Here is a 72,089-nt window from a genome sequence, read left to right on the forward strand (position 1 = left end):
CACGTTTCAGCCATTGTGTGTATTCCATACTGATATTCTCCTGAAGGGATCTGAATGTTTTGTATGATATTCATACCAATCGGCATCTGCCAAATCAGACAGTTTACTGGGTCACAGAAAAGATCCCCAGTTGCCCATTTAATCACTCCTTACTTGGTGGGTAATTACACCAACACGATTGAATGATAAATATTATGTCTCCTATTATTACTTCCAGTGGTGAACTCACCTTGGTCCCACTTGTGAATGTCGTGTAAGTCCACAAATAAAAATCTTGTCTTATATCTTCCAATTTGCCTTTTTTATATTAGTGTCGTTGAAGATGTTTTCATGATCCCCCGGTGTCCATAAAAGGGTAGCAGGGTAGCCTCCAAACCCACCATTCGCTAGAGCTCTTCCGATGTCATCATGTCTCGGGCCACTTGACCATGGTGGTGAGGCCTGACACCGCCATTGGAGCTCAGGGTACAATTCCCTGAATGGTGGGAAACAGCCTTTTCACGTCTATTCTGTACAACGCTTTCAACATTCGAAATGTTTATATCAGATCCCCTCTTATTCTACTGTACTCTAATGAATACAGTCCAAGAGCCGACAAACGCTACTCATATGTTAGCCTCTGCATTCCAGGAATCATCCTCGTAAATCTTCTCTGAACTCTGTCCAGCATTAGTACATCCCTTCTAAGACAAATACACTGGGGTGTTCCCCTCTCCTCTGGTGACATTTGGATAGCGGGAAACTGCACCCATTGTTCTTTAGTTAAATACTGCGTTCTTTAGGCTTTACTGCGTTCTCCGCAATTTAATAAATCCATGGCCAGTCTCTCCATGGACTCATCTCCAAACGGCTGTATTTTCTCCTGAGCCCTTAATTCCCCTACTTTGCAAAACTCTATCGGAACTGGTCTGATGCACTATCAATAACTCTCGGAGACAGGAAGTGAACGATAGGCTTTTATTAGCAGCAAAAGGGGAGCACTACATCTCGGAGACTGAAGGAGGAGCAGTGCCCCAATCGCCTTTATACAGAGGACTGTGGGAGGAGCCACAGGAGCAGTCAGCAGAGGGGCGTGTCCAGACAGGTATACATAGTTTAAGACATGGTCTTAAATATATTTCCTAAGGTAGCCTGCACTGATTCATTGGTCAGAAAATTGTGCTGATTCAGCACTCTCTAGGAAAATATTTCCTCCTTATCTGTGTCCAAATTGTACATTGTGTATCTTGAGGTTATGTCTCCTAGTTCTGGTTTCATCTACCAGTAGATACCACTTTCCTGCCTCTATCTTATCCATTCCTTTCATAGTTTCATATGTTTCTATGCCCTGTAACTCCAGGCCACAGCCTTCAAACAAACTCTGAAATGGAAGAAAAAGAGATATTAAAGATAGAAATAGAGCTGAGTCAGAAGATGCAAGCAAACGAGTCTCCATTAAGCGTCATCATCCTTTGATCCTCCCTCCGATTATAAGGGAGGTAACAGACGAAAGGAATATACCTTCACTCCATCATTAAGGCAGTAAAGACCATAGTTCCGGATTGGGGGGTGTCGTGTGGCAAAGGTGCCAGTACAGTGTACGAATCTGTTACTTTAACGGTGGTGATGTGGATTATTAAACCTGATAACATACAACGAATTGTTCATTTAATCTGAATCCTATCTTTGATCAGTGATTGGAGGTGAGAAACCATTTAAGTCGTGGGAGGGTTTGTGACGTTGTGACATCATATTTTAGATATGTTAAATAATACATTGCGGACGATGCATAACTTCCAGCGTCCATTTGCTTTAGACTCAAAGTATTACCTAATTATTGTATGATTCTAATTATAAATTATATGTTAACTGTTGAACACTTAAGGGTTTTGCGATAGTTTAACGTGTGAACGCATTGAGACTGTAATATATTGCACAAGATCTGGATATTTGTGATTTCATTTGGAAGAAAAACAGAGGTAATGCGTGCGTGAATGAATGGATTGAAAAGATGTTTGAATTTTCTTTTCTTTAACAAGAGGATCTCACTGTCTGCAAACGTCTGCTTCATTGGATGAAATACATTTGCAGGAATATTTGAATATCAGAGACTGCTTCCTTTTCCAAAATTGCATAAAGTCTCAGTGTATGCGGTCCGCAATAACCCACATCTTGTTTCCCTTTGTTCTTTAGATTATTTGATAAATATTTTCGCTCTAGGGTTTAACTGTTCATTCTACATACGACATTTACCAGTGACAGGTTTGAAGGAAGAAACGTTGGAGCTTAGATTATTGTTTTGCCATACCTGCGTATTTCGATTGTGTTCTTGTGTTTGTTTGCTGTCGTATTGATTTCAGAGGTAGACACGGATTCCACACTGACCATGTGAAATCAACGTTAAATAGATCGAGATTTGAGTGTATCTATTCCGGGTACGATAAAGTCGCTGTTCAAAGGGAAATTGACATAAAACAATTTCGTGTTTACTTCAAATGGAAATTTGAAGTACGCTTTCTGGGAGGCTGGTTCATTTGAAAGCAACAAAGGATGCTGCTGAATATTTTGAAATACTGATCTTGAGTTGCAAGTTTCCATTGGAAAAAAAAGTTTTGATGTAATCATAGCATTTGTCCTGTAATAAGTAAACGTCATTTCAGTTTAGATAGCGTGCAGTTTCAGTCCGAATTCAGTTGTCTGCTTTCAAAATCAGCCCTAACTCAGGTAAATCATCCACGTCCTGCAGGATGTTCAAATTGATGTCTGTCTCTCAGAACACTATAATGGCAGCGTGTAGATTTATTTGTAAAGGTACTGAAGATTATACCTTCCTTGCGGAACATCACTAGCTTCTGCCCTCCAGGCAGAATACACTCCATCCACTACCTCATCGGCCTTCCCTTGGTTAGCCAGTTCTGACTCTCTGCAGCCAGGTTTCACTGGATCCCAGGCCACGTGACATTCTGAAAGTGTGCACCAGAGGGAACCCAGTCTAATACATTACAAAATTAATATATCCCACATCGACTCTTCTACTTCATCTACCTGTTTTTCACTTTTTCATAGAATTTATTCTGGCGCATAAGGGACACAAAACCATGCTGACTATCCCCAACTAGAATACGTTACTCCGTAAATTCCGTCTTCAAGAAGCCTCTCCAATACTTTGCCTGCTACTGACCGAAGACTCACTGGCCTGTAATTCTCAACACTATCCCTATTACATTTCTTCAGCAATATCTTCGCTCGCTTTTTCTATTTACCTGGATTGCATACTTTCCAGCGCCGGAAAATGTTTTATATTCATGTATTCCCAGTGTCCAGGTCGTAATACTAAGTGTCTGCATGCCTCAGCTCAACTGCCCTTTTTCGCTATCACATTCATCAAGATCTCACTCACTGGTGAATACCAAAGCAAAGTGTTATAAAGGACTCTCACTGCCTCCTTGCACTCCAGGCACATTTCCTCTTTTGTCTCTTATCTCTCCCACTCTCGTCATCCTCCTGTTTTTCACCTACCTTAATGCGGCTCTCCCATGCCTTCTCATGTCCCCTTTTTAATTCTTCTAAGTCCATTGTTAAATCCCTTCTGGCTACATTGTGACTTACCATAGCCCTGCCTGATGCTTCCTTCCAAAACCTTAAGTATATTTCTTTCTTCTTCTTGAAGAGGTGTTTCATATCTCTAATCAACCAGAGTCACTTTACGGGGCCATCCGTTCCCCGCTTCAATGAAACAAGCCAATGCTGAACGCCAATTAAATGCTCCATTATCAATCTCCATATTTCTCTTGTGCACTTGAAGGAACAAAGCTCTTCCCTAATTCGGCTCCCACGTTCCTACACAATAGTATCAATTAAGTACATTCCATATTGTCTGCTGCTATCCCAGTGTAAGGTATGTGGAGCAGCTGTGCTCTATCGTTCTGAAATGCTGACACGCTGAGAGATCAGTTTCCTGACCCACTTCATTTTCTAGTATTAGCACAAGAAGGATTGTTCACTAGTCCGCCTGCCATGTCTCCTTTATGTACACAACTGAGAAAAGTTGTCGCATCTAAACCTTTTAAACTGAGGAATTGCCGATAAATATCAGTGAAGTTTAAGTTGGCTGTGAGAACAGCAGTGTTAATATTAACATCTGTTCAAAATCTACGTGCCGATCTGCCACTGTCTCTGTGCTTTGTTTTCGTTTTGGTGATGGGAGCTCTGTACAGAATACTCTCAAACGAGTGTTTGTTCCCTTCCTACTTCTGAGTTCCACTCATAGTCTACTAACATACAATCACACCACAGTGTCCTCCCTTTCCGCAGCTGTGATACCATCACACTCTCACTGTGTTTAAAAGGCTTTCCCTTTACTCTCTTTTACCAGAAGGTGACAATTTTGAAACATCTGCACTTCGAAATGTCCTGAAGTCATTCCTCCCCTTGTGATAGAATTGACTTTATTTCTTACATCCTTCACATACATGAGGAACAAAAATCTTTACGTTACGTCTCCGTCTAAATGTGCAATGTGTAATCCTAGTAATTTATAATAAACAGAACAGGCTACAAAACATAGCAAAAACACTGAAATCAGGGTGGGTTTAACAGTTTGATGGCCTGGTGGATGATGCTGTCCCGGAGGCTGTTGGTCCTGGCTTTTATGCTACGTTACCATTTACCGGATGATTGTAAATTCTCTGCAATAGTTTGGAATTTAGTCGTTTCAGGATAACTGGGCACATGATTATTTGAATTTATGACATTTTGCCAAACTCAGTGATGTAGTCTTAAACTCCACTGAATTGTGATTGGAGTTGGCTTTAAGTACACAGATGGCCATTTAAAGTAAACACATACTTCATTCCATTTTTCAGCTCTTGTCTGAATTTCCTCTGTGTCAGTGTATAGATACAAGTATTGGTGCACTCACTGAGAGATTGCAACATGAATCCACATTGCTGTAGTATATATACCGGGGAACTCAAATATCTGTCCTGATAAAAGTAATTTTCCACTTGCCATTTCAGAGAATGAGCTACATAGGGTATCCAAAATAATATGAAATTAGCAGAAATTGCAAACAATAATATCATCGATTTTCTGCGGTTTTCCACCTCGGTATCTTTCTGATTATCGCTAATCTTCCGAATCCCTCTGCGGACTCTATTTGCCGCCATTATATGTCTTACTGTTAACCCATTGAAGGCAAGAATTAAGCAGATCGGTAGCAACGGTGTTAAAATGCTATCCAGCAGTTCGTAACCTTTCCACACAGGTAAAGTAGCGTATTCATGTGAGAAAGCGCAGCGCCACGGCATGTTGTCAATAATGACGTAAGGTTCAAGGGCAAAGTAAAACGGGACACTTCTGCAGCAGCTCACTATAACCACGGTCACCATAACCACCGTTGCTGTTCTCTCAGTGCAGTATCGTTCCCCGAGCTTTCGACAACATATTGCGATGAAACGATCGAAGGTAAAACTGACAGTAAACCAAACAGAACAGTCCCTCATTACCACAAATAATACACCGGTCTCTGCGCATACAGGAGTGAAGAGCATGGTTTTAGAATAAATGTAGATATTGTTGGTCTGATCCACTAAAGCCTGAACGATAACAACCATCAGGTCTGCCGTTGCCATTCCAACCAGGTAACGTGTGATACATTTGGAGAGTCCGCATTTTCCCCGAGATAGGATCACAATCGCCGTTAAATTAACTACAAGAAAGTTGGAGAATGAAAAAAAAAACACAGAAGTATCGTTAGCTGCATATGTCTGAAGTCCCACCATTTTTCCAATGGTGTTTTTTTTAAAGTGAAAAGTAGAAATTCAATTTGTGCGGACTCTGTCCCTGCAACAATGGACGGAATTATCAGTGGGTTTGCGACTTTCCGACAGATTAGAGCCAGGCATCTGATTTTCATGACTCTCGTACTGGTGAAGGTCGATCGCTCCATAAACAACACTATTTCCATTGTTTGAGGTGAAATCGCTGATGGTTTATTTGTAGTGAAATCATGAGATTTAATGCGTAAGTTATACTTTAACGTTTTACGGAAGAAAAGACCTGAGTGTCGATATTCGCCTGGCCGGTCAGTTGAAAGACCGGATCTGGAAAAGCAGCTTCTGTCGGTTCAGAAAGCCTTGCAAGGTGAAGCTATGGAACTACGGCAATATCGGCACCAACGTAAATGACAAAATAAATAAATCAATAAAGCATCACATGGAAACGATATAGAAACTGAATAAAGAAACTATCAGATGCTTAAATCTCAATTCTGGAAACACATTTCAGACAAAGGTAGCATCTGTGCTCAGTAAAAGTCCAAACAGTGCAGCGGAACAAAAGCAAAACGACGACGGCACCATACATAGAGTGACCAGCTGCAGTATCTTACCGGGGATACCGATCGCTACAATTGTAGGATAGAAAATGCTCGCGATGTAGTAAATCGTTGCATATCCCATAATTCGTCACAGTCAGCATTCAGTTGTATGGTACGTTCCAATTGATCATATGGACCGGTGATGGGTTTCACAGTGTTATATGCAATTCACAGAAATTCCACTGAGGCAATTAGTATGGTTATGACATCAGTCGCATGAGGGACAACCAGATACAGTTATATTAAAGTCTTTTTCTCACTGTATAACCGTGCCATAAATTCGTATCCCCAAGGGATGTTACAACTTGTTAACTTTTAAACAAAAGATAATACGAACGTTACCAATGTACTTTCCAAGACATCTGACGTCAGCTGCTGAAATGGGACATTTTCTGATCAGTGTTGCTTCTAACACAGATTATCCTCCTAAACAATTAATATAGACAATCAACTTCAAGCAGATTTATGTTGTCACATTCAGCAGAGCACCTTCGCTTCTGACATTGAGGGCGGGACATTAGATCGGCAGTTGAAATAGGGCACAATTTATTGAGGACGAAGACAGAATCATTTTTTCTGTCGCGTGTTTTAGTCATTTCGAGTCATTTGAATGACGAAAGCCGCAGTAGCAGCTGATGGGATGTATCACAATGAAATACGTTGTACGTATGTGCTTCTGAACATATAAAAGAGATCGAGAGTAATATTCCAGGGAACTGTGATAATAAAGAGTTACGCACCCATATGAATTTAGATACGGCTTTGTGGACGGATTGATGAACGTAGTTTTCTCGATTTGCAGAGAGCGGATTGTTGATTCTTTGACTCTGACAAGTGTGGTGCAGGGATTAGTGTTAGGCCCATTGTTGTTTTTGTTTATCCTGTCTTTTAATGACTCAGATATTGATGTAGAAAACTCAATCAGAAAAATTGCGGATGGCTCCTATGTTGGAGGCGTTGTTCCAGCCAGGAACTCTATCCAAGTTTGTAGCTTGATGTTGACTGGCTAGGAAATGGGCTGAAAAATGGCAGATGACATTTAATACGGACAAGTGAGAGATGGTCAGCGTTGTGAGGAAAGATAGAACAGTTTTCGACGCACACATTGAATAGGTGGACTTTAGTGTACAGTATTTTAAAAAGAGACCTGACGATACAGATCTATTATTCCAGGATATTACCTTGCATGATTTTCACAATCATTTCAAATATACATCTGTATTTCAGTTATGATTCTTCATATTCTATAAAAATTGTCACCACAGCTATTTCATAGAAAAACACTTTCAGTTTATCGCCAATAGGCATATAAATACATAGACAGGTGCATAAAAGATAGATAGATAGATTTGGAAGAATTACATTTATTGACAGATAATTTGATTCCCTTTCTGGGCTGTGAGGAAAAACTGAGATTATTTCCCTCCTTCCAATTGATCCATTACTGCAATAAACAGCGCTTTCACAGGTCTATAGGCATATCACTGCCCACGCGGTGTTATCAGTGATTATTCTGACATGCCACCACGCACGTGGATAATGTCACTACTTGTCCCGACACCTCAGTTCTGCAATGTTATTCTCACATCTCATTCAGTCCAACGATCTCTCACAAAGAGAATATCATTGCTAGTTCAGAACCATCTCTAAGAATACTGATAATTTCCTTGCTTGCAGTCTCATGATGGACACAGCAAAAACAAGATGTATGGCCATAAGACCATAAAAACTTAATAACATTGCTCTTTATTAAAAAGCTTCACAGCAGAATCACACTGTGAGTGATGATACCCAATCACCACCAACCACACTGTGGCTGGACATTAGAATACATGGGTTATGTCTTTGTTTGTCAATGCCCGCTTCCATGCAACAAATAAAATGTTGATAACGTCGCAAATTATAAACTGGAGAATCAGTACCTCAAATGTGCAATCAATAATGTGATTTACAGTTCCCTACACAGCATGAGATGGCTATGTGATGTGGATAGGACTTTCATGCAACTTATCGCTATGGACTTGCTTTTACCGGTTGTACACTTCAGAGGAGAGGGATACTCTGTCAATGTACTGTAAGGGTTTCTTCTTTCATCTTACTGGCTAAGGCTAATAAAATGGCTTCTCCGTAATGTTAACTACTGAGGTAGTGGGTTTTCTGTGGCAGCATGTTAGGGTTATAATTAGTGATAACGGGACGTGTATTCATTTCCTAACCAATTGAGATAGATGTTATTCTTTCATGTGTATCTGAAAGCTGTTGTTTGCACGGGAACGTGCCATGGGGATGATGAGAGAAGACGCACACGAAATGATGCTGTGAGCCGGCTAGCAGAGCGGACCGTGAGCGGGGCCTCGGGACCAGCGGAGTTCAGAGGAGATCGAATGCTGGAAAGGGGATATTGCGTGAGCTCCAACGAATTATTTGTGCACAGACTGAAGAAAGATACAGTGGCACTTTTTTATATTTTGGTTCTCTACTAACCCCATAGTTCAAGTAAGAGTTGTTAAATCATAATAATTTAACCGCATCCTGTGTACGGCTTGTCATTACGGAGTACTGATTTGAAACAGGGGACACGCACAGCATCCACCCAAAAGTGATTGCTAAAGTTTGGCCGCGTAGGGAAGTTGTCACCATCAAGATCCTTCCACTAAACGAGTTATCAAGCAGCAGTGAAACAAGACGTTGAACCTCGGATATCGGTATTATTTTCCTGGGTAATGAGTGACCTGGTGATTAAGGAGATTATTCAGTCATTTTTTTTCCATCATTACATTGGGCCGTGTTTATATTTTAAGGCACTGGCACATTTCTATTTCCGAATGTCTAAATAGAATTCGGTGTTATTCATTTGTAAGTCTTATTACATTATTTTATTTAGACAGCCCGCAGAAGAAAAATCTAATCAAGTTAAATGAGTTCGTGGAAAAAGAACCTGAATGACGAAAATAGGTACAGCTTGTATTCAACAGATTCAGATAAAGGAAACCACCAGGAACATAAGATTGGCAAACCATTATCACTAACAGCTTTACACAGCCGAGTTGTTTTCCTCTGATGCCTCATACTAGGAAAAAAATAGTAAATATAATTGTCATTATACCCCGTATGCATGTAAATATTAATTAGATACCCTTAACTATTGAAAAAAATGTGCTGAATGCTTCAAATAAATGTGCATGTCTTTGTTCTTGCAAGCAGGCGTTGTAGATTAACGAGAAAAAAGTTTACACATCACTAGTCAGATTAATTACCGTCAAAATCAATTGTAGTTAACCAGTTATAGTTCGGTACTTGCAGAATTACGGAGTATGTTCAGTGATATGTCTGTGTACAATAAAAACGAGACAGTTTTTAAAAAAGATTTTTAAATAATTTGTAAATATTGCACGAATGAGACAAAACATTACAGGCAGCAAAATAAAGAGGTCTCCACAGACGGGAAGTAATGTGAAACACAACCAGATGAATATGCACAAACTCTAGAAGATGATGGTTGAAACCAGGAGGAGGAGTTATCCTGAGTTATGCTGAGCTCGTCAATTTCATTGACTTTGCCTCGAACTTTGACCCAGCCCTAAATTCGCTTGGTCCATCTTGGAAAATTATCTCCCCTTTCTCGATCTCTCGGTCTCTATCTCTGGAGATAGACTGTCCACGGACATCTTCTATAAACCCATTGACTCCGATAACTACCTTGATTGTACCTCTTCCCACCATGCCAAATACAAAAATTCTATTCCCTATTCCCAGTTTCTGCGTCTCTGCCGCATCTGCTCCAAGGATGGGGTTTTCCGTTCCAGGACATCCCAAGTCTCCTCTTTCTTTTTGAATCGTGGTTTCCCTTCCGCCGTCATCAATGATGTCCTCACCCGCATCTCCTCCATTTCCCGCACTTCGGCCCTCACCCCATCCTCCCGTCACCACGACAGAGACCGTGTTCCCCTTGCCCTCACCTATCACCCCACCAGCCTCCGGATCCAGCATATTATCCTCCGCAACTTCCGCCACCTTCAACAGGACCCCACCACTAAGGACATCTTTCCCTCTCTACCCCTCTCTGCTTTCCGCTGGGAGCGTTCACTCCGCGACTGCCTGGTCCACACGTCCTTCCCCACAGATCTCCCACCTGATACTTATCCCTGCAAGCGTAAGTGCTACACCTGTTCCTACACCTCACCTCTTACCACCACTCAGGGCCGCAAACAGTCCTTCCAGATGAGGCAACACTTCAATTGTGAGTCTGTTGCGGTCATTTATCGCATCCATTGCTCCTGGTGCGGCCTCCTCTACATCGGCGAGACCCGACTCAGATTGGGGGACCGCTTCGTCGAGCACCTACGCTCTGTCTGCCACAATAGACAGGATCTCCAGGTTGGCACTCACTTCAACTCTCCCTCTCATTCCCATTTGGATATGTACATTGCCTCCTCTACGGCCATGATGAAGCCAAACTTCGGTTGGAGGAACAACACCTCATCTACCGTCTGGGTAGTCTCCAGCCCCTTGGTATGAACATCAAATTCTCCAACTTCCGGTAATTCCCTCCCTCTTCCTTCCCCATCCACCTCTACTCTGTCTCCTCTTCTAGCTGCCTATCACCTCTCATGACACTGCCTTCTTCTACTACCCATAGTGCTTTCCCCTTAGATTCCTTCTTCACCTTTCCTGCTTATCTCCTCCCTGCTTCCCCTCACCTACCCCTTAATCTGATTGGTTTTCCACCCTCTCCCCACCTTATTTATAGGGCCCCTGACCACTCCTCCTTCATTCCTGACGAAGGGTTTCGACCCGAAACGTTGACTGCTTCTTTCAACGGATGCTGCTCGACCTGCTGAGTTCATCCAGCTTTTTCGTACGTCTTGATTTGACCACAGCATCTGCAGTGCACTTTGTGTTTACTAAGAGTTATCCTTCTTGTCCAGCTCTCTCTCTCAGTTCCCAGCTTCGGGACGCAATTTTTCATTTTTAAGACGAAACGGAATTTGGTACATTTACATTGAAGTCCTCTCACATTTATTTCTGTGACCCATTCGTTCAAATTTAAATCTGGAACCCTGTACGGATCAGTGGAAATAAGACATGGAATTGCAAAACATGTGTCATTTGTATTCAGTGGCGAGAGGTAATAGTCCCGATCTGGGAATCGAAAAGTATTTTCACTAAATCACTTACTGTGCAACAGTGTGTAGAGCGTTATACTGTAGAACTGAACTTTACTGCGCTTTCGAGTTATAATAATGTTTAAAATATGCTTTAATATATTCTTTATCCTACTAAATAGATATTTAACAGATTAAAACTTTTCTGAATATATTGTGAAGTATGTGTCTGCTTCGTTGCTTCGACATGGCTGTGTATACAGGCAAGAATAGCTCGCTGTGCATCAAAGATTATCAATAGTCGAGAAGACATTTAGTCAGCGCGCTGACAAGGTTTCGAAAGATTTTGAAATAGTATGTGAATGAGGGTTTTGCACTTTCACCAATTCTCGACTGAGCACACTGACCCCTCTCTCTGCCACAGCTGGAAAAAAAAGGAAGCCAAGCAAGCATTAAGAACACAAACAGGTTGCAGTGCGAAAACGAACACAGGAGAAGCTGCGTCGTTGAAAGAGTCACCTCAGTTTAACACCGAGAATAGTTTGTTTTATTTTATAAGAACGTCAGTGACAATACTAATGTAACCGCTGTTTTTCCAGAATTATTGATGCACACACTGACAATGTCACTGCTGACCATGATGATAACGGCATTGGTAATCTAGGACCATCACTGACCTGACTAAAAATACTGTTGTCTCTGCAGACTTCCAGTGTCAGTTTAGAAAATCATGAAATGATGTACAGTGATTTTGGGTGACGAGAGAGAATTAATAGGAAGGTGAGGGACCACTTTTGACCAATGTAGTGAGTGAGTATATGGAAAGAGCTGTCCGTGGATCTGTTTGATGTATTCACTTCCGCAACATTCAAACTGTAATTGAGCAGTCCATCGACAGGAACGGTTGAAAGGAATATGGGCCACAAGCAAACAAATGAGGACAGCTTCGGCGGTACGGACCGGTTGGGCCACCATTCCTGCTTCCGTTCACTAAGATTGTTTATTTAAGAACTGGAACATTAATACCTTCTGCTATTCTGTGCCTGAGTTATGCCTCATTTCCGACTTTGTGCAGTTACGGCAGATGGAGTTCTGTGATCTTTCGTGGAGGGCAAATTGTGCAAAGTCACAGCGTTTACAGCTCAGGGTTTATTTTTTATTTTTTTGTCAATACATACAAGGTCAGTACGAAGAACAGGACTGTGCATCTGACTAAATTGTGTTCTGTCACCTTCTTTATACCCAACGGAGCAGCATCAGCTGCCATATCTGGTGCACTCTTTCTAATTCAACAGCTATGTTATGACAGAAAAAAAAGACTCTCCGCCTTATGTACAAACGTGCACTCATGTTAAACAGGGTTAGCAAGTAAACAAGGAAAGCAGACATGTGGAGAGAGGGAAGAAAGGGAGTGAGATTCAGAGAGGGATACAAAGACAGAGAATGATGGAATTAGCTGTCAGGAACTGGGTTCCCTCCAGCAGAATGTGGATCGGATCACTGAGTGGCCGATAGTCATTCTTTGCACATAGTCTTTACAAGTGGCTGGCTAGTATTTCTCATGTCATGCTGATATTGTTGTAGTTTAATAATCTTCAAGATGTGTACTGTGTCTCATTTTACTGCGAATTTCCAATTTTGCTGAATCATAAAAGAGCTAGAAAAAATAAAAAATACTTTCCTTGCAGCCCATACCAGAGGCCACGCCTCAGTTATACAGACATTATCATTATATTGCATCACTGTAAGTGACCTGGATGAGGAAGTGGAGGGATGGGTTATTAAGCTTGCTGATGACGGAAAGGTTGGAGTGTTTGTGGATACTGTGGAGGGCTGTCAAAGGTTACAGCGGGACGTTGATAGGATGCTTATTGGGCTGAGAAATGGCAGATGGAGTTCAACCCAGATAGGTGTGAAGTGAACACGAGGAAATATGCAGATGCTGGAAATTCAAGCAACACACACAAAATGCTGGTGGAACGCAGCAGGCCAGGCTGCATCTACAGGGAGAAGCATTAAGTCTTCTGAACCCTGACGAAGGATCTCGGCCTGAAACATCGACAGGTCTTCTCCTTATAGATGCTGCGTGGCCTGCTGCGTTCCACCAACATTGTGTGGGTGTTGCCTAAGTGTGAAGTGATTGATTTTGGTAGGTTAAATATGATGATAGATTATATTATTAATGGTAAGACTGTTGGCACTGTGGAGGATCAGAGGGATCTTGGAGTCCGAGTCCATAGGACACTCAAAGCAGCTGCGCAGGTTGACACTGTGGTTAATAAGGCATACGGTGTATTAGCCTACATCAATCGTGGAATTGAATTTAGGAGCCAAGAGTTAATGTTGCAGTTACATAGGACCCTGACCAGACCCCACTTGGAGTACCGTCCTCAGTTCTGGTCGCCTCACTACAGGAAAGATGAGGAAGCCAAATAAAGGGTGCAGATGAGATTTACAAGGATTTTGCGTGAATTGGGGAACATACCTTATTTGAATAGGTTGAGTGAATTCGGCCTTTTCTCCTTAGAGCGACAGAGGATGAGAGGTGACCTGATAACGGTGTAGAAGGTGATGACATACATTGATCGTGTAGGTAGTCAAAAGTTTTTCCCAGGGCTGAAATTGTTGCCAGAAAAGGACACACGTTTAAGGTGCTGGGGAGCAGGTACAGAGGAGATGTCAGGGGTAAGTTGTTTTACTCAGAGATTGGTGCGTCTGTTGACCGGACTGCCGGCAACGCTGGTGGTGCCGGATATGTTAGGGTCTCTGAAGAGACTTTTGGATAGGTACATTAAGCTTAGAAAAATAATTGGCTATGGGTATTCCTAGTAATTTCTAAGGTAGGGACATGTTCGGCAGAACTTTGGGCCGAAGGGGCTGTATTGTGCTGTAGGTTTTCTATGTTTCTATGTTTTCTATGAATTACGGCAGAGGCTGTTCCTCTGGGCGTAAGGCCTCAGTTGTAGTCCAAGCTGCCCCTCACAGATTCTGATGCATGACAGAAAATGCTTTAATTCAGGGGCATCAAAATCTTTGTAAGAAATTACTTTCTATTTGTTGGGAAGCAAAGGGGAAAGCTGCGGCTTTGTACACTTTACCCTCCATTGAAGATCACACAAAAAACACCAGTGCTCGAAGTCGGTAATTCGGTTTATTTTATTATTCTGTTACTTGAGTAGGAACCACATTCATATAATATTAGAAAATCCATGGAACCTGCTATTTTTATTTTTATTTTCCGCAGAATAATAACATAACATATCTGTCAGCCCGCGAAAGGTTGAACTGAAACAAATGAATTTCATCTCTCCTTCATTGTTGATAATCTCTTTTGTCGTTTGCAATGAGCTTCCCTTAAAGCTTAGACATATAGGAAAAGCGAAGGCGTCACTTTTGTTCACATAGTTCATCACAATAAATTTGAAAGAATGTTGCTTAAAGCTATTAAGCATCTGTTTCAAATATATAGATTGCATTGCAGGAAGTGAAAATTACTCAGAAAATTTTACTCTGACTTTGGTAAGACTTTAGGCAGTCTGGAGGATCTGAGAGATCTTGAGGTCTGTATGGATAGGACACACAAAGCTACTGAGCAGTTTGACAGTGTTGTTAAGAAGGTGCAAGGTGCTTGGGCATTCAACAACCCTCGGATGAGTTCCAGACCTGTGTGGTAGTGTTACAGCTATATTACACCTTCGTGTTTATTTTTTTCCCCAAAGTCCTATAACATGGCGTGTCTGTGAGCCTGCAAATGTCGAATGAAAACGAGGGAAGCACGTCCCTTCTTGACTGTTGTTAATCTCCGGTGGTGGTTTGCAATGAGCTTGTCTTAAAGCTTAGAAATGTAGAAACAGTGAAGGGGACGAACGACAACGGGTTAACTACATCTATTTCTGAGTGCAATTAATCTGACCGGATGTGCAGTGATTCTCTCGTTATTATACACAGTTTGTTAAGTGTTTAAGTATGTTAAACGCATGTTTACATGTATACATGATACATTAACTATTAAATTTCCTGGTATGTTCCATTATCTGCATCCACTGAATGCAAGTTGCAACTCTTCTCATACTTTAGACACTTTATCCACTAATCCAGCAATGTCTGGAAGTATTTTTGCTCACATGGACCATATAATCTGCTCGCCGGCAGTTCACATTTGAGTATTGTGTGGCCTCTCTTCAGTTTCCCAATACCTTATCGATCAGGTTACGTGCAACCACGGGAGGATGATCACATGAGTTGCTGCTGGATATCACAAGTCATGGGTATGCGATCACTCGTGTCAGTCAGACAACCGCTGAAAGCTGATTTTTTTTAAATCGCTGTGGTCACTGAACACTAGGGCGGTTTGTTGACGTTTTGCTCATTAACGATATAAATTAGATCGTAGTTGAGATTTTGGAGTAGTTTCTGTTGAAGTTACGACGTGTACACAAGGGCCGGGTTCCAACTGACGCAAAGGGGTCCAATATCCTTGCGTCAGGTTGGCTAGAGCTTTTCGAGTGGGATTAAATTAATTTGGCAGGAAATTGGGGACCGGCGTGAAAGTGCTGAAAATGCTGTAGCTGGTTTACCAACAGAGGCAATGTTTAGTGAGATTCCTAGTGAGGAAAGGACGTTGATAGGGCAAAATTGCAGTTAGGAGGATATTGTAACGTTAACAGCAGGCAAAATCGAGGTGGATGAACACAGGACTGATGATGTTATATTGAATGCACGCAGTACACTGGATGTGGTAGAAGAACTTACAGCACAGTTACAGATTGGCATACGTGTATTTGCATCACTGAATCATAGGTGAAAGAAGATTATAGCTGTGAGTTTAATGTCAAGGATACACATTGTATCGAAGGATAGGCAGGAAGATAGAGGGACGGCTTTGTTCTGTTGTCTAAAGATTAAATCAAATCATTAGAAAGAGGACCTATAGGATCGGAAGGTGTCGATTCATTTTAGATAGATCTGTGATCGAATTCATCCTGAAACTTAAGAAGGAAAAGCTGATGACGGATGTATCAGAATGTCAGTGGAGTAAAGGAAATTACAGACGCACGAGAGAGGAGTTGGCCAGAATTGATTAGGGGGGGATTCTATAAGTCGTAGCAATGGCTGCGATTATGGAAAGGTTTTAGAAGGCACGCGATACATGCGTTACAAAGAGAAGAAGTATCATGAAGGGAAAATGACAGAACTCTGTCGGAAAAGAGAAGACAAAGCCAACATAATAGTCAAACACTAGGCACGTAAAAGAGAAAGAATTAGCGGGGTCAGAGAACTGGGACGTTCTTAAACTGAAGGCATCCAAAAAAAGTCAATAAGAAGGCATTGAAGGAATAAGAAATAACGCCAGCCAATCATATTAAAGGAGATACCAACATTTATTTCGATATACAAAGTGAAAGAGAGAGAGTCGAGAATGGATATCGCACAGCTGTAAAGCGATGCTGCACAGACAGTAAATGGGAACAATGAAATGGCGGTCGCGCTGTAACGTATTGCATCAGTTTTCGCCGTGGAAGACAGTAACAGTGTGGTGGAAGTTCCAGATGTCAGGATTCATGAATAATTCCAAAATCAGAGTTGCTAAGTTTATAATGTTCTGCGTACGTACGAGTAAATTTCCTGTCACATTAGAAGTACTTCAATGCTACCAGATCCTTCATGGCAGCAACTGTTTAGTAGTCTCTTTATCATAGTAGGACATTAGCTGGTGCACGGTGTTCAGCCCTCTGAGATTTAGGATATTTAGAAATGATTTCCGCAGACATGACAAGGGAAAGGACTCAGCGATTGAGAATCGGAAGAAAGGGTTCGGAAATAGAGCGGGTAAATTTGACAGCAGGGTGGAAGCTGTTGACATGTCCGTGCTCCACATGGGTGCCGGAAGTGGCATCAATAGAGCCGTCGATATACCGCTGAGGAATTTTGGAATGTCACGAGTGTAGGCCTGGAACATGGACTGTCCCACCTAACCAATGAAACCAGGGCTTTACTGGAGCCCATGCGGTGACCATGGTGTGAAGAAGGTTAATGAACCCGAAGGAAAATTTAGAGTTGGGAAATAGTTCCCGCAGAATGAGAAGTGTTGCCCATGAAGTAATGAAAATATGGAAGAAGACATAAAGCTGGAATCAGGAAAGGAAGGTCGATGTAGACTAAGGAAATGTCTTTGGTTTTGCCATCTTATTGGACAAAATAGAGATCCGACATTATTCAGACTGTGACGCAATCTTCATTTTCTGATCTGTCTTTTGATCTATCTATTTGCATATACTGTGTTCAGCCGGCTGACTGTTTGGAAATGTTCCTTTTATTATTCTGAATACAGACACACAAAACATGAGAATTTTGCCCGCGCTCTAGAGGGCTGGTGCTGAACCTAGAAAAAACGGGAATAAATGCTGCGCTGAAAGCTGGGTCAGTGAATGTTTGGAGATCTCGACTCTTGCTGAATACTGGGTGTTCAGTACTTTCTCAGCAACTGGAGTTGAGACGGCGCAAAGCAGGGGCCAGGTCCTGGGCGGTTGGGCTGAGCTCAGTTCGCAGCTTTTTTTAAAGAACCGGACTACTGAGGTGACTGGATCTTTCAACGAGCTCTTTCACTGCTCCCTGAACACGGACTGAGTCACTGCGTAGATAAAGGTGTTGGTGCAGCAACTTAAGTTCGCTAACGCGTAGGCAACTTGTGCCAAAATATTTCCGGAACCAATGCTCGCCTCTCCGATCCCTTTGCCCGGTTATAGACGAATTCTACGACAACCGTCAGCCACAGGAGTATGAAGCTGCCAGAGAGGATGAAGAGCAAAACCACAGACCTCTTCCTGTTCTCCGTCTCTGGGTCTCTACTGATCGCTCATTTACTCTGACCTCTGAGTCCCCTCGGGACACGACTGCCGACTAATAAGTGCCTGACCGTCAGAGCGTTGTGCAGCAGAATTATAGCGAATGGCAGCAGTGGTGTTAAAGCAGTATCGAACCAGTCAAGTCCAACCCTACATTTGTCAGTGAAATAACTTGGCTTGGGATCGCAGAACCACGGGAGATTTTCAATAATTTCCTATGTTCCGTTGCGAAGTAAAACGGAATATTTTTCAGAGAACAATTCCAGTTGTTGTTTGCAAAACAGCCGTAGTTTTCCCGGTGCAATTTTTAGTTTTCAGCTTCTGGCAACGGATGGCACAAATCGATCAAATGTGAAAGTGACGGTTAACCAGACTGAGCAATTTGTGGTTATTGGACTCAATATGGGTATAACAGCGCACACTGGAGTGATGTCCAGGAAACTGAGTGAGAATTAATAATAATTAATTTGAATCAAGATTACCTCAGTGACAATGACCAGTAGATCCGCCACCGCCATGGCCTCCAGGTAGCGTGTGGTGCAAATGCAGAGACTGCATTTACCCCGGGATAGGATGATAATCGCCATTAAATTTACTGGGGTGTCAAAAAAGAAAAAAAAAAGACATCAGCTGAACTGTCATTCATTGGATCTGATGGCAAATTCAAATCTCTTCGTGAAATAATATGCATCGGGTCAGAGTAAATACTCTGCAGCACCTCGGGAACCTTGAACCTTCCTTTTTGATTTAAAGTTGTGTTAGATCGATCAAAACACCGGCTCAGTGGTTTCAAGCAGCATTTGTGAAGGTAAATGTGTGATCGACGACTCAAGTCGAAGCTTTGTATAGCGACAAACATAGGGTTCCGCACCCAAAACGTCGGCATTTTCTTTGTCTCCAAAGATGCTGCTTGACCCGTTGAGTTCCTCCGGTAATTTGCCCTTTTGTTCCAAACTCCCCTATCTCCTCACCTGGTGGGTCCCTCATGCTAAGAGGCATCGGTTATAAATTTTGCAGATTTATCTGGATCTGCTTGTCTCCAGAAATACAGTCTTCAGAGGAAAAGCGCGTTTAATTAAAGATCAGGCAGCAATATTGATCTTCTCGTGGATTGCTACACCCTGATTGCAATTCTAGAGTGAAGGCCAGTCCCAGTACTGTAGAACGGATTTATCAAGAATTGGAGAATAGGCCGCAGTGACGGGGATACCACTGTGCAGAGTGCACATTGCTACATGCTCCACGCTGGACTGTAACTAACATTTAGTGATCTATTAATCGTTCAGTTCATATCAATGATACTTATGTTTTTAATTGATATACAGCGCATGGCAGGCCTAGCAATCCGCCATTTTAATCCTATCCTCATCATGGGACAACTTTCAATTAATCTACCAACCGGTACGGGTTTGGACTGTGGGAGGAAGCCAGTGCACCCGGAGGAAATCCACGCTATCGCGATGGGAATGTAGAAACTCCTTACAGACAGCACTGGAATTGAGCCGGTACTGTAAAGCTTTGTGCTTACCATTCAAACCACTGTTAACCTCTGCACAACCGGGCCGCCCAAAATACTTCCTTAAGGTCGTGCACGGCGACTCCTTCAAGCTCAACTCATAACCCTTTGATGCTTGATTTAAAGACGGATCTCGCTCCGGATATTGACCTTCATGAAGTGGATTCCCCGATTGTATCCGTTTTACAGTTACTAAAGCTGATAAAGTAACCTTTACGAGAGTTCCAGCAGCCCACACAAGCAGTGACAGAATTTAAAACTAATCTCTCAGGGACTCCACTGGTGGTCATAATGACGTATAATATTCCACTGTCACTTGCAAGTATTTGCCACATTTCTGTTTGAGCCTATTCCGCTCCGATGATTTTGTCAGCAATCTTTGTGAGTGGAACACTGGAATGGGAATTTACCTGAGCCTTTATAACATTTACGAGCCCCACGGGACGTGTTTCAGCGCTTTTCAGAAACAACAGAGTGAAATTGCTACAGGGCACCCCACATTTGGTTAATTGTGATGTAATTGCGAGATTCAAACAACTGGAAAATCTGATATTGCGGGAGACATGTCAGTCTTGCATCATGTGTTCGGCAATGCAATCCAAATGCCTGTGGCCCCGTCAAGAATGAATGAAGCAGCTCTAAAACTATGAATAATCAATTAAACTTCTCAGGTGTTTACAATGGACGCAGCGATGAAGGGTTCATTCCCTTCCATAGATGGTGCGCGAGTTCCTCCAGCATTTTGCGTCTGCTGCTCAAGATCTGTAGCATCTACAGAATCTCTTGTGTTTATAATTGAACAATGCTTGTTTAGTATGGTTAGCAATTCGGAGCAGATAGAAAAAAAATCGAAAGGATATGCCATCAGAATTAAGATGAAATCAAAATGCTAATATGTATTTTGCTTCAATTGCAGGAAGTATTTTAGTTCAGAAATACCAAGGTGTCATTGGTATGTTGGCCTTACTGCAAAAGGGAGAAGATGAATGCTTTGATAGAATCAGCAGAAAGCATCAATAATTACAATGGGTCAAAGGGACAGCGTCAATACTAACAAGACGTTACAGTGAAAGCACGAAGATATGATGGAGTTCATTTAATATTTAACATTAATTGAGATTCAGTATGACTGCATCAAAATGTAAATGGGGGGAGAGTGAGAGATGGGATTGAATATTTGAAGTACGTCAGAAGGAGATCGCAATTCAACGAGATAGCGTAAATATTTCTGAGGGCTGACCGTGAAAGGTTCAATGTTTACAGGCAGTCCGGAATGAGCGTTCAAATGTACAACTGTTCACAAAGTGCATATCAACATTTTCAGGGGATTACCCAGACAACGCTGATCTGTACTGACGGTCATCGGGAACTCAACAATTTTTAGACGGCATTACCCTGGAGAGCGACAATATATGCAGATAGGGAAGGGGCTGTGAGCGACCTATGCATCAGAGAAAGACATTCGTTTGTCTGGCGAGAGACAAATGTCCTTACTCAGCCTCAGAACAGAGGGACGTCGCTTTAGAACGGAGAGGGTGAGGAATTTAATTAGCCAGAGAGATGTGAATCTGTGGAACTCTTTGCCACGGTCAGCTGTGGAAGTCAACTTGTTGTATATATTTACGGCAGAGTTTGAGAGATTTTTGATTGCTCAGGGCATGGATAGATACGGGAAGAAGGCGGGTAGATTAGAGCCGAGAGAAAGCTTAAATCAGCCAGAATGAAAAGGCGAATGCACACTTATTGGGCCAAATGGCCTAATTCTGCTCCTGTACCTTATGGTCTTACAGTGAGCTCAGATCAGCTGGCGTATCTAGAGGTTGCAAAAGGAAAAGGGTAAGGTTGAAGAGAGAGGGTATTTACTGGGGACTCATGATCAGGAATGAAATACTAGAGGAGCTGTCTGATAAATCGTTTTAATTGATGTTTTTAATTTCACAAGAGGCAACTGAGGAAGAGTTTTGTTGAGAAGGAGAGTGATCCAGGAGGATACCCAGAAGTAAGCAAATCTGACATGGTATCAGGAGAGTGACAGTGACGTGGTTTCCTGTGTCACGGGTACAGACAGTCGTCCCAAGTGAGGAGTTCGTGTGGAGATGCAGCTTCCCTGGAGGTGGAGGAAAGAGAACACACCAACAGATGGAACCAGCTGTGAGAAGACTTGTCAGCTCTGACCACGAGCCGAATGTACCATAACCTTCAGAATGAATTTTAAAAAAAGTCATTCTGAGGGTGTTTGAAATTTCAGAAGCAGGGGAGATGTAATCACATGTGCAGAGGGCAGGGGTTGGGTCTCCACCAGACCCTCAGTGAGATGGTTCAAGTTTGTATGTTACCTGGACAGAAACAGAATTTCGCAGTGGCGACAAATGATGCAGTCTGGTTTATTTCAAGTTGGGGAGGGGTGTGGAGTTTTGAAATCAACGCCTTGATCACTATCTTTAATTTAGCATGTCCGGAGTTGCGGATCACACAGCACGGAAACAGGCCTTTGGCCGGTTTTTGCCATCCACTCACTGTCTACACTGGTCCCATTTATCAGCACTGGGTTCATAGTCCACTGCTCCTATGTAGGTTAAATGCCCGTTCACGGCTTTCCCCACCACCTCGGGTAGATTGTTCCAAATTTCAACTACCCTTTGACAAAAAGTTTTTGTCCTCAGCTCCTCTGCTTAAATCTATGCTCTTTGACGTTGAGATCCTGCCGCAGGAATATGGCTTATATGGGCAGCGGTGAGGCCTTTGGTAACGTGTAGCATGAAAAGTTGCTGTGGAAAGTCAGATGGCATGGGGTCCAGGGAGAGCCGGATAACTGGATGCACAGTTGGTTTGATGGTAGGAAGCAGAGAGTGATGGTGGGAGATTGTCTACTGGACTTGAAACCTGTGCCTATTGATGCTTGCCAGCGTTACGCCCATTGCTACTTATCACTTATATCAATAATTTGTTTGTGAATGTTCGGGGTATGGGTAGTAGATTTGCAGTAAGGAAGTTCAAGTACTTATTTTTTGAAATATGGTAGGTATAAACACACCCTGCGGTTTCCCTCTCCACACTTGGCCTATTCCTTTCCCTACCACTATCTCGTCCTTCCGGCACCTGCCCCTCAACACCCGCCTTTCTTTTTCAAAGCATCTTTTACCTTCTTCCTCCAGATTAGTGTGGAAAGTGATTTATTTTAGGGGGAATTGAGGAGGGAGCTTCTTCACTCAAAGATGGTGAGAGTGTCGAATGAGCTGCCTGTGGATGCGGGTTCGATTTCGACACTTAAGAGAATGTTAGGTAAGTACATTGATGGGAGGTGGCCAGAGGACTTTTGTGCAGGTAGATGGGACGAGGCAGAAAATCAATTCGGCATTAATCAGAAGAATCGAAGTGTTTGTTTCTGTGCGTTTGTGCTCTGTGACTCTAATAATATTCTGATTTGTAATTTCCACAGTTCTTTGGTGCTAATGACTGAACCCAGAAATTTACAGAATAGGTGAGAAGGCTGCCCGGTGACTGTTTTTGTGCTCAAAATCACTGGGACGTCGCATCACTGAGCTGATATTGTTTTTTTTTTTAAATTTCCATTCTCCTTCAATCTGTCTGTCACTCAATAAATTCTTTTTTCACAGGAAATCACAGAACTCACAGAGAAGGGAACCCCGACAGAGGATTCCCGGCACTTCCTCAGCCTGGTGTTAGGGATAGGTTCCCAGTAGCAGGGACTGATCTGGGTGTGGAAATAGTTTGTAGAAGTGAGGAATGGGTCGGCCAAGTTGGACAAAATGCTGAAAGAAGTTCTGGAGTTCCGTATGGTAAATAATAAAAGTAACACATGCTGAACCGAATATCGTATTGAAACATTGTAAAGTAAACCATGTTACAGAACGGAGACATAGAACATGTACCTGCCTCAACACCACACCTGGTGCGTATTCCAGCCACCCAACATTTTGAGTCAAAGAACTTGCCTCATCCATCCCTTTGAGCGTATCTCCTCTCATATAAAATTCATGGCTTCTGGTAGTAGATATTTCAACACTGGGAAAAATTTAGCGTTTGTCTACTTTGTCTATGTCTCGCAAACTTCGTTAAAACCTCTTCCAAAACTACTCTTATTCCCCCCTACGCCACTTCGAGAAAATAACGCAAGTTTGGCCAAACAATCATTATAGCATGCACTCTCCAATCCAGGCGACATACTGGTAAATCTCATCGAGAACCCTCTCCAAAACCTTGACATTTATATATAATGGGGTGATCAGAACTCTATGAAATACTGCAGATGTGACGTAACTTCAGTGCTATAAATCTGCAACATAACCTCCTGACAATTAAACTCAATTTCTTGACTAACAAATGCAAACATGCTATATGTCTTCTTCACCACTCGATCAATTAATGTAGCCACTTAGAGGGAATTATGAACTTGGTCCTCAGGATCTTTCAGTTCATCAACACTGTTAAGATTCTTTCATTTAACAGGGTAATGTCTCTTCACACTTGCTATAAGTAGTAGTAGACAGCCGTCGGTCCCAGGGGACAGTCGGGTTGCGTCTCTGGTACATTGAGTGCTCTCCAGGGCGCAAGCCTGGGCTGGAAGTTTGAACATGCAGCGAGCTCCCCCTCTCCACATCACTGATGTAGTCCAAGAGAAAGGCAGGCGTCGGTACAGCTTGGCACCACTGTCATCGCAGAAGTTACCAGAGTAATGTAACAGAGTAACGGCTCCGGATTTCTTCCTCGGGGTTTACTCCCGATTCCTTTCCCACGGGTGGGTGTGGCTGCAAGGCTGCAGAGGTTTAAAAGCAGCGTCCTTCTCCTCGGCGGACTGCTGTCCAAAGCTGACAAGCCCCATTTTCCCGAAGTAAATGGTTTTGAGGCGCCAGTGGTCCGCCTTTGCCTCTTCTCTTGTCAGTAGTAACAATTCCGCCGGGCCTAATAACTAAGTCAAGCGTTAAGACTAAGAGTACATAGAGGCAGTTAGTGACGCACGCCATTTGGAACACTTTATAGGTAATGGGAGCTTATCCCCACTATGACTCCCGGCTCTGACAATCCGTGTCGAATTGCAACGTTTAAAATTTGGCTAGGTACTACTCCAACTGCCACTTCCCCAACGATATCTGCAACTGCAGAGGTTCCAAATCAGATCCCTTCGAAACACCACTAACCACAGACCTGCAGCTCGAATAAGTCAATTCGTTTACATCCCTCTGTCTGTTATGGCCAATCCAGTTATGAATCCAAATGGCCAACACATCTTAAACGTTTGGATGAGGCTATCACTGGCCACAGAATTTGCTTCAGAGATTTCGAGCGTGGAACATATTATACCTTTGTTCACGAAAGGGGGTAAGAATAATCCTGTAAATTAATGCCCAGTGTTTCTTACTTCAGTGTTGACAAAATATTGAACAAAATCCCTAGAAGTAGGATTTCCGACAATTTGGAGAAGCATAACCTGATTATGGATAGTCAGTGCTGCTTTGCGAAAGCAGGTTATGCTTTGCACACTGGCTGAATTATCTGAGGTTCAGACAAAGCATAGAACCATAGAACCATAGAACACTACAACACAGAATATACCCTTCAGCACTCCATGTTGTGCCGACCAATATAATACTTTAAAAATTGTACTAAATCCACACTACCCCATAAACCTCCATTTCTCTTTCATCCATGTTGGATGTCCCAGGATAAGACAAGTGAACAGATTGCTGGGGACTTGCTCAATTTCTATTTGACCTCCCTGGCCACCGGCGAGTTACTTAAGGACTGGTGAGAACCCAATGTTGATCCATTATTCCAGACGGGAACCAGGGAAAAACCTGCAAAATACAAAAAGGTTGAGTTTTCGTCAGTGCTAGGGAAGTTACTGCACAAAATACCTGGAGTTGGGAGATAGGATTTATGAGCATTTGGAAAACCATGGCCTCTTAAGAAAGAACGGGTATGACTTGTGCGAGGAAGGTCGTGTCGTAGAAACTTGTTTGAAATTTTTGATGATGTGACAATGGTAATTGACAAAGATAGAGCTATGGATGTTGTAGACACATGTTTTATTACGGCAATTGACAAGGTCCCACATCGCCACGGGTGCTCCAACCTCTTCCCCAATTCCCGTAGTAACCTGGGGTGCGTCCTGACCACACTTATCCATCCAAATCTTTTTTCAGAAGCTCTAGAAGATCCATATTTTATCCCTTGACATGTTGCCGAGCATCAACCGGTTTAACACTCCGCTCACAACCCTCCAGATACCTCTCCCTGGTGAATACCGAGGTACGGTATTCATTCAGATGCAGCCCAACATCCCCCGACTACATGTGCGTGTTTCATCTGACCGGTCTTACGCTCAATCCAGTCATCCTCTTCTTCTTCACGTCAAACTAGTAATTCTTAGGGTTTTCCTTTATCCTTCGTGTAGACTTTCTGTAAACATTTCTAGTTCTCCTAATTACATTCGTCAATTCGTCCCTGCCTACCTTCTAACTGATCCTAGCTTGCTAAACCTTAAATCAGCTTCTTTCTTACTCTTGAATTGATGATTCACATCTTTTGTCAAACATGTTCTTTCACAGTACCGTCCTTCTCCTGTTTCAGTAGGACATGCCAATGCTGTCTAAAATATTATCACATTTCTGTTGTGCATTTCCCAGAGCACAGCCTTCACTTACCCAATCCATTACTTTGGGAACCAACATGGGGTCTGGGGAGCGAGCGGGACAGTGCGACCCTTTCAGGGCTGACAGCTCCTTGGGCAGACGGACACAGTACTGTGAGGAGTGAGTAGGGCAAAGAAGGGGCAGTGTACTCAGTTTGGGGACATAGCAGGAAAGGCGGAATGCTTTGGGACTGACTCAGACCTGTGGGATTGGTGTGTGTTCCTCCGTTTACGAAAGGTGGGTGCTGGTACAGATTGTGGCACAATAAAGTATGGATTTTACTCCACTTTACAAAAGTATATCCTCCACTATGTCTGCCCGAGCCTCTCTCTGACGCCGCAGATTCCCTATCAACACCGACTTTCTCCTTCTCTGTTGCTTTAACCATATCCCCAGTTCGTCTCTTCCTCCTAATCTCTCTGCCGCCCAGTCCGACTCTTCCCAAAATAACCCTGTCTCTCCGTCTTTCTCATACTTTCTACGATGTCTTCCATACCCTCCTTTTTTCCGCAAAGTACCTCCCACAACCGACTCTCCTTCTCTCTATCGCTCCCTCCATATTGCCATTCTCTTTCCCCTACTCTCCCTGACATATCGGCACCTTTCCCCAGTTCTCTCGATCTACCCAGTTATTATCTTACACAATCTCTCTCTCTCTCTCTCTTTCTCTTTCTCTCACTACCTTAGTCTCTTTCTCTCACTACCTCAGTCTCTTTCTCTTCCTAGTCTCTCTCTCACTCTCCAGTTTTTGTCTCCCTGTCTCTTTCTCATCCCATTCTCCCTCTCTCCTCCCACTCTCCACCCTCAGTTTCTCTCTCGCAGCCCATTCTGCCCCTTTCCTCTCACAATCAGATTCTCTTGCATTCCAGTCTGTCTTGTTCTGCTGTTCCTCCTCCTCTAGTTTCTTGCACGTCTATCTGACTGTCTGATTGCTCTCCCCCGTCAAACCCTCCTATCCTCTTCACAGTCCCCCTCTCTCTCTCGTCCCCATTTCTCTTTCTGTCTCTCCCCTGATACGTCGCAAATTGGATTCGCTAATTTATTGAATAAGAGCAGGGGCAGATGCAGGCGGCGAGTCTTCGGTCGTAGCGAGTACTAGGCCTCAAACCACGATGCCGCCTCTTTGCAGTCGTCCGGAGTGAGTGTTTCCAAGGGCGATGCTACACGGTATCGCAGCTGCCCTCCCATGGTTTCGCTCATCAGAAGCCAAGCTCTGTTGTGGTCACTTGGGGACGTCGGGGACCAGTGGACTGATTATGTTTGTGGGCTGAGGGATCTTGATGTCTCTCTCTTACCTATAGAAATATGAACATCATTCCCCCTGTGGCAATATAGGACCAGGTGATTAACAGAAAAATATCAAAAGTACACAACAAAGGATTAACAAATTCAAGACAATGAAAACAGATCTAAATGCCACGAGTAACCAAAAACTGATCAAACATTTCAAAGGTACATTTAATGTCAGAAGAATGGGTACAATATGCATCCTGAAATGCTTTTTCTTCGCAAACATCCACGAAAACAGAGGAGTGCCACATAGAATGAATGACAGTTAAATGTTAGAACCCCAAAACACACCCACTCCCCCTCCCACGCATAAGCAGCAGCAGCGCAACTATCCCCACCCGACCAGCATCGGCACTCCCCACCGAGCACTCAGGTCTGCTGCACTGTATCTATAAAGACACAGACTTACAGCACACCAAAACCTACTCGTTCAACCGGTAATACGACATATCACAGCTCACTCTCTCCATAATAAGGGGAAAAATGTATCCTATTCACAGCGAGAGGGGAGACATAACAGAAAAACAGCTGATTTACGATGTTCAAAGTATGTTGCGTCGTTTTTTTCCGATCTCTCTGCCCAAAGAATTCGGGTCTCTGGGCACACGGCCAGCAGCCAGTTTACTGCTTTCGATCCTCCATCTCCCACGACACACCAGGTTCCTGCAGCGGCGCCGACCACGAATCCGCCCGCCTGCAGCGCCGCGAAATCCCGGAACCCTGAAGGCGCGTTAGTCTTCCAGGTCACGTGATAGAAACCAAAGCGTATTCAACACTTTACACAGGCTGAATCAAATGACAAAATATATCATTCTCCAGATTCTTGCTATAAAACACAAGCTCATGAAAAGGTGCCATGCATTACTATACATATTAATCCAATGTTAGAGTCAGTGTCCTAGATTTTTATTGAGACCGATCCATTATTACAGATAGGACAATTCAATATAACCGTCAAGGTGAAATATTACAGGATCAGCAAGCTAGAGCAACTTACTTATTAGACCCATTCCAAACATACACAGCATTCTGAAATCCACGTGAGAAACAGCAGAAACTTGCTGACTTTACAGGGAGTATTGACAGGTTATAGTACATGAACAGTGATATCTACAACCGGTTTCACCACTGTCTCTACAAAATAAAAGTAACCTATCAGGCCGACACGACAATATTTTCGTAAATCTCCAAGAAGCCTCAATACCAAACAGCACTATAATAGTTGGAATGTTGTTAGACATTGAGGAGCCATTGAAAGTCATTAAAATCACAAAAAAATCTCTGTTGCCCCACCCCCCAAACACCCGCAGAATTCGGGAGGAAAGGTGCCTTCCTTACAAAGTCGTGCAAGCCACCTTCAGAAATAAACTTTCTGCAGATGATAATTGCATCTTGAGGAGACGTTCCCCGTGCAGGTCAATGCATCGCAAAACTGATGTAAACTCACTGGACACTGGTTAAACTCGACAGTTTACTCGACCTATTGAAGTTAGGATCTACGTACCCGTGGACGTTGTCTGATCTTAGCGTGTTGACGGGATGCCGATGTTAGATGCAATCAGCTATGTCTCTTTACGGCGCTGCCAAATTACTCCGAACACGCACCAGTGCCGTTATGACCTTTTCGCTCAGTGTGAATTCAGCCCGATATCCTTGTGACGGCAGTATTTCCGCTAGGCGCTCCGTTTCTCCCCGTTTCCGAGAAGCAACGGTTTTCTACGTCACCTGACCAATAAGTATTGAAGCTGTAGTATGGGATTTATTATCGACAGGGGTGTGTGTGGCTGTTACGAAGGAGCAATATGCTGATAAAATAAATGGAAGGATAAGTTTAATGATTAGTAATACGTCGTCTCACATGTGTGGAGTGCCGATGGCTCAGTTCCCGTGTTCTCCCGGGCTCTAAACCAATTTGATTCTAGCAGCTGACATGTATTACGATGACGACCAGTTCTACTGTGACAAGACGGAAAACACTGTGACCGCCTCTGAAAAGAACTTAAATATTTTGTTATTTAATGGAATGGATAATTGACGACAGCGGATATCTCGCTGCTCTAATGAACTGCTCTCTGAACTTGGACTGAGTTATCCCATAAATAAACGTATTTGTGCAGCAACTTAATATCTTCAGCATGTATCCAGAGTGTTCGAATATGTATTCGAAATCGTTGTAATTATTTTGGTCCAATCCGGCAATGGTGTTATAGAGGAATTCGGCAACATTCACCGACCACAGGGTGATGAAGCTGCCGGAGATGGTGAGAAGTAAGATAACAGACCTCCTCCTGCTCTCCAACTCCGGGTCACTGCGGCTCTCCGCCTTGTTCTGCCCTATCAGCCCTTTAAGGACGCGACTAGTCACTAAAATGTATCTGACGGACAGTAGTATTAACATGAACGGCAGTAATGGCGTTAGAACCGTAGAAAACATCCTATATCCCTTCCACGCGAAATCTGTATAGTAGCTCGGTTTTCGAATGCAGTCCCAGGGTATATTGTCGATCACTTTCGCAGGGTCATATCTGAAGAAATAGGGCACATTTTTAAAACAGAGCAGAACGCCGGTTGTTGTCAAAACTACAGCTGCAGTTTTCCCTGTGCAATACTTTGCTTTCCGCTTCTGGCAACAGATGGCGACAAACCGATCAAACGTAAAAGTGACAGTAAACCAGACAGACCAGTCTGTGGCTGCCGCTCTCAGGACAGTATTCGCACTACATATGGGGGTGATGTCCAGGAAAGTCCCGGGGAAGTAATAATAACTGATCCGCCGCAGCAGGACATCAAAGATGATGGTTAGTAGATCTGCGATTGCCATGGCCACCAGGTAGCGAGTGGTGCAGGTAGAGAGGCCGCACTTTCCCCGGGACAGGATCACAATCGCCACTAGATTCACTGGGGAAGCATGGAAATGAATAAGGATATTACTGTCTCGCCGAACCGTTGGTCACAGGAAATAGATAAACTGGAAATTGACAACAATCAAACTTTGCACAAAACAGGAGCAGGTTTTGCGCAGGAGGCATTGTCAACTGATTACGGAGGGCATTTTGTGTGAATTAATACATATCTCCAACCACAAGAATTTGGGCAAACGTTTAAGGCCAAGATACTTCGGCAACTTTGTCTGTGACGGTGATTGCCGCGTTCCTGTCACCTATGTGCTGCCATTCTCCCCATATAGCGAAGCCCCCCTCCCGAGACCTCTTTTCATTACAAAGCTCAAATCAAATTTATTTCCGCCGTTCGCAAGTCTTTGTTTCCACCTGGACTACCCGCTTATCACCCGCACACAGGGGCCCCGCTTAAATCGAGTTTATTTTTTAATTGACAGCTACACTTGGCCGGGGCCCTATTTACACTACCTCCAGATATCCGATCAGAAAGTTCCAATTCTCGTTTGAAAGTTTCTGCCTGACCTGTTGAAAAAAACGACTTTGTGCTTCAAAATATCTGCCTTTTTTGGGGTTGCTCCAAATTACTGAAGCATTATCCCAAATGTTTCGACCCTCATTGCTCCAGAGCGGAGTATTTTGTGGGTTCCGTCTGACCTCCTGCTGACACCGCTGGGTTACCGCTTAACTCCCACTTCACCACGGAAAGCAGGGCGAGGGAACAACCCCTGGTACACGAAAACCGGCAAAGACACTATTTGCATTCTCAAAACTCTCTGTGGTTCGGGGTCTAACTCACAAGAGATATCTAACGTCCTCCCCTTAATCTCATTCCGGTTCCCTTACCCACGTTACTTTCAAACCTTTATCATTTTCTTAAAACACAGCCCAATATTTTCAAAATTGAACTCAAAGCTTATCACGCCATTGGCATCGAATAATGCCAAGTAGCCCTTAAAGGTGCTGATCGGTGTTTGTTGTGACAGAGGACTTACACTGATAAATCAAAACCGCCTGCCATGGATCCACAAAATGAATGCATCTCTCAGATCTTCCACTCTGCATCTGTTTCAACTGCCGGTTCAACTCCCGGATTAAACTGCAAGGAACCTTCTGAACGAACAGAGTTTCGTCAGAATGACTGCACCGCACTCACTGATACACTGGTATCACAAAGCTGTCTGCAACTGAACAAGTCCAAACACCGCGTACACAGAACAACGAATGTACAAACGTTTGTTAGTTCGTCTCTGTCCTTACCAGGAACACCAATGACGGCAATGGCCATGAAATATATCTTTCTCACACGGTAAAATGTTTCAAGCATGCTGAGTGAGATTCAGCCTGTCTTCCAGCTGCCCGCGATCTCGCTGAAGGAACTCTGAGCTGATGAAACTCTGAGCTGATGAATCTCCATTCATTTATACTCGCTCCAGCACAATGAATATTCGATATTGCATAAGGATAGGACAAAAATAAGCATGATGCAATTCAGGTAAAATCCCAATTGTGATGATGTATACATAGCTTGACGGGAAATTGCCAATTCTCAAATAGGAAAAAAGACGAATCGAGAAGTCAGCGAATGTTGTTGTGAAACACTCTCAAGCTCACCTGTCGATCTCATTGTCGTTATTGTTGATCTCGCCCAATTCCTTTGTCACCAAGGTTGTACTCTCATTGGCTGCTCTGCTTCACCTTGCAAATTGTCTCGGCTGTCGATCTTGCAGCAGAGATATCAGAAAGACGATGCTCTTTGTATGTGGGTGTAACGTAGTGAAGAATCCGCAGCATCCACGTTCACGAAGATGCTGAAGGCATACAAATCATGAATCAAATTAATTCTCGCTTTGTCGAGCAGTTCAACTCCATTCGCAGAAAGCTTCATTTCCTGATAACCAATCATATCAATGTCAATTCAATTTCCATTCCTACAGGAAAACACGAGGAAATCTGCAGATGCTCGAAATTCAAGCAACACACACACACAAAATGCTGGTGGAACGCAGCAGACCAGGCAACATCTATAGGGAGAAGCACTGTCAACGTTTCGGTCCTGACGAAGGGTCTCCGCCCGAAACGTTTTGTGTGTGTTCCACTCCTATGTATCGAATCATGCCCCATCCTCTGCCATGATGAACCTAATCTCAGCTTGAACGAGCAACACCTTATTTTCCGTCTAGTTAACCTACGATCTGACGGCATGAACATCGATTTCTCCATGCCGATATTGTTCCCTGCCCCTTCCCTCTGTCTCATTTCTCTATTGATATCATACCTCCTCTCGACACGCCCATCATTTCCCCCTGGTACCTCCCAATCCATTTCCCCCATGATCCACTTTCACATTATATCAGACTCCTTCTCCTCCAGCCCTTTGCCCTTTCCACTGATCAGCTCCCAGCCTCTCATTTCTGACCTCAGCCCGACCGATCATTCATCTTTTAGGTTTTTGGGTGGGTAAGTCAAGATGGCTCTTTCGGACGACATCCTCCAGGTAGCCCACGGAGTGATCCAGCGCTTTGATGGCTCCAGGAAGATTCTGGGAAGCCAACGCTGCGATGGTTCGGACGGCCATTGTGCGAAGGAACTTCCAGACGGTCCGGAAAGTAATGTTTGACAGCGTTTCTCCGTTTGAAGCGTCCATTAATCGCCGATTAAAGCGCAGAAGAATACTGAGAGATCGTCACTGAGACTGAGAATGCAGAAGGCGAGCCTCAGTTTCAGCGTCGACCGGCTGCCTTTTCAACGTCGGTGGAGAAGGTGCGACCTTCCGTTGTGTTGTTCATTGTGGCAGGCAAGTAGGCTTCTGCCTCGTGTTTTGCTCCTGACTTTTGTTGAATGTTGGTGACATCGGAGGATAGTATCATGGTTGTGTGATTAGGATCTGTAATTTTAAGACTTTTTTCTGATTTTTATCGCCCGTTCTTTTTCCATTTTGTTGTGCGAGGGGAGAGTGGAGGTTGATGTTCAGTTTTGTTCTCTTAGCTTTTTGTGCGGGTTGGGATCGATGTTCCTGCTCCGTTTTATTTTGTGGGTGGATGTGTTTTTTTGAGGGTTGATGATGAGAATGTCATTTCTTTTTGTCCGGGGGAGGAAGGTTGGGTTTGATGCTACTTTCTGAAGGACGTTCTTTCTTTGTGTATGGTTCTCAGTTCCAGTAACAAATGGTGTTAACTGTTCAAGCTAACAAAATGGCTTTTCTGTATTTTATAATGAAATGGCTTCTATGTAATGCTGTGATGGGATCCAGTGTCTCGTATGTTTGGGTTATCGGTGTTGATAAGGGGAAAAATAACCAATGAAGAATTGTTATGCTATCTTGTCTGTGTAAGTGGAGCAGGTGTTCGCGGTCATTTTTCAGGAGGAGAGCGAGGTGGACGGAAGTGTGTGGAGCGGGCAGCCGTTCCAGAGCAACGGATACTGGACGTCGGCGGTCCGGACTGTGGCCGAAGGCGCAGAAGGTCATTGTTAAAAGGAACCAGAGGTGTGAGCTCCAACGTATTAAAATATGCGCACAAACTGACAGACTGATTATTAGTTTGGCGCCTTTAGGTTATCTGTTTCTACTAACCCAACCCTAAGAAAACACTATAAAATTGCAATTATTCACTCGGTTTTGCGTATTGTCTGGTATTTACATTGTTAGCGTGTACTGGGGAGGCATTACACCGTATTTACACAGAAGTACCGCACTACTGGCGGGGCGACGGCGGTTCACCCTCGGCGAACGGTGGTCAGCTGGGGACACGGAGGCTACATTTGTATTATGGCTATCTGGAGAAATACAAATTTCAGAGTTCTGCATGCATACATTATTTCACCTATGAACAGATCTGGATACATCTATCATCTTCCAGCTTGTAGATCCGAAGTTACCATGCCTACTGGTTAGTGTGCGCTGCAGGCGGAGAAGACGCATCACATCTTTCCCGGGACAGGATCACAATCGTTACAAACTTCACTGAGAAAACAGAATAATGAATTCATGAATTACTGCCTATCCGCCTTGCGGGTCTTAGCGCATGCATTCGTGGGTGGGAGCGGTGAGTGGGTTTGATGGCGAGGTGTTAAGTGCAGGGATGTGACACTGACGCTTTATAAGGCACTGGTGAGGCCTCACCTTGAGTGTTGTGATCACCTTCGGGCCCCTCGTCTTAGAAAAGTTGTGCAGCCATTTGAAACGGTCCAGAGGAGGTTCACAAAGATGACTCGAGGAATAAACGGGTTATCATATGAGGAACATTGATGGCTCGCGCTCTGTTTCTCCTCATCCTTCTGAATCCCCGTGATCACAGGCCCAGAGCCATAATGCGCTGTCCGACAAGGCCGTCTCATGGCACTTTCTGGCTCTCCTAATTTCATTCTTAAGTTCCTTCCTACAAGCCTTATAATCTTCTAGATTCATATCATTACCTAGTTTTCTGAACTTTTCGTAAGCTCTTCTTTTCTTCTTGACTAGATTTACAACAACCTTTGTGCACCACGGATCTTGTACCGTACCATCATTTCGATGTCTTATTGGAACGTACCTGTTCAGAACCCCAGGCAAATATCCCCTGAAGAGTTGCCACATTTCTTCGATACGTTTCCCTGAGAATATCTGTTTCCAATTTATGCTTCTATGTTCCTGCCTGATAGCCTCATAGTTCCCCTTACTCCAATTAAACATTTCCCTAACTTGTCTGCTCATATCCCTCTCCAATGCTATGGTAAAGGAGAGCGAATTCAGGGGAGGAGGTACGTTTGAGCCTGGAGGACACTGGAGCCCCTGGTGATCAGACTGAAGCACAACCGGACACCCCACCCCTGCGGCCAGCACCTACCGGCCTAGGGCGATCTGGATGGTAACAGTAGGCATCTCTGATCAGGTTCGGATCCAGGATGTTACGGGAGGGAACTCACTTTCTTTCTTCTGGGCTATATCCCTCCCGGTTCACAAAGTGCTGAAGCCAGCCATGAATCAAATGGGAGTCCAGAGGCCAATGAACAGTATTCATCAGCTGACTGTCGATGGTCTTAGGACTGCCACTAGTGGACTGTACAGAAGGGGTTTTAGATGGGAAACATGGAAGGTGGGGTTGATCTGCATGGCCTGTGGCAACTGGGGATGGTAATTGATTGGATTGACTCGACAGAAAACCTTGGACTCTCCAATGTAGTGTGGCACCAATTTCAGAAACTCACCATGCAGAGGAAGGTTTCTGGTGGAGTGCTAAACCGTTTGACCAGGACTGAACGTCGCCCCAGCTGTCGTCGATGGTTGGCATGCCACATTGTTGCAGAAAGTGTTGTGATCAATCTCTCAAAAATGCTTTCTCACGGAGGAGAATATAGTATTAATGGCAGTGTGGATGATCGGAGGGATCTTGGGGTCCGAGTCCATAGGACACTCAAAACTGCTGCGCAGGTTGACTCTGCGGTTAAGAAGGCATACGATGCATTGGCCTTCATCAACCATGGGATTGAGTTTAAAAGCTGAGAGATAATGTTACAGCTATAACATTGTGGAATGAGCTTCCTGTAGAAGTAGTAGAGGCCAGTTCAGTTGTGTCATTTAAGGTAAAATTGGATAGGTATATGGACAGGAAAGGAGTGGAGGGTTATGGGCTGAGTGCGGGTAGGTGGGACTAGGTGAGATTAAGAGTTCGGCACGGACTAGGAGGGCCGGAATGGCCTGTTTTCCGTGCTGTGATTGTTATATGGTTATATGGTTATATAAGACCCTGGTCAGACCCCACTTGGAATACTATGCTCAGTTCTGGTCACCTCACTACAGGAAGACTGTGGAAACTATAGAAAGGGTGCAGAGGAGATTTGCAAGGATATTGCTTGGATTGGGGAGCATGCCTTATGAGAATAGGTTGAGTGAACTTGGCTTTTTCTCCATGGAGCAATGGAGGATGAGAGGTAACCTGATAGAGGTGTATAAGATGATGAGAGGCATTAATCATGTGGATAGTCAGAGGCTTTTTTGACACCTGACCAGATTCATTTCCCAATACCAGATCAAGTGCAGCCTCTACTCTTGTAGTCCAATCTACCTATTGTGTCAAGAAACCTTCGTGAACACACCTAACAAACTCTACCCCATCGAACACCATCACTCAATGGAGATGCCCATCAAAATTTGGGAAATTAAAATCTCCAGGCACAGCAACCCTGTTGTTATTACTACTCCTTTCAAGAATCTCTCTCCCCGTCTGCTCCTCGATATCCCTGCTCGGGTTGTCTATAGAAAACACCCAGTAGAGTTATTGACCCCTTCCTATTCGTAACTTTCTCCCATAGAGACTCCATAGACAACCGCTACACGACTTCCTCCTTTTCTGCAGTCATGACACTATCTCTGATCAACAGTGCCACGCCCCTACCTCGTTTGCCTCCCTCCCTATCCATCCAGAAACACCTAAAGTCTGGCATTTGAAGTAGCCATTCCTGCCCCTGAACCATCCAAGAATCTGTGATGACCGCAACATCATAGCTCTAAGTGCTGATGCACGCTCTGAGCTCATCCGCTTTATTCACAACACTCCTCGCATTAAGATAGACACATCTCAAACCATCGGAATGTGCTCGCCCCTTCTCTATCACCTGCCTATCCTCCCTTTCGCATTGTCTCCAAAGGTTCTCTATTTGTGTGCCAAGCTCCCTCTCCACCGTCACTTCAGTTCGGTTCCCACCTCCCAGCAATTCCAGTTTAAACTCAACCCAATAGCCTTAGCAAAGCTTCCCGCAGGGATATTTACCCCTGGGATTTAACTGCAACCCGTCTTTTTTGTATAGGTCACATCTGTACGAGAAGAGGTCCCAATCGTTTAGAAATCTGAATCCCTGCCCTCAGCTCCAATCCCTCAGCCAGGCATTTATACTCCACCACGTTTTATTCCCATACACTGTTAGGTGGCACAGGCAGTAATTCTGAGATTACTAGCTTTAAGGTCCTGCTTCTCAACTTCTTTCCTAACTCTCTGTAGTCTTTTTTTCAGGACCTCCTCTCTTTACCTACCCATATCGTTGGTACCAATATGTACCACGCTGTTGTCTTTCCCACTTTAAGATACAGTGGACGCGATCAGAAACATCCCGGACCCTGGCAGGATTATCACTGTATTGCAGCTGGTGCTGTTGTGCTGGGTGTAAAGTGTCGGTTATATTTAAAATTGTCCTTCCCGGATTCTGATCGATGGCAGAACCGGCTTTAATCCAGGGGCATCAGCAACTTTCTATGAAGTGACTTTGTATTTACTGGCAAGCAAAGGTGACACTCTAACTTTGAACAATTTCGCCTCCATTGATCACAGAAAAACAAACCAAAAAAACCCACCAGTGCTCTAAATCAGTTATTAGAATAAGTTTATTATTCTGTCAATTGAGCAGTACCCTATTCATATATTATTTGAAAATACTTGCAAACTGGTCTTGTTTTCATTTTCTCCAGACTAGTACCATAGCATATCTGCGAACCTGCAGAGATCGAAAAGAAACTGGTGAAGGACATATTTTCTAGACGATTATTAATCTCTTCTGTGGTTTGCAATGAGCTTCTGTTAAATCTTAGGAATGTAGAAAGTGCGGAGGGGGCACTTTGATTGGATTTGTTCTTCGCAATATATTTGAAAGAAAGGTTTTTAAAGCTGCTAAATGTTTGAAAGTATATAGGTTACATTAAAATATATTTCTTGTTCACACAAAATGTCAGGCAAGCAGCGTTGTGTAATGTTCTATAGATCATTCCACAGTCAGCGTCGAAGTGAAGATATTATTAGATTCTCCTGTCGGATTCTTCCCCAGCATCTTGGGTGTTTACATATATTCTAGTAAAAACAAAATAAAATCATATGATCCTAATGTTAATGTGCTAGAAATCTCATCAGTGATGCCAGATTTGAGGTATCGACTGTGCAGTTTTGTATTTTGCTAAACGAATAACCGTTATATTTGCTGGCGTGAGCGGGCATTAACAATTCAATATAATACGAATGTTGTCACACTAACCGTTCCTAGCCCGCGAAAATGAGATCAATGATAATTGAAAGCAAACAAGAGGAAATCTGCAGATGCTGGAAATTCAAACAACACACACATAATGTTGGTGGAACACAGCAGGCCAGGCAGCATCTATAGGGAGAAGCGCTGTCAATGATAATTGAAAATCGACTTTGGTCTTATAGTTGTGCTGATGACGTGTTTACAGACAGACTTTCGCATTGTCATTGATGGTGATTGAGTAGCAGCGACATTACTAGAAAGCTGTCCCGTTTTGATTATTTCTACCACTAATAATGCTTATCCCGTGTATACGTTTATGCTACACGCGTGAATATTGAAACATTGACTGCACAGACGCTAAAGTAGAAATGTTCAACCTCTGTGCCTCCAAATTACATTACTGCGTTCTTCAGTCGCTACGCTCCGCCGTCCGAGCGATAAAAACAAGTTATTTCTCTTGGTGTTAATATCATGCAGTTCCCGCTCTGCTGTGTAGTGTCTTACCCATATGGAAACCAGACCAGATGTATATCACTGAGACCACGACGTAGATTTGAAGACAACTTCGCCTAGCATCTACGTTCCGTCCGCCAGAACAGGCGGGATCTCCAAGTGGCAAACCATTTAATTCCACTTCCCATTCTGATATGTCCACCATGACTTCCTAACTGTCGCGTTAAGGCCACACTTACGTTGGAGGAAGAATAGCTTATATTCCGTTTGGGTAGGTTTCAACCTGATGGCATGTATATTGATTTCTCAAAATTCCAGTAATGTCTCCCCTTCACCATTTCCACCCCTTTCTCCCTCTCACATATTAGCTCCTTACACGCCATCACCTCCCTCTGATCCTCTTCCCCACACCCGTTTTTGTCTTTCTTCCATGGCCTTCTGCCTTTCCACCAATCAACTTCCTATCTCTTTACTTCATCCCTCCACCTACAAGTTTCACCTATTGTCTGTCGTTTCTGTTTGTCCTCACACCACCTTTCGTATCTACTCAGCATTTTTTACCTCCAGTCTTGTCGAAGGGTTTCGGCCCGAAATGTCGACTGTACTCTTTACCATAGATGTTGCCTGGCCTGCTGATATTTCCATAATTTTGTTTGTGCTGCTGGGATTTCAGCATCTGCAGACTTTCTCTTTTGCAGGTGCATTTTGACAAATTGCAATCTATTGGCATTTCAACAAAAACAGATCAGTTGCACCTTTAAGATAAAAAATAAACAAACTGGTGTACGGCGTAAACGGTGATCCTGCCTTTGAGATTAGCGCTGAAGCTGTAGGACAGTAGCATTTGGACTGATTCTCCCACTGATTTGTGAACTATTCAGTTATATGGGGCAATAATACACAGAATACAAGACGGCATTTACTGGCGCCTTTGATCCAGCTCATCGTGATCAGCTGAATGAAGGAGCTGCTTAATCTCCATTTGAATTTCATGCACAGGGGAGGGATTTAAATAGTGGGTGTCTAAGGAATGCATTTCAGTGAATGACCAGGACACGCTGTTCCATCATCACTGTGGTCAGTATTAAGGCTCCAGAGACAACAACATTATCATCGTCACAATGGACGTCGGTATCTTGGCCTGTCAAGATATCATCATCTCAGCTCACTGAGCTGGCTGACATCCAAAATTACAATGACAACATCGGTACGGTCGATGACGTGTTATTAAAGTGCAGACCATTCTACATATTGCATACAACAGCTCGTCATTGTTCTGACTTTCCAGCATTGCATTCAATGTGTCTGTTCGTGTCCGCTGTTCGGCAGTTCCAGTCCAGGGAGTGACTCTCCTGGAGGTCAGAGAAGTGAGTCTGAGTGTGATTAATGGAGATTTCGGACAGATTCATCAAGGCTGTGTGTCACATCCGTCCACATCTGCAGAGAACTCTGCCTTGAAATGTTTACTCCTATTCGACCAAATATTTCAAATTATTGCAAAATCTTTAATAATCACATGTCTTATTGTCATCTTATAGCAGCATGTGGCGTATTCCATATTTCTGACTGTGCAGGACTACAATTAGTTAACTGCATCTATTTCTGACTGCAATTAATCGGATTTGCGATGTGCAATAATTCTCTTTGTTGTTGTACACAGCCTGGTTGAAACAACACAGCCATGAACATTTATTTGCGGCAACCGTTTCAATATTTTAAAGTGTTTATGTATCTTTCAGGGCATACAGCATATTTAGACAATTCTATTTACTGTGGTACTGCCATGTTGTGAGATCAGAATAAGCTGCAGCTGTATAAAGCTGCAGGTGCTGGAGACTCGATAATCTTCGGATCCCCAGTGTGTTCCATTAGCCGCACCACTGAATACAAGCTGCACCTCTTTTCATACTTTCTCTTCTTCATCCACTTTACCTCTGAGAAATGTTCGAAATTATCTTGTGCAGATGCACCAAGTAAACGTGATGTAAGGCGCTGCTTCACTCCGCTAACCTTCAGGTCACACTTGAGCAAGCTGTAGCCCCTGATCATGGAAAAACCCCGCACCACCAGTCACGTTCCCTTGCAGCCATGGGAGCTGATGAAGGATGGCCGTGTGAACTGTTGTTCTATATATCACAAGTTCTTGGTTAACGACCACTGACGCCAGACAGACAGTCTCTGTAGGGTGCTGAATATCGCTCGGGTTATCGAACACAGAGGTGATTTGTTGCCGTGTTGATCATCGGCATTAACGATTTTGAATGAGATTGTGGAGGGGATTCTTGGTAAGGTACGACCAGGACAAAAGGGACGGGTTACTCTTGAACCCGCGAGGTGAAACATCCTTTGTTAGAGCATTGTCTGACTGGTAGGAAGCAGCGATTGGGAATAAAATGATCCTTTTCTATTTGGCTGCCATTGACTAGTCGTGTTCCGCAGGTGGCGTTGTTGGGACCGCTTTTTTATACTGTATATAAATGATTTAGATGATGGAATATATAGCTTTGTTGCCACGTTTGTGGAGGATACGATGATTGGTGGAGGCCATGCAGCTTTGAGGAATCAGAAGAATCTGCCCGGATTAGGAGAATGGGCAAGTAAGTGACAAAAGGAACACAGTTAGAGTATGCATGGTCATGCACTTTGATAGTAGAAGTAAATGTGCGGACCATTTTCTTAACGGGGAATCTGAGATGCAGAGGGACTTGGGAGTCCTTGAGCAGAACACCCTGCACAGTAACTTGCAAGTTGAGTCGGTGGTGAAGAAGGCGTATGCCATGTTAGCAGTGATTTCAAGAGGTCTCGAATAAAAGAGCAACGACCTGATGCTGAGGCTTTATAAGACATTGCTGAGGCCTCAAGTGGAGTATTGTGAACAGTTTTGTTACCCAAATCTTAGATAAGATTCGTTGGCGTTGGAGAGGGTCCAACGAATATCTACATGAATGATTCCAGGACTGAAAGGGTTATCATACGAGGAAAGTTTGAAAGTTCTGGGTCCGTACTCGCTGGAAGTCAGAAAGATGGTAAATAGGATCAGCCATGATTGAATGGCGAAGCACACTCGATGGAACAGATGGACTAATTCTGCTCCTATGTTTTATAGTCCTTTAGTCTGATAACCTTGCGGGCAGGTTGGCCGGACTGTTTTGTGCGTGTTTAAATAAATTTGTCATGGAGATGTGAACCGCTGTGATGTTGCTGAAGAAGTGGTAGTTATTTGACAAAACAGATGGAATGTGTAGGGAGACTCCGAACAATCAAGGGCTGTTGTTTCGGCAAAATTGCAAGCAAGAGGATGAGTTGAAACTTAATAGTTGGACAAAATCGAAATTGCAGTCTTTGGGCGTGATATTTGAATGTGCGAGGTATACAAAACATGGTAGAAGATCTTGTAACACAGTCACAGACTGGCGTACGTGCATATGATGTTGTATGATTCAGGAGAAAATAGTCACAAATCGTTGTTTTTTACAAACTGGATATACACCCGTGTTGGTGCCGTCTTTCATTGTTTCTACAATGGTTAATGGTTTGATTGAATATGCTGGCCAGCAAATGTATCTCACTCTTCTGCACTTATGGTGACACACATGTTCATTGTTAATAAATTTACATTGTAATTTTAAATATCGTAAAATTACAATTTGGGTGATGCATTTTAAATTGGACAGAGAAGAAGAGAGTGTCGTTTTCTCCGTAGATATATCTTCTGTAAACTACCATGAAGTTCTGAACAGTCACGCGTGAAACACTTCCCCTCACTTAATTTAATCTTTAGCTACATGTTCGTATCCTGGAAGCCTGAGATGCCAATCGTGTGCATACATCAACCATACCTCCATAAATAGTACCCTTAAAAGTTATAACTCATAAACGCCTGCAGATTTCGGAGGAATTACTGCTCAAACTCTCTCGGTGATGAAGAAAATAACGTTAGTAGTCTCAATAAACCCAAGTGCAATAAAGTACTGTAAATAATTGCAAGATCTTAAAAGCACGATGAGTGTAAGGACACTTTACTTTCAATACCCGTATTATTCGAAACAAGGTCGATGAACTTTTGGCACGAATCAGTACAAGGGATTCTGATTCACTGGCCATTACTGAACCGAGGCTGCAGGGAGGGCAGGATTGGGAATTAAACAGTAAAGGATATTGGAAAATACGGAAGGACAGACAGGAATTAAGTGAAGTGGGTAAGCGCGTTAAATTAAAGATGAGGTTAGGGCGGTGTTGAGAGACCATATAAGATCTAAGGAGCAGAATGTTGATTCCATTTGGGTGAAGATTAGGAATAGTAAAGCAAAAAAAAAAAACAAACACCTGTGGGTGTTGTCCATCGGCCACCGAATAATAACATTACAGTGGCACAGGCAATAGACGGAAAAAAAATATGAAACATTTAAAAATGGAACAGTAGGTATCATTGGGGCTTCAACTTGCACATAGATTGGGGAGGAACGTCTTGAAAAGGACTTCATAGAACGCATCCGTGATAGCTTTCTTGAACAGCATGTGACTGAACCTACAAGATCATAGATCTCGCCCGTGAAATTACACAGATATTATTACATATCCTTAAGTTAGGGATCCTCTTGGAAAATGTGATCACAGTATGATTCATATTCGCAGGCAAATGCAGTGTGCAATAGCCCGATCTAAAGCCAATGTATTAAGACTAAATACTGGTGGCACCAATGGGATGAGGAGGGCTTTGGTTAGAGTGGACTGGGAACACAGTCTATATGCTGGGATGGCTGAGGAACAGTGGAAGTCTTTCACAGTGATTTTTCACGCTGCTGAAGAAAAGTATATTCCAGTTAAAAGCAAGGATATCAAGGCTGGGCAGAGTCAGACTTGGATAAGTAAGGAAATAAAAGAAAGCATCGAACTAAAAGCTCTTGTATCCAAAGTCGCAAACAGTATTAAGAAATTGGAGAACTGGGAAAACTTTAAACATCAACAGAGTATACCAAGCGAGCAATAAAAAAATAAACTAGATTATGAAAATAAACTCGCAGAAATATTCTTATGAATATATAAAGCCGGAAAGGGTTTTAAATGTGAACATAGGTTCCTTGGAAGACCAGTAGGGGGAACTGATATTGGGTAATGATGAAATGACAAAGGCTTTGAATGACTATTTAAAGTCGGTTTTCACGGTAGACGAAACGTCCACCATGCAAAGATGGATGTTATGATGAGGTAGTGCTCAGCAGACTTGTAGGTCAGTTAATACATAAATCCCCTGATCCTTTTGGAGTGCATCGCAGAATACTGAAAGAAGTGGCAGAAGTTATTGTGGAGGCTTTATTGATAATTCACGATTTTAATTATCCATCTGGAAGAGGAGTCCGGCTGTAGTATATCTAAGTTTGATGATGATACAAAATTGAGTGCAAATTCAAATTGTACAGAAGATAGGGAGAGTCTGCAGAGAGATATAGATTGGTTGTTAGTGGGCTAGATGAATTGCAATATTGGTAACTGCGAATTCATCCACTTTGATCGGAAACATGAAAGAGCACATTATTTTTTAAATGGTAAAAGAAAATGTACCATGCAGATGTGCTGGGGACTTGCGAGTGATTGTGCATGAATCACGAAAGGTTGGATTGCCGCTGTAATGGGCTATCAAGAAGGTAAGCGAAACCATCCTCGCATTTTTGTATTAAGCATTTTAACTAATTTTACCAAGATTTTATTGATTTATAGTTTAAATTGTTATGTATTGCAAAGTACTGCTGCCGCCTAACAACACATTTCACAACAAATGCCACTGAGATTAAACTTCATTGTAGTTCTAATTTTGAATATTTAGTGATTTGCATCTAAGATCCGGGGCTGATATATTTATTGGTATGTAGGATCCCTTTAAGAAATAATCTACGCCTGTGATTGCTGTCAGGTTCCAGAAGTGAAAGCAAGTTGCCTTTCTCCTACTTGGTAACCTTCCCAATTGAACATTTCTAAATGGTTTGTGTTCACCCGCTACAACATTCACTTTATTCTTTGTGTTCCAGGTTACTTCTGACCCATGTTTAGAAAAGTTTTTCCTCAGATCCCTCTGTAGTATCAATTCCTTTGCACAATTTTATTGCCTAAGCACGTTTCGCAGGGTGAGAATGCTGTCCCGTGTTGATTATTTCCACCGCCGGATATGATGAAGAAAATGCTGATTATGATTTAACCAGTGCATGAGTTTATGGAACACACGTAGAGTTTGAAACATTGTCGGCGTGGAGGCTAAAGTTGAAATGAGTAACGTGTCTACACCAAATTGCATTACTGCGATCTTCAGTCACTTTGTTCCGTCGTCGATCTGTCTATCTATTGTTATTCATTTGATATAATTTCAGAACTGATGTTACAGTTCTATATAGAAACAAGAGCAGATGCATTTTGGCAGATTACAATCTATTGGCGTTATAATAACCCCATATGAGTTGCACCTTCAAGGTAAAAACCACAATAGTATATAGGCGGTTATCCTACTTCAGAGATTAGCGGTGAAGCTGCAGGACAGCAGCATCTGGAATAACTTTCTAACTGTGTTGCTAGTTGCACTGTCATTTTGGGCAGTTTTGCCATTGCCGTCCACGCAGTTAACAACGAAAGAGGTGATGTACAAAAAACAGTATTACACTTAGCTTATCACTTTCCTCTGGATAATCGAACATCAGCTGACTGCAGGGATCACAAAAGGAGAGGATAAGACTCCAACTAAATTCTATGCACAGAGGTGGAATTTAAAATTTTGGTGTCTTTGGAATGCATTTCAGTCAGTGACCAGGATAAGTTGTGACATAATCACTGTAGTCAGATTTATGACTCCACAGACAACATCATTAGCATGGTCAACGATGGTCGGGGAATAGCAATGACGTCAGTAGCCTGGTAATTTCTCAGATCATCATCTCTGTACAATGGGCTGAGGTCCTACATCAGTGACAGTGATGTTGTCATTGAAGCAATGATAACATTAGTGTGAGCAGTGACCCGTTTTGAAAGTACATAATACTTTGCTTATGAAATCAAGAGCCCGTAATCGTTCTGACGTTCCAGCATTGTAATAAATGTGTCTGCTTCTTGTCCGCTGTTCTCTAGTTCCATTCCAGGGAGTGACTGTCCAAGAGGTCGGAGAGATGTGTCTGATAATGATTAGCGGATACTTAGGCCCTATTCATCAAGGCTGTGTTTCACATCCTTCCCCTTTTGCAGAGACCTCTTCATTGGACAATGTATTCCTATTGGAGCAAATATTTGATTATTGCAAAACTCTTTATTAATAATGTATGTTATTTTATTTCATACACACGTGGCGTATTCCATATTTCTGCATGTGCTGAACTAGAACGGGTTTACTACATCTATTTCTGACTGTAATTAAACTGATTTCTGATGTACAATAATTCTATCTGTTGTTGTACACGGCCTGGGTGAAGCAACACAAACCTGAACATTTATTTGCAGCATTCCCCACAATATTTTGAGTGTTTTAATGTGTTAAACGTTTTTACATGCACTCTGTATTTGTCATCAATATAATTACTATATTCTTGACAGCTTGGAAAATCAGAAAAAAAATACATCTGAATAAAGCTGAGAGTGAGGTGGACACCAAATTCTTATGTTCCCCGGGGTGTTCCATTACCTGCACCACCGAATACAAGCTGCACCTCCTTTCAGACTTTAAGTTATTTATCCACTCATCCACCGACCGATGTCCGGAATTATTTTACTACAATTGGACCAAATAAATTAGATGCAAGGCGCTCCTTTCCTCCGCTATCCTGCAGGTCACACTTGAACGTGGTTAACCCACTACTCCCATCCGACACATCGATCAAGTTCACATGCGGTCATGGAAGGTGCTGGAGGATGGCCGTATGAGCAGCTGGTATATACCAGAGGTCATGGTTACGCGGCCATTGACTGCAGACAGACATTTATTGCTGGGGTCCTCGAACACAGAGGCGATTTATTGCCATTTTGCTCATTGACATTACAGATTAAAGTGAGATTATATGTGAGCTTGTGCAGGAGATTCTGGAGAGGTGACAACCTGTACCAAAGGAACGCGCATTACACCTGAATCCGAGGGGTCCAATGTCCTGGCGGCCAGGTAGGCTGGAGTTTTCGGGTGGGTTTAAACAATATTGCATTCAAGAAGATGAGTCGTAATGTAAAAGGTGGACAAAACAGACATGAGTGAATACTAGACTGAAGGCCTCATATCTGAATGCACGTACTATCCCGGATATGGTTGAAGAACTTCTAGCACTGTTACATATTGGCATACGGGTATACGGTGTTTGTAAGAATCATTGAATCATTCCTGAAAGAAGGTTATAGCGAGGAGCTTAATGTCAATGATACACATTGGAGCAAAAGGCCAGGCAAGAAGTTATTGTGGGCGGCGTTACTCTGGTGGTTAAAAATGTAACCAAATCATTACAAAGCCTTAAAAAGTTGAATCATTGCGCATAAAGCTAACGAACTGTAATGGTTAAAGACTTTGATGTGAGTTAGATACAGACCTTCCAAACAAGTGTAAGGATGTGGTCTACAAATTACATCATGAGATAGAAGATGTCTGCCATAAGGACAATTTAATAATCCACTTAAGGGGATACATTGTTCAGCAAGACGGGGAAAATCATGTTGGTACTAGATTCCAAAAGACAGAATGTCAGGAATGTCTACGTGATGGTTTTTTAGAGCAGCTCGAAGTTCAGCCCGCTATGGGATCAGCTATTCTGCATTGGATGCTGTGAAATGATCCGAAATTTTTAAAGGGGCTTTGGTGAAAATGATTACGATATGTTCGAATTCATTCTCAAATTTGAGAAAGAGGTGCTGAAGTGGAATGCATCAAAATTACAGTAGAGTAGAGGGAATTACCAAGCCACTAGAGAGGAGCTAGCCAGAATTCATTCGAAAAGAACACTGGCAGCTGTGACAGTGGAACAGGGTTGGCTGTAATTTTCGAAAGGAATTTTGAAAGCACAGGATATGTACTTCCGAAAGAAAAGATGTGTTTTAAAGGCAAGATGATAAAACTGTGACGAAGAAGAGAAGTCAAAGCCAACGTAATAGGCATCGAGAAGGAATGCAATAGAGGAAGAATTAGTGCGAAGCCAGATGACTGGGACATTTTTAAATGCTAACAGAAGGCAACTGTTAAAAGTCATTAAGAATTTAAAGAATGAATAAAAAGTTATGCTCGCCAATAATACTGAAGAGGATGTCAAAGGTTTCTTCAGATACATACGGTGTAAAAGAGAGGCGAGAGTGGATATTGGACCGCTGGAAAGCGATGATCGAGTGTTAGTAATGGGTGATAATGAAATGGCGGACAGACTAATTAAGTGTTATGCATAGAAGTAGTATGATGGAAATTCCCAGTGTCAGGTGTCATGAAGTGAAACCAACACTGTACACAATAATAGCAAAATCAGAGCTACTGAGCGATAATGTTCTGCATACCTATGAATCCTGTCTCATTACGAACACTTCAATGCAACATGAACCGTCATGTCAGCAATCGTTCAGTAGTCACTTTATCATAGCAGCTCATTATTAAATTTCCAGATGTTGTGAAGATTCATTCGAACGGAGAACATTATATATTTTATAGGCCATTCGGTGCACGATGCGTTGCCGTCGATGGCACCAATTTATACTGCGTGAAGGATTACCCCTTAGTGATAATGATCAGTTAGGCAGAGAGGCATTCTGTACTTAATGTATCAACTAAAACACGTCCGTTTACACAACCGAAAAGCTGTGTGTACACTTACTAATTTTTCCAGACACACTCTTCCCTACCCCCAGCAATAATGAGCTACAGAATAGAAAATATAATACCTGGGAAAGTTATCTACGCTGGCCAGGTGCTCTTCCTTGTCCCGAACTAATGCCCACATGGCCAATCTGCGTTGGTTTACCGGCGGAGAGGTGTTGCTCCTTTGCATTCGAAGCCTCTCTTTGGAATCTACACTAACTGCAGACTGAGGATGAAGGTAACATGCCACCAGTAGAATCCTGTTTCGTTTGCTCTATCACAGAAGGAGGCTCACTTTCGCCGGTGATAACATAAGAACACAAATAACTAGGTATATCTGCCGAATAGTTGCGAGCCATCCTTCAATCGCCAGTGATAATTACATTTTCCTGGTGTCCTGAGCCTTTGTCCCCAACTCCACCCCAACGTCAACCCCCCAAAAAAATTGTTGGAGTCCTTGACACCGTGGTGAATCCTACCGAGTCTGCTTAAAGCTGACTAACTTTGTACCAATACTTTTGTCAGATTCTGCCTTGTACCAATGATCCTCGCTGATAGCTTTCTCTTTGCCAGCTGTATGCATTGCCCTGATAGATATATTTGTATTGCAGAGAGCTAACACCGGTAAACGTTATGCTAAATCTGAATGTCCCTTTATACACATGTACTGGGTTTCAATATGATGTTCTGTGGTTAACCTACTGATATCACCCGTCCCTCACCAACGCTCACTCCACCCCATTGCTAACCCTTCAATTACTGTACTGGACCAGCAACTAGAAAAGTCGCTCGGCCACGCATTTTTGTGCTTATTGTGAAGTTATTAAATATCACGGGTTAGGGAATGATGACCCTGCCATGTAAGGTCAAAATCCCATAGGAGTGTTGAATGGAATTTAGTTCAATAATTTTCATTGAATAATCTAGTCTCAGAAACACCGAAAAACATTCTTGTAAAGGTCCTCGAATGCGGACAACTATTGTTTCGTTTGTGCGTTTTCGGCATTAATTTTCCACTCTCTGATCAGTCTCTACCTTTCTGTGACTACAAGCCTATATCATTTCTCAAGATTTGGGATTGGTTATTGTCATCCCTCAGTCCACGAGCGTTAAGGAGAGCGAAACGAGTATTACTCGAAACCGATGAACTTTATAAAGGATATTACGTATAAAACCACAATAAATACACAATATAAACGCAATACCATAGAATACGTCACAGAAGTCACTCTTTAAAGTGATGGTAAATACATTAGATTAACTATATACGTAGACTGATTGTACGTACACAGCGGTTCAAAAGTGGGAGAAACGCGTTCAAATAATACTAGCAGAGGTATCTGCTCCGGCAATCAGTGCCGCCAACCAACAGGGACAAATTCCCATCCGTCTGCTGAGTGATCGACCGAACTAAACCCGGATTTTCAGACATCTGCCCACGTGCTTCCCAGGGTTCCTCTGGCCCTCCATATTTCTTCACATCACACCATCTGTTAGGAGCCGCGCAGCCTTGCGTAGATTCTCTGCCTACAACACCTCACTTCCGCAGAGACATGTACCTTGCGGATTTAAATGGAAAGGGCTCCCGTTATCCATCTAGCTATGACCTTCACAGCAGTTTTTCAACCTCAAACATCACCATACGAAGTCACAGAATAGAAATGCTATTAAAATATTCATTAGTAACTTATCAGTAATGATAAGTAAATACTTGTACGGAATAACAACGGGGAAGGTGAAAATTTAATTCAGCCCCTTTCCATCGCCCTGTATAAGATGGCGGTTGCATCGTGACCGAAATTTGGCATAGTACATGACCAGTAGGAAGAGGCCGCGAGTTCGAGTGACCGTGGGTAAAGTGACGATGAAACCATAAGACCGTAAAACATAAGAGCAGATTTAGGCCATGCAACACATCGGGTCTGCTCCGCCATTCCATCATGGCTAGTCCCGGATCCCACTCAAAACCCATGGCCCTGCCTTTTCTCCATTGTCTTTCGATACACTGACCAATCAGGAAACGATCTCCTTCCGCTTTAAGTGTACCCACGTATTTTGCGGAATTGGCATTCGCCGCCGACTGTAACAGAGAATTTCACTATTCTGCGGCTATATAAAGAAATACCCCTCAATTCTGAGGCTGTGCTCACTATATCTGAATACCTCACCATAGGAAACATCCTCTCGATATCCATCCTATCGGGTCCTTTCTGCATACCAGAAGTTTCAGTGAGACACTTCACCACACATTCTTCTACATTCCAGTGACTATAGGCGCAACGTTGCCAAACGCTCCTCACATGTTCACAACTTTATTCCCAGAATCGTCCTCGTGATACCCCTCTGGAATTTGTACAATGACAATACATCCTTCCTGAGATATTCGGTCTTAAACCAGTTACCAATACTTCAATTGTGATCTGACTGGTGTCTTATAAAGGCTCAGCATTATCTCATTGCTTTTATATCCTGTTCCCCTTGATATACATTAGGGCATTGCATTTGCCTTCTTTACCACAGACTTAATTTGTAAATTTAACTCACTGGAGTCCTGTACGAGGACTCCTAGGTCACTGCACCTGTCTGATGTTTGTAAATTCACCCCATTTAGATAATAGTCCGCACCATTGTTCCTTTTACTAAAATACTTAAACACACATTTCCCGACACTGTATTCCATCTGCCACTTTTTTGACCGTATTTCCAATTTGTCTAAGTCCTGCAATCGTGTTTTCCTCAGCACGACCTACCACTCCAACTATATTGGTATAGTCTGCAAACATTGCCACAACGCCAGCTCTTCGATTATCTAAATCATTGACAAACAACGTGAAAATCTGCGGTCCCAATACCGACCTCAGAGGAACACCACTAGTCACCGGCAGCCAACAAGAAAAGGCCACTTCACTCTCACCCGCTGCCTCCGGCCTGTCAGCTATTCCGATACCTGAGCCAGTAACATTGCTGAAACGTCGTAGGAAGCAGGCTCATGTGTGGCAGCTTATCAAATGCCTTCTGAAAGTCCAAGTGAATGACATCCGCTGCCTCATCTTTTTGCTTTCTGTTTATCAATTCCTCGAAGAACTCTAACAGATTATTCAGACAAGATTTCCTTTTACATAAACAATTCTGACCTCGACTTATTTTACCATTAGCTTGCAAGTTCCCCGAATCCTCATCCTTAATAATAGAATCCTACAGTTCCCCAAGCAGTGAGGTGAAGCTGTGACCTGTAATTTACTTTCTTTTGACTTTCTCTCTGCTTAAAGAGTGCAGTGACATTCAAAGTTCTAATCAAGTATTTCCGGAGAGACCATGACCAGTGCACCAGTTATCTCTTCAAAACCCTCTGTCAGGACTCAGGAATTTTGTCGATCTGTTCCAATAGACCTAGAACATAAGACCTTTGAGTTTTCCTAACACAATTTCCCGTTGTAATAGCAATGACACTCACTACTGTGCTCTGTCACTCACGGACATTGTCACTGCTTTTGCCTTCACGGTGAAGACAAATGCAAAGTACCCACGAGGAAATCTGCAGATGCGGGAAATTCAAACGATACACACAAAATGCTGGTGGAACACAGCAGGCCAGGCAGCATCTAAAAGGAAAGATACTAAGAGATTTGAAAATAGGAGGGGGAGGGGGAAATGCGAAATGATAGGAGAAGACCGGAGGGGCTGAGATGAAGCTAAGATCTGGAATGGTGATTGTCAAAAGTGATAGAGTGCTGGAGAAGGGAAAGGATCATGGGACGGGAGGCCTAGGGAGGAAGAAAGGGGGACAGGAGCACCAGAGGGAGATGGAGAACAGGCAGTGATGGGCAGAGAGACAGAAAAAACAAACAACTGTATATGTCAGGGATGCGGTAAGAAGGGGAGGAGAGTCATTAAAGGAAGTTAGAGAAGTCAATGTTCATGCCATCAGGTTGGAGGCTACCCAGCCGGTATATAAGGTGTTGTTCCTCCAGCCTGAATGTGGCTTCATCTTGAGAGTAGAGGAGGCCACAAATAGACATATCAGAATGGGAATGGGACGTGGAATTAAAATTTGTGGCCACTGGAAGATCCTGCTTTCTCTGCCGGACTGAGCGTAGATGTTCATCGAAACGGTCTCCCTGTTATGGTCCGGTCCGGAGACCGCATTCCGGGTCTTGATCTGGTCAGCGGACTCCGGACTCCGGGTCTTGATCTGGTCAGCGGACTCCGGACTCCGGGTCTTGCAGCCGTCAGTCCTGTCACCCTTAAGCCAAATAGGATAATCTTGTCTTAAGAAGGCGCACCTGTGGCCTATCAGCTGGCAGGTGAATATAAGGGACTCAGGATCTGAGTCTAGTTGGGGGGTCGTGCTTCTCTGAACCTATTTTGTCCTGTTTGCCACGTTCTGATGTGTGTCGTCCGAATGGCTATGTTCGTTCCGGTCGTACCGGCTTGGAGTGCCCCACTGTTCATCGTCAAGTTCTGTGAGTCAGGCTCGGAGTCATCCTGGATTTAGTTCCCTTCCGTTCCCTTCCCTCTGTCGGGTAAGCAGGCTGGACTGCAGTTGTCCGGCGGAGGGAATCTGTCCCTTTCCTACCCCTCTCCTCTAAAGTGTTGACGCCCGCACCTGCCCAGTTTTTCGCACCTTGCCCAGGCCTCCGTGTTCTTGCCTGGGAGTCGGCCCTGCCTAGAAGTATTCAGCCCACACTGAGGTCTCTGCCCCTTCATACCCCTTGCTCCCGACGATTTGTGCCCGGTCCTGCGCAGGTGTTCCGCATCTTCCCGGGCCTCCGTGTTCCGGCCTGTGAGGTGGCGCTGCCCAGGAGTTATGCGGCCACCCGGGGGGTTCTCCTGCCTTGCCACGAACTCTCTCTGAACCCCAGGATTACCGAACACGCCCTGGTCTCCACATCGGGTTCTATCCTTTAGTTATTCCTGACCTGCCCCTAGTACTTCAGTGCTACGTCCTGCACTTGAGTCCAGCCTCCTGTCCCACCGTGACAGAACGATACCCCCCCCCCCCCCCCAGAGCATGGAGCAAGCAACTCAGGCACTGAAGTCTATTTCCCGTCATCCTGGGGTTCTCTCTGATCTGAACATCCCCCCCCCCCACACACCCGTAACGTCCCTGGACCTAGAGACCCTCTTTGGTCATCAGGAGGCTCCATTTGACTAGGGGTGGGGGGGAATACTGTCCTGGTCCGGTCCGAAGCCCGCATTCCGGTTCGTGATCCGGTCCGCGATGCCGGACTCCGGGTTTTGCAGCCGTTCCTGCCGTCACCCTTAAGCCAATTGGGATCATTTTGGCTTAAGGAGGTACACCTGTTGCCTATTCAGCTGGCTGGCGTTTATAAGAGTCCTGGGACTGAGCCCAGGCGGGGGTGGGGTTTCGTCCTGCTCTGGACCCGTTATCCTGCTCGGAACCTGGTTGTAGGTTTGTCCCATATGCACTGATCCCGCTGCTCCGTCCGGTTCGCCTAATGTGCGTCGCTCGCTAGTCTGCCCTGTTCCGACCCTGGTCGCCCAGTTTCTGCGCTCCGACCCGTGCGTCATGTTTGTCCAGCCTGCGCTATCCGCCCGGTCTCGTTCTGTTCCTCCCGTCTTGGAGTCCCCACCGCTCACTTAATAGTTCTGCCAGTTCCTTCCCATCGTCACCCTGGAGCTAGTTCCCTTTTGTTCCCTTGCCTCTGTCCGGTAAGCAGTCCGGACTGCCGTTGCCCGGCGGGGGGTATTCTGTCCCTTTCATACCCCTCTCCTCTGAACGTGCCGCGCACCTGCCCAGGGTTCTGCGCCTTGCCCAGGCCTCCGTGTTCCTGACTGGGAGGCGGCCTTGCCCAGGAATATGCGGGCCGCCCAGGGGGCTCTCCTCCTAGCACCCCTTGTCCCTCAGACCCATCCGCTAGCCGAGTCAAGACCCGGCCTCTCCATGAACTCAGGGGTCCCGCCTCGTCTGCCTAAACCCCAGTATTACCCCTGCACGCCTTGTCCCCCTTGCACGCCATGGTCTCCCTATCTTGTTCGATCCTTTAGTTATTCCTGTCCTGCCCCTAGTACTTCAATGCCTGCGCCCTGCACTTGGGTCCGGTCCATGTCTCCATGTGACACACTCATACCTACAATTCCCACTGACCGTAATACTCTGCACCAATCCCGACATGTCACCCAACTCCCCATACGTTTTCTCTGATACCATAATGTCTGCGCGTTCAAAAGAACATCACAGGTCTTCCACCAGTCCCCAGTGGCCCCACATATTTCCAAGTCTCAATGACCCAACACGTGTCCAGCGGTTCCCATTGACCCAACATTGCTCCATTTCCCCAATAACACAAAGCCACTAGACTTCCCACTAAGCACATAATTCCTGAATGCTCCAATTAAAACCATATCTCCACCAGCAGTCCCCAATGATAACACATATTTCTACGTTTCCAATGACCTCACACATTCCGCTGACCAAGGCCCAGAATGACGCGTAATCTTCCACTAGCTCCTATTGACGTGACACTTTCCTCGCATTACAACCGGCACCACACCACTTCCACGGGACCCCAGTGACCTCTCAGATTTCCACGTCCCCAGTGATCGCACTATATCCTAGCAGTTTCCATTGTTCCTAAACCTCCCACACGGTCCCAGAGGACACATAACCTCCACATTATTTCCACGGACCCCACCTCTCCACATTTCAAGCGTCTACTCGTCTCCCATGCCCTCTCTCTGAGTACACTACTCCACATCAACTCACCCTGCGACCATATCTCCAGAGCAGACCCAGTCGCTCTCTGGCGTCTGACATTGACCACGCATCCATTCAGCCTATACCTCGCCCAACAGATTTGAAACGGTTTCAATTGCTCCCAAGCAATATTACAGCTGTACATCTGCTCCCGCGCTGTGAGTACCAGCGAAACAAGACTACTGTTCCTAACGATCCCATGGCCCCGTACGTCAACATAAGCCGTTCCCTGACGCTAAGTAAACCCCTAGTACTCAGTAACCACAAATTCCCACAAGGATCTTCCACATCAGTAGCAATTCAGAACACTAACCCATCCCCTCCCCGGCCCAGTACAACACACACACAACACTTACCTAACTTACCTGCACTGCCCTCTTCGAATCTGATATATGTCAATGCTTGAGAGGATGCCTCTCGCTATTTTCACTTGGTGCTGTTTTGCGCGGCATTCTGCGAATCTCCTATCGGCAGTAGAAGCCAACGCCGATTGGATGAGCATAAACCAGGTTTAGCAAAGCGATTAGAGAGAGACTAACCAAATTCAGAATTGGGATAAAGATGACAAAGAGAGAAGGTCAGTTTTCCATCGCAGGACACAATCGCATCGAGAATTCGGATCGAGCAGCGTCTGCAGAGGGAAAAAGAGTGTCGACGTTTTGGATCGCATCCCAGTTTCAGGACTGAGGATTCGTAACGATTTATGTTGTTCGCATCTGTTGACTTACCTTTTTCCTTGCGGACATATCAAAATTCTTTGCCTTCTGGGTCTGGTGGATGCGGAATTATTTGAGATAGACGAAGTTCTGTGTACAATCCTTCTCTCTGGAAGCCTGTTTGCGGCGTGTCTCTAACGAAAGTCTCAAATTTGATGCTTAAACTCAGCAGATTGTTACGTAATGGTCCATTGACGAGGATGATACTGGAACGCAGAGACCACGTCCTCCAGAGCGCGCGCTGTCCCGAAGAGTTTGCCGAATTGACAGGGAGAGAAACTGTCACGACTGGGAAGGAAGAGGTTCGGACAATTGCATTTTATCCACACCCACGACAGTTTATTTTACCCATCTGGTGTCCACTCTCCAGAAGTGTCGATTCCCTCTTTGACATCAGCTCCAAACTGATCTCAATATCCTGGCGACAATGACTTCCCGGGCTGCCGTGCCATTCAGCGTCCCCACCTCTTGTTTTCTCATAGACTATTGAATCTACTTGGGCATTTGTGGTCGAAATCCCAGATTCATGATACGGTCTTAGGCGAATAAACACTAACCTGATTTCAGGTGTGACAGGTCGACTAACCTGATAGCGATGAACGCTGACAGGCCGCTGTGCAGGAAGGTGCCGCTGATGCTCTGCAGGATGATGGTCAGGTTTTGTACATACTGCACAAGAATCGCGACACAGTGGAGAAGAGCGCGAGAACCGTGAAGATGACGACGAGAGTGTACAGCGCATGTCAGCCAGTCTCTGGGTGCGGGGTAGCCAAGCATAAGCAATAGAAGTGAGGAGCACAGATGGACAGCGGTTGGAAAAACCGAAGAATGGGAGAGGAAGGGTTCAGAAAGAGACGGACCACCATGGGGCACGTGAGATAGCAATACGGAGAACCAGAGACTGGCGATACATAAAAGCATAAAGACCGATCCAGTCGAAAGAAGCGAGGGAAAAATAAAGAAAGAGTCGTTCCGTCAAAATAATGCATGAAAAATTCCTTTGATTTTGTTTATTCGGACAAAATATTTGCGAAATTGTAATCCCCGAAGATGTGGCATGAGTGTGGGAGAGCACAGGGGGATTGTTTGCCTGGAGACGACTAGCAATATTTATGTGCGGAGGCTGAGGTACCGAATGAGGACGGGTTAGGACGCAAAGCGCTAGACTGGGACATCACACCGCAAGCGAATCGGGATATAGTTCGACAAGGATATAGATCACAGTTCGACAGGGAGTCCAGCATAGAATTCATGGTCCTGATAAACAGGATAAAACACAACTTGATAACTTGATGAACGAGGACCAAGGGGAGTACGAGGAAGAACCTGAAAGAATTAGAATTCCGAAAGGACTGAACTTCCTCCCTCTTTCTGGTCACTGACACAGCGAATGCAGAAAAATGGAGAAATTGTCAAATAAAAGCACCGACTCGTGAACAAGGACAATTTTGCTGTGTTCCAGCTAAACATTTCAGTCGAAGATGACTAGTGCGTGTTCTGTGAGGCTGTCAGTGCGTGCGGCACGTGATTGGTGCGCACGTATGCCTGTGTGCAGGTGAGTGGCTGTCATGAGGTGTGGAATTTGTAGCAACATGTGTGTATTGCGTTTATCTATGCCTGTGTAAGGCAGTGTGGAGAGAGTGGCGAGGGAGGGAGGGAGAGAGAGAGAGAGATAGACGGAAACAAAGAAATATCATTCTCTATGACTAATGTCGTCTACAAGAATATGCAATTTCGCCTTTAAAACCCTGTCATTTCTGTCTATCACTCAGAAAAAAACCTCTGACCTACGCCCTGCCCCAACTCCTCGAAAAAAGTTTATATCCCAACCTCAGGAAATTCCCAAACGTCTGTAGCGAACCCTGAGCCCCTCATCGTTTGCCATCAGACATCACATGCTTGCGAATCTATTTTCAGGAAACTAACGCATACAATTGGATCCCAGGCTGTAACTCTTTTAACCTAAACCGACATTGATCAGTTTACAGGCTGTGATGCAAGTTCGCCTGTATTTCCATACCTTCCCATTCTTCTTCCTGGCCACTGTTATTGCGTACGCAGAGGCGCTTCTGTACTCACTGATGAAGCCAGCTTCCTTCAGCTTCCACCGAAGGAGGAGCCAGTTGCCACGACCTTTCTCTGAACGGTGTGTCCTCGGTTATCCGGAGAGCGTGGAGAGTGCTCTTGGAAGAACCCACATCAGACTCGTCCAAGAAAAGACCCTTTCCAGACTCAAAATCTTCTTCCAAACTCCTGGTAGCGGGGAGTCACCGAAGTTGAATGACTGGGGAATCAACTTTCCGTTTTTCCCTGGCTTGTCTCACAGAGACATTAGACATTTCCGTAACCAGAAACAGGAGTGACAAAGGCATCCCCCACCTGAGGCTGACGTCCCTCTCAGAAGTCTTCCTGACAATCACTGCCATCCCGTTCACCTGTTTAACCGAGGGTTTCTGCAGTATTCCATCTGGTAAGCATGACTCCTCTTCGTGGTCTTTTGGAGCATCCAAGAAGAGGACCTCGGCCTCAGGTATTCCGGGAAATTCGGGTTTTCCGGTGACTGTAGCTACAGTACTTCCCCAGGCCGTAAAACGACCGATTGGGACTGAGTGATTCACAGAATCCCGCGTTTATGCTCATCATCCTGCCCAGAAATGCCACGTAATTCCTCAAAAGCAGCTCGGAACACAGGGTGATGTAGAATGTTTTCAGAATGCTCCCTCCAACTTCATCCTGAAGCATGCCCTGAAACCCACTGGGCTTCCTGTCGCGCCAAGCACACTGTCTATCGCTTCCATGTAGCTTGCAGAGGTAGCAAAGGGGTTCTGTGTCTGTACGATTCTCCCTCCGTCAGCAGTCGGCCCATTTCAAACTTTCAACCAATCGCTGTGTTTGATGTCATTACAGCACTGCCACTCAACCCGCTTCTGATAGGTCTGCTCCGCCCTAGTCTCAGACTCCTCTTCCCCCTCGGGGGTTGTCTTCTCTCTTGAGAACATTCAAGTTTTTATAGCTTGGACCCAAGGCCTGTGCAATTCGCCTTTTAACGGCCAGGGAGGTAAGGGCTGACACCAACTCAGAATCCTTATTCCTCGCTCGAGATTTATTCGACATTCTAAATCAGACCATTCAAAAACCCTCGCTCCGCCAAATAAACGAGACCAACCTGCCTTTGAAATCCGCATCCTCAGCTATGGGAGACACGGCTTGTGATTCCGCACGCTCGCCCACACTCCCTTCCTCATGGGAATTATAGTCAGCTGACGACCCTTCCCTCCCTGCAGCGTCCATAACCACGTATCGTAGAAATTAACACGCGATAGTTTAACATAGGGTTAAAAACACAATACACTCGATCAATGCTCACGGCGATCACAAATTATCGAATAAATCGATCCCGGGCAAGCCCCTAGTTTCCTTGGCTTCCTAAGTCTCGGGAATACCGTCTTCCGGTCCGGACCAACTAGAGAGATTGAGACAGTCCTCCCACACTAAACATCGGTTTGCGCAGGTGCTGTGTAATTTGCTACCTTGTTACAAATTAGTAGAACGAAATAACAGACAGGACACTTCATACGATTAAAGGAATTATATTTATGAATCTTAACTTAAGGGTCAGTAAATAAAGCGAAAAGGAAAAGGACCTATTAAAACAGTCAAATATTTACAAGTAGGAGCTCATCGTGAACGACTCTGCATCCACGGACTGGTCCGTCGGTTGCGTGAAAGCTCATACCACCTTCCCAAAGTCGCTCGCAATCCATCTCGAACAAACCGGGTCGTATCCTACGATCGGTTTTCCCCAGCGTTTTCTCTCTTCATGTCCCACCGGAAAAAAAGCCTCAAGGCCGACTCCAGTGTCCCTCAACAAAAATCTCCCCCCAGTTCTAGCATCGTATTTGGATGGCCCACATTCCTCATCATCCCTTACTTTCAACAATAAACCAAACAGGTTGGAAGCAGAAGAGACTGCTCTTACAGAACTAATAAAGTAAAAAAAAAATAAAATATATATATATATATATATATATATATATATATAGCATAACAGTAAAGATCTGAACCAGGGCATTACACTCACTACTCAACACAAATAGTCACGGAGATCTCTTTATTGAGAAACACGCCCAGAATGCTGGATGAATTCCTTTCATTAGGACTGGAGACAAAATATGAGGTGACAGATTTAGAAGTTGGGGGAAAGGCAGGAAGAAGCGCAGGGGATATATGAAAGCAGGATGTGGGAATTGGAAAGGTAAAGATCTGGGAGTTGATCGCTGAAAGTAGTGCAGGGTGGAGAAGGGGAGTCTTATAGAAGAGGACAGAAGACCATTTAAGAAAGAAAAGGGGGAGAGGGGACCAGAGAGGGGAGACGGGCAGGTGTGGAGATAAGGTTAGAGAGGGAAATGGGAATAGGAACTGCTGAAGACGGAGAACATTACTGGTAAATCGAGAAATTGACGTTCCTGCCATCAGATTCGATGCACCCCATATAGAATATAAGGTGATGGTCCACCAAAATGTCTGTGGCCTCATCCCGAGAGTAGAGAAGTCCATGGACAGACATTTCGGAATGGGAATGGTCAGTGAAATTTAAGTGGGAGGTCTCCTTTTTTCTGATGGACGAAGCGTATGTTCTCGGTGAAGCAGTCTCCTAATAAGCGTCGTGTCTCACCGATATACAGGAGGTCACACCGAAGCAGCAGATACAATCAATGACCACAACACACTCACAGTTGAAGTGTCATCTCACCTGGAAGGACAGTTTGATGACCTAAATGTCAGTCAGGGAGTATATACTGGTAGGTGTAGCACTTGTTCAGCTTGCAAGGATAAGAGACAGGAGGGAGATCTGCGGCGAGGGGCGAATAGGCAACGGAGTCTCATCATTGCGGAAATCGAAGATTGTGGAGGGGGAAGGGAAGATGCGCATGGTGGTGTGATTCCGTTGGAGATGGCTGAAGTTACGGAGAATTATGTGCTGGACGCCGAGGCTGGTGGGATGGCAGGTGAAGACAAGTTGTTCCTGTCCTTGGTGGGGCAGCGGCAGGGTGGTGTGAGGGTAGACCAACACAAAATGTAAGACGTGCAGTTGAGGATAGCATTGATGCTAGAGGAAGGGAAGCCCCTTTCTTTGAAGAAGAAGGACAGCTTCTTTGATCTGAACTGAAAAGCGTCATCCTGAGAGCATAAGCGGAGGAGATGGGAGGAATTTAGTGAAAGGGGCTGGCATTTTCACAAGTAACAGAATGGGAAGAGGTATAGTCCAAGTAGCTGTGAGAGACGATGGATTTACAGTAGACAACGGTAGATATGATGTCTCTAGAAATCATATTCTGGTGTTGGGGAGTAACACCAGTGTAGCTCGGAACAGACACTGTTCCACGTAGCCGACAAAGAGGAAGGCATACCTGAGATCCATGCGAGTGTCCATGCTGCAATGGTATTCCAAGTGTGGGGGGAGTGAATACTTTTCTAGGCACTGTACTTGTTACCGGATAAGCGAGAATTGCAAATTCAATACATTTAATCGAAAACAATCTGAGTTGAGACTGGATAACCAGTGTCATTACTGCTGGGGTTATCTGCGATACATCTTTAGTAGCATTGTTCAGCTGCCGGACGTGTTTAAATTCAGATATTGTCGTTATGTTAGTGATGCGACAGGATCAGGAGCAACGTTATTGTGAAGATAAAAAAAAATTACAGCGAGCTTTTCTGTCAGCCGTCAAGGTCATTGCCGATAATATTATGAATACAATAACAAAAATCAATCTTAATTGCCTCGATCTTCCTCAGTAAGTGTGGTCACTCGATGGGGCCCATGTCCCTAATTAACTCTCCTCCAAGCTCATGACCACTTTCAGAATAACTTTGTCCGCGGCACCGATTATATCTTGGTCTGACAGGGATTATAAATGACATAATTGCTGATAATGGGTTTTGTCGATTGCAGCTGGATGGATAATCGACATTTTATTTTTCGCAAGGGAGCGAACGCTGGAAATGAGGTGTGTTACCAATGTGGTCTCCGTTGTTCTTAAATAGCCAGTGGCCGTGTGGAAATAATTTCTGGAGAATGGAGACAGGAATAGGGGAGAATTGTGGGCAACGACGAGTAAACAATGGGGTCGTGTGGAGAACGATCTTCGGAAAACGGATGTAGGGAAGGGAAGGTCGTGCCTAGTGGTAGAGTCACTATGGAGGTGGTGGAAGTTACGTGACAATATTTTGCATGCAGCGACTTGTGGCTTGTTGCCTGAAGGCAAGCAGATCCAATCCCTTCTATTATTCCGGGTGGGATGGAGTGATGTTACCGGTAGGAAGTGCAACAGATGTCGCTGATGGCAGCATCGATCGGGCTGGAAGGGAGCATCCGTTTACTGTAAAATATCTTGAGATGAAATTCTCATCCAAGGAAATGATAGAATGGAACAGTACTTAGGCGATTGTCCTTGTGGCAGGTGGTATCGTCACTATAACTGTGGGAGTCAGTAGCCAGGCTTTGTTAAAGATGTCTTGAATGGTCTATCTCTGGAATTGGGGACAGAGAGTTTGAGAGACAAGAGCGGGGAAAAAATGGGACAGACCTGATTTGAGGGCGTTCTGGGAAGTTGTAGGCAACGTAGGGGAAATTGACGAGCTCAGCGTGGGTGCAGGAAGCAGTACTAATTGAGTCTTCAATGGTATAAAATGAACGGGTTGTTTCGGGAACACAGTCGCCCTCGGAAGAGTACGGCATTTGAACATGGACCAATGTATCCGGGCAGTCAGAAGTACTGCACGGTGGAACTGTGGGGAAAAATGTTCTAAGATCTGTTGGGCAGAAATGGGAGGATAGGCGGGCGAATGAGGGAAGTGCATTGTGACCCTGCTATGTTATGGACCCTTGAGAGGAGTGAGTGGAAGAAGGACAGCGCCGGTCCCAGAGGAACAGGAAGTCACCACAATGTATGGAACGTTGGTTGGGTTCGGGGCAGGGAGGCATTGGGCGGGTTGAGTGTCGGGAGACACCGCTAAGTCACGACTTTCTCACTACAAAGAGAGCGAGCGGAGATATTACCACATTAGTTAGCTGCTCCCTGAACTTGGTCTGTGTAAAGGAGTAAAGGGCCGTGTTTGTACAACAGCTCAGAAGCTGTAAAATGATGCCAAGTTCTCGCAGAGATTCGGGCGGAAGCACAAAATTGGTAAGATCGCATAGCCGATCCCACGCAGAGAACACAGTGAAAGCAGGATGAAATTGCCGGAGACGATCAGCAATAAAACGAGGGATTTCCTGCGTTTCTCCATCTCCGGGTCTCTGGCTCTCCGTCCATTGCCGGGAACCCTGAGTCTCCTGCGAGTTCTGCTTGTGACCAAGACGTGCCTGACGGTGAAAGCATTCGTTACTAGAACCAGCAGAAATGGGAATACAGGGGTGAGGAAGTAATAAAATAAGTCTACCTGAGAAGTGAAATTCAAATAATAATCTCTCTCTTTACAAATGAATGGATTGATTGCATATCTCTGATAGCCGAAAATACCAGTAAATATTCTTCAAACAGCTGATCGCAGTCACTGTCCCCAAAACGAAAGCCGCAGTTTTCCCGGTGCAATATTTTGTTTTCAGCATCTGGCAACAAATGGCGATAAAGCGATCAAAGGTGAACGTGACGGTGAACCAGACCGAACAGTCGGTGACGGTGTAAATCAGCGCAGCGTGGATATTACACACCTTGGGCATTGAACGGAGGAAAACGCGGATTGACATGTACATCAGTAGAATCTTGCTCAATGTCAGGTCCAGGATAAGAACCAGAAGATCCGCCACTGCCATGGCAACCAGGTAGCAAGTGACAACTCTGGAGAGGCCGCACTTTCCCCGAGACAGGATGAATATGGTCACCGTGTTCACTGCCAAGCAAAATAAACAATCACCGTAAACACAGAAGACAGAGTTCTCTTAAAGCAAGTATATAATGTGTACCAATGATAGAAACGAGTCTACTTGACAGAATAACATAATTGTAAAGATTACCAATCAATAAAACTAAACGGTTTTACAAAGTAGTGGAAACTGATTGCAATCTGATCGGTCGGATATCGGCAGCAAAACAGAAAGCGACAAACACAAATGAAGATGGCTGATGATTGGGAAATTCCGTCCGTGTTGAGGGAAAAGAGCTGAATGATGCATCTGCGGAACCTGTGAAATCTCACTGATCGTGAAATAAGTGTCCTTGACATCTACCAGATTTAGCTGAAGCGCAGATCCCCGTCCCTGATCGTTTTCCGGAGGCGTCTGGATTAGCAAATGGGGTAGCAGACCGAAACCTTATTATTGCACCTCTAATCTTGTTTGGCGACATCACTTTCAAGTCACGCCGCGAGTCTCACCGTCTCCTTCTTGTACTTTCGCCTTTACAATTGAATGTCATTCATTGAAGTCTCGATGATGCGTTATTTTTTCAGCTACAATGAAGGTGATTTGTCACCGACACAACACGTTATGATCACCGACAGGGTGCTATGTGCAACGATTGTCTGTAAGTGTACTCATCAGCAATTTGACCATTGCATCCGCAGCATTTACTAAGGCAGCCTGACCAAGCATGCGATCATAAGCCGTTCAACCATAACTGATATACTTCATCCCAACACTGTTCTCTTCCCTTCTCTCCATAAACTTTGATATCCCTGTTAATTACGTACCTATTAACCTCTGCTTAAAATACACCCAATCATTTGGCCTCAGCAACCGTCCACGGCAATGAGATCCACAGACACACTGCCTCTGCCGATTGAAATTCCTCCGCAGCGCTGTTCCAAAGGGAATTCATCCATGTTGAGTTTGCGTTGTCTGACCCTAGACTTTCCCAATGTTGGACGCATCCTCTGCACAACGGCTCCATCTGAGACTTTCAGCTACAGGTAAGCTTCCCCCGCCTTTCTGCCCTATTCCCATAAACTCCTGCTTATACAGGGAATAGGCTATCAAACACGCTTCAAACATTAAATCTTTTATTTCCTGAACCATTCTCGTAAACCTGCTCTGGATCATCACAACTGACAGCACAGATTTTCTTAGATGCGGATCATCAGGACAGTAAATTACCAAAGATCAGAGGGTAAAGATTTGCTTAATCAACAGCTGGGATGTGCGAGACCAGCCTTAATTATTATTACGAGAGGAAAACGTGACAAGGAAAACGTGAAGTTCAAAGCTGTTTCATAAGTTATCTTTGGAAAGAGACTCACCGGAAAGAGCAATGATGGCGAGGACAGGGAAGAAAATCACTTGAATGGTGATAAACACATTCATCATTCGAAAATCTACCGTTAGCGAATCATCGTCTGCCAAAATATATGGAACCATCCAGAAGATATTTTTCTCATTTCTTGTAATATTCCAAGCCGTCCCTCCCGGACTCTGATCCATGACAGAACCAGCCAGTTTGTCCTTACTCTCCTCTCGGTGCCGCTCCGGATCTCTGTCCGTGACAGGAGAGGCGGCTCTCACTGAAACAGGGGAACTGAGAGAAAGCGACTCTTATTAATAAGAGAGAGAACCCTCCGGTGACGTCAGCAGTCTACCCTGAATTGACGCAATTTATTTTCCACGAAATGACAGTAACAGTTAACCCTTGTTTTACCCAGTAGCTGACGGAGATGTGTGTAGATAAGTTCTGCTGTTATTACATATATTGGAATTACAAAATAAAACAAATCACACGGTATTTCGGTAGCTTTAACTGTTTAAAGCAGAACAACATGTTCCTTAAATAAGAAATAAGTATGTTTTTTCTTTAGAAATCCGCTGTATGGAAAGAAGTAAATTAGTTAAAAATGACATATGAATCCGCTTTGGCAGGCGTAAAATGAGAATCTCAAAACGGTGGTGCTGGAACAGAGCTGCATTAGCTTGGAATGTGGAAGTTTTATTACACAGAACATAGAATAGTACAGCACATTACAGGACTTCGGCCCACAATGTTGTGCCGACCCTCAAACCCTGCCTCCGATATAAACCCCCAACTTAAATTCCTCCATATGCCTGTCTAACAGTCTCTTAAACTTCACTAGTGTTTCTGCCTCCACCACTGACTCAGGCTGTGCATTGCACGCACCAACCACTCTCTGAGTAAAAAAACCTTCCTCTCATATCCCCTCTGAACTTCCCTCCCCTTGCCTCAAAGTCATGTCTTCTTATACTGAGCAGTGGTGCCCTGGGGAAGAGGCGCTGGCTATCCATTCTATCTATTCCTCTTAATATCTTGTATAACTCTATCAAATCTCCTCTCATCCTTCTTCTCTCCAAAGACTAAAGCCCGAGCTCCCGTAATCTTTGATCATAATCCATACACACTAAACCAGGTAGCATTCTGGTAAATCTACTCTGTACCCTTTCCAATGCTTCCACATCCTTCCTATAGTGAGGCGACCAGAACTGGACACAGTGCTCCAAGTGTGGTCTAACAAGAGTTTTGTAGAGCTGCATCATTACATCGCGACTCTTAAACTCTATCCCTTGACTTATTAAAGCTAACACGCCATAAACTTTCTTAACTATCCTATCTACCTGTGAGGCAACTTTCAGGTATCTGTGGACATGTACCACCCAGATCCCTCTGCTCTTCCGCACTCCCAAGTACTGTGTACTCTGCTATGGCGTTTGTCCTTTTAAAGTGTACCACCTCACACTTCCCCGGGTTGAACTCCATCTGCCACTACTCAGCCCGCTTCTGCATCCTATCAATCTCTCTCTGCATTTTTCGACAATCCTCTACACTCTCTACAACACCACAAACCTTTGTGTTGTCTGCAAACACCAGCCCACCCTACTACCTTCACGTCCAGGTCGTTAAAAAAAAATCACGAAAGAGACAGGTCCCAGAGCAGATCCTTATGGTTCATCACTAGTCACAACACTCTAATCTGAATGTACTCCCTTCACCACGACCCTCTGCCTTCTTCAGGCAAGCCAATTCTGAATCTACCTGGCCAAACTACCCTGGATCCCATGCCTTCTGACTTTCTGAATAAGCCTACCATGTGGAACCCTGTCAAATGCCTTATTAAAATCCATGTGGGTCACATCCACTGCACTACCCCAACCTATATGCTTGGTCATCTCCTCAAAGAAATCTATCAGGCTTGCTTGACACGATCTGCCCTTCACAAAGCCATGCTGACTGTTCCTTATTAGACCATGATTCGCTGAATTCCCATCGATCCTATCTCCAAGAATCTTTTCCAACAGCTTCTCCACCACAGACGTGAGGCTCACTGGTCTATAATTACCAGACTATCCTCACTAACTTTTTTGAACAAGGGGACAACATTCGCCTCCCTCCAGTCCTCCGGTACCATCTCGTGGACAACGAAGACATAAAGATCCTAGCCAGAGGCTCAGCAATCTCTTCCCTCGCCTCGTGGAGCAGCCTCGGGAGTATTCCGTCAGGGCCTGGGGACTTATCCCTCCTAATGTGTTTTAACAACTCCAACACCTCCTCTCCTTCAATATCAACATGCTCCAGAACATCAACCTCACTCATATTGTCCTCACCGTCATCAATTTCCCTCTAATTGTTGAATACCGAAGAGAAGTATTCACTGAGGACCTCGCTCACTTCCACAGCCTCCAGGCACATCTTCCCACTTTTATCTCTAATCGTTCCTACCTTCAATCCTGTCATCGTTTTGTTCTTCACATAACTGGAGAATGCCTTGGGGTTTTCCTATACCCTACTCGCCAAGGCCTTCTCATGCGCCCTTCTTGCTCTTTCGCAGCCCCTTCTTAAGCTCCTTTCTTGCTACCCTATATTCCTCAATAGACACATCTGATCCTTGCATCCTAAACCTCGTGTATGCTGCCTTCTTCCACCTGACTAGATTTTCCACTTCACTTGTCACTCATGGTTCCTTCACTCTACCATTCTTTATCTTCCTCACCGGGACAAATTTATCACCAGCATCCTGAAAGAGATCCTTAATTATTGACCACATGCCCATACTACATTTCCCTGCAAAAAACATCATTCCAATTCACACACGCAAGTTCCAGCCTGATAGCCTCGTAATTTGCCATTCCCCAATTAAATTTTTTCCTGTCCTCTCTGATTCTATCCTTTTCTATGATAATGCTAAAGGCCAGGGAGCGGTGATGACTGACCCCCCTATGCTCACCCACTGAGAGGTCTGTGACCAGACCCGGTTCGTTACCTAATACTAGATCTAATATGGCATTCACCCTAGTCGGCCCGTCAACATACTGTGACAGGAATCTGTCCTGGACACACTTAACAAAATTTGTCCCATCTAAATCCTTGGAACTTTTCAGGTGCCATTGAATAGTAGGGAAGTTAAAGTCACCCATGAAAACAACCCTGTTATTTTTGCATCTTTCCAAACTCTGCCTCCCAATCTGCTCTACGGTATCTCTGCTGATATTAGCGGGCCGATAGAATACCCACAGCAGAGTAACTGCTCCTTTCCTGTTCCTGATTTCCACTCATACTGACTCAAAAAAGCCTCCTGCTACATTACCCACCCTTTCTGTAGCTGTAATAGTATCCCTGACCAGTAATGCCACATCTCCTCCCCTTCCCGACCCCCATCCCTTGTAAAGCACTGAAATCCAGGAATTTTGGGAATCCATTCATGCCCTGCTGCCAGCCAAGTCTATGTAATGGCCACTACATCCTACTTCCATGTATGTATCCAAGCTCTCAGTTCATCACCTTTGTTCCTGAAGCTTCTTGCATTGAAATGCTGTGTGCCTCAATTTCCAAACGTTTTGACGTGCAAGCAGGAGAAAGAGGAACAGAAAAGTAGGCAGTTTATGGAAAGTTGTAAAAGCACCAGAGTGGTGTGTGACTATAATTTCCCCAAAGTGGACTGAGATTCTTAGTGTAGAGGTTTTAAAGTTCAGAATCCGTTTGCAGTAATACTGTTTGAGGTATCGTAGAAAGGTTTACCAGAACTTAAAGCTTACTTATGTCATTTTGTGCAGATTATCCATGTCGTCCTGACTGGTCGGCTCATGGTCCCGTTTGGAAATAACAATGGTCGTGAGTGGAATAACCAATGAATACCTTTCGATACCGCCAGTCCATCACAGGTACAGATCTCCCTGCCAATGAGTACATCGACAAGGAGTGTGTAATTAGAAATCAGCATGCACCATTAAAGTCCCTTATGATAGAAATGCTTAAAAATAGTGCATAATGGAACACTTGACAACCCAGGAGCCAGCTAGATTTAAGGCTACTGATGCATGTCGAGAGTAAACTCGAATGGTCAGCGCATTGCCAGGATTTCAAATACACAAGGCATTAATTCTCTAGGAACCAAAGCGGAAGATGTATCTGGAGTGAATACAGAACACTGATAACAGGGAACAATGAGAACTTTTAGACTCTCGCTCAGAGATAATTGACACTCTTGTAAAAGTTTGATCCTGCACCGACTGTAAGATACAAAAGCAACGTCATGCAAAGTTGTATGTCTTGTTGTATAAATACGGGCTATGTATAAGCTAGAAACCAGAGCTCTGGTGGTGGTGGAGACCGCTACAGACGCTCCATGACATCGTATCAATTAATTCTTAAAACGAAACTCGAAGTCTTTCTGATGTCCTTGTCTAAAATTTCCACGACAGAATCTGGCGACGAGGATGGGATCGTCATTAAACAAGATCCGAATGAAGGCTAGCTAAGAGAGCAGAGTTAAATAGGGACGGCTCCAGCTGAAAGGGGGGTAGCGTCCGAATTACTACAGTCCTGTTCTAGCAGAAACAGCGTAGTTACCAGAGACCTCCCTGTGAGGAGGGAAGTTAGTTGATAGACTAGCGTCCGGCCGGTGACTCAGAATAAGCCAAGACGCCTGCACGGCTGAGGCTGGGGGAAAACCTAAGACAAGGGAGGACTACAAAAAGAAAAAAAAAGCGAAAGGAAGAATGTAGGAGGAGCTTTCGTGTACGCAGATTGAGATTCAGTGGGGGCTCATTGTGAACAGTCTGTATAAAGAAACGTTCTGTCTTAACTGAAATTGAAATCTTAAACAGGAAACGCCAGGAGTCGACCGGCTAGCGTTGATCCTGCCAATAAACCGACAAGGTTCGGAAGTAAGGTGAAGACTTTGAACACAACTGCATGCAGGAAAGAAGACCGCCAAAAAGATTAAGACGATAAAGCGGCCCCGAAGCCCAGGGAGTTTCCACCTCCGTCTGCGGGATTAGCAACTTTTCCTTTCAGTCAGCCTAGGGGTACCGCGGAGAAAACGTGGTACAGCCGGTGGTAATCAGATTGTCCAAAAATATGAAAGAAGAACCCATGACCTCTGTAAGAAAAGGGGATAGTTATCTGAATTGTCGGATTGATACGGGTGCCACGAAGCCCTCTGTAAGACATTCCATGGACATCCTCTTGAGTGATACAATTGTTGAAACCACTGGATTTCCATGACTGCGCCAATCTCCACGACAGCCTTACTGCAGGTGAAGGGCAAGTTTTTATCAAACACCTTCATTATATCTAAAACAGATCCGCTTCGCCTGTTGGGTCGACAGACCCTTTGTGAATTAGGAGCAAAAGTGCACTGTACGGCTAAAGGTACATATATGGAGTTTTCCTCAAATTAGGGACGCTAAAATTAAAGAAAGGGCTAGCAAAGGAAAGAACAGGACCCATGTTATACTATTACAGCTGGATAGCAATCCCTATGCTAGGCAAGTCCGGAGACCGTATGACACAATCTTAGGACGAGCAGAATCTGCAATACTTGATTAAATGCAGCCGAGAAAAGAAGCAGCTCCATTGAACGACCTACTGTACTTTGCAAACTGACCGGCACTGCAATCATGCTGTACACAATTATTTGAACGGTAAAGGAAAGCTTAAGGCAACAGCTCATGTGTATTTTGGTCCCGAGGTATTAGGAGTCCAGATAGACTTAGTGGAAGATCGGGATGTCAGATTCCGACTAGGGTACTCTTCAGACCCTCATTTGACAGTGGCCATAAAACCACCAGCAAAACCCAATGGTATCGGGACGATCATAAGACAATTAGTCAAACAAACTAATGTTGTTTCTACTATAACTCTGCCCGTACTGGGTCAAGAAGCGCGAATAGATTTAACGAAAAGGAGAGACAGATTATGTTAAAGTCCTAGAGCTGGAAAGCAAATCTCGAAAAACAGCAGCCACCAGCATGAAGACCCCCTACTGCTCCCTACAGCCTTAGCGCGGGAACCAGTGGAGTTATGGGCCCAACATAAAATTCATGTGGGAAAATTCCAAACAGTTCTGGAGCATAAAGTTACTCTACAACGGAATGTTCCACTGCTCTGCATTAAACAGTACCGTATAGCTAGTGTAGCCTAAGAAGGTATTACTCCATCAGTTGACTCATTATTACAAGGGGTGCCAGTGAATACACAAAGTCCATGTAACACCCCTATATAATCCCTATCCCAAATGCCGGTAGGAGAAATGAATGGCGTTTTCTGCAGGACCTAAGAGCCATTAATAAGATAGTGATCCCTATCGCTCCGCTGGTGCCGGACGTCAACATTATTCTTACTTCCGTACCTGCAGAAACTAATAGCTTTACAGTAATCAATCAGTGCTCAGCATTTTCTCCAGCCCTTTGAACAAGGATAGCCAGCATTTATTTGCCTTTACTGATAAGAACCAGTAACATAGGTAGACACGTCTGCCCCACGGGTATACCGAAAGCCCGCAGTTTATGCCGCAGCAGTTAAAACTGATTTG

The sequence above is a fragment of the Hemitrygon akajei genome, unplaced genomic scaffold, assembly GCF_048418815.1.
Source record: "Hemitrygon akajei unplaced genomic scaffold, sHemAka1.3 Scf000137, whole genome shotgun sequence".
NCBI classification, from domain to species: domain Eukaryota; kingdom Metazoa; phylum Chordata; class Chondrichthyes; order Myliobatiformes; family Dasyatidae; genus Hemitrygon; species Hemitrygon akajei.